Below are 59768 nucleotides of genomic sequence, written 5' to 3' on the forward strand. Positions count from 1 at the left end.
ACATTTTTGACCCTCGGGGCCAAAAAAGATGAATTTCAGGCCAGCCTGGGTCATGTATGGACTTTAAAGCTGCCCAAAATAAACTATAAAATCCTGTTTCAAAAAACACAGAGCTGCCAGGTGGTGGAGCATGCCTTTAATCCCAGCACTCGGGCGACAGAGGCAAAAAGATCTCTGAGTTCAAGGCCAACTTGGTCTACAGAGCAAGTTCTAGGACAGGCTTCAAAGCTACAGAGAACCCTGTCTCAAAAACAAACACATAAGGCCAAATACCTAAATATATAAAATACTTTGTGAGGACACAGAAAGCCAAGAATCTCATGGGTTCCAAGGGCTTAGAAACAAATATGCTGCCTCAAGTAACCAGGAGGTGAAATCCACATATGCACAGATGGCAGAGTAAAGCGATGGATCACATCCACGGACGACATGGGGTCCGTTCCATGTTCCATAATGCACGTCCTAGCATCTTTTGGTTTCTGTAAACACCCCAGGACATGTATGAAAATGATTACATTATCCCAGCTACAGAAACCCAGTTATCAACACAAGAATAAAACACTGACATGCATGTAGCCAGACGTGAGAGAAGGAAACTCAATCAACTACTTCAGAGCACTGAACTAAAGGCATAAAGTCACAACAGATTCACTGACACTAACTTACCTGTATTACTTGGGGGAAAGGCTGTTACAAAGCAGGGGCAGATGGCCACCACCTGACCCACAGGCCTGCTAAGGTGGTGGGGCTAAGCCACATACCTGGTGGCTTCCCAAGTGCTTCACATATAGTCTATTAAATGCAGTACATACTTTTACATTTTGACTCAGTCCTTTGTCTCAGTTTACCAAAGTGCACACTAATGCATTGAAAGCACATTAAAATAAGTCTAGGAAGCTGCCAATTTCCATTCCCAGTGTGGGGTCAGCCTTCGGCTTCTCTAAGTTACCTTCTGTGCAGATTATAGAGTAGTGCGCGTGGATGTTTTAATTCTATACACACACACACCTTAATGATGATGGGAGCAGTAGTCTACAACTAGCAGAGCTACTTACCGGGGATTAGTAGCACACACATCCAACGGAAATAGAGATTAACAACCTAAATGTTACACTAGCTAATATTCACAGCGCTTTATATACAGGAACTAAATTTAGTTAAGCACTGTTGTTTCTACAGAGAGACATGGTCTCACCATCTAGCCCAGGCTGACCACAAACTCAAGATTCCTCCTGGCTTTCCCAAATGCTAGAATATGGTATACTGCCACCATGTCTGGCTCTAAAGTACTGTTTCTTAACATATAAAATGCTTTATATTAAAAAATTGATAGTCTTTAGAAACCACGCTAAATACTATTATTGTGCCAACTTCTGCCGGAGGACATGGAGCACAGAGCAGACAGGGTCAGGACCTGGCTTCTAGGCAAGTGGCATATGGTGCATGCCTGTAACCTCAACACGTGGGAGGCCAAAGCAAGGGCACTCTAAGATTAAAGCCAGACTGAGATCAGATAGCAAGGCTCTAAGGGAAAAATAACAACTCTTGTTTATTACATGCTTATTATAGCATGTCAAAGAAACTTGAGATCGACCCCTTTCCTGGACTCCGAAAGAAAGTAACTTCACAATTGTTCTTCTTAGTTGAGAGAATCACCCTGTGAATGATCAAGAGTCTATAAAGGAAAGGAAAATTCCTGACCTGGACACAGACATGCAATCCCAAACCATAGAGAGGAAAGTGAGGGAGGGAGAAAGAGAGGGAGGGGGAAGGGGAGAGAAGAGGAAAATAGGGAGGGAGAGGGGGAGAGGCAGAGAGACTCTGCATGTATTTTAGGAAGGGAACCTAAGAAAGGTCCTAGGATGGAATACCACTCAGCATTCTGCTTGCCTAGGTCAACCCTCAGCTCCACACACCACCAAAACCACATTAACAACACCTACTGCTGAAGACATTCAATTCTGGCCATAAACACTCAAGGGAAGGACAATTCTGAAATTATATTTATTAATGTTTTATTACACATAATGTATTCTATTAGAGCTGAGGAAAAGGAGACCCCCTCAAGTGAGATAACAAACTTGCTGTCTTTTACAAAATCTAATTAGAACTGACAATGTTATGGTTAGCTCTTAATTCCTGAGAATTGGAACATCATTAAGTTTTCTGTGAATTTACAATAAAACACTCAGGTTAATATTTAAATCACAGTATGCGTGAAAAAATATTGTTAGCAAGGAAAAGCATCATCCAAAGGACACGTTAACTCAAACATGAATACACTGAAGCCCTGTGCTCTGCAGTTTAATACCATTTAAATCTCCTCAAAGATTTTTATTTAAATACACAAACTTACTATAATTTATCCAGACTGTAGTGACATTACTTCTAACTAAAGGTAAAACATTATCTGTCATTTTCTTCCCAATTTTAAGTGTCCAGGGGGTCGGTATGTGAACTCTAATGTGTAGGAGTAACGAACAATGAACATTTTTTAAAAAAAGAAAATCCTGGTACTATAAAATGGTGACTAATCTGATATAATCAAATCCAGTATCATTAATATAAACATTTATAATAATGAAAATATAAATTATTAATTATGCAGCATGCTTTAGGGCCATCTCTACAGTTAGTATCAATTACAAACATTAAATGCCTTTAATCCATCCTTTGTTCATAATTCTCTAAGCCATGTTTACATAATAAAAAAACATTTCTAATCTATTCTGTTTCTTCTGCTTTAACAGTCATAGTATTTATTTAGCATGGTCTGGGAAAGTTCCCAAGCCTAACCAGTAAGTCCAGGCACAGCCCTATATCTCCATTCCAAAAGCTGGAACTAAGGAACAGTGTCAGAATTCTAAGTGTTAGGAGTGTTTGCAAGGTTTATCCAAAGAAATGGTTAAGCAGGCAAATGCAATAGAAAAACAAGTATTTCCAAAAAATGTCTGCATTACATTTAAAGTTTTAAACCGTCCTTTTCATCCCAAAGGCATCATCTTATTATACGTTCAAAAAGGCCATGATTAATCCATTTAACCATTAACTAGCATAACTTTACAAAAATAAAGCTAGTAGCTTGTTGGGAACTAAATTTATTCACAATCATTCTTTTAAAATCAGGAAGTGACTTACTAGTTTCATTCTCACAGTGGTAAATTGCTGAAAGCCTGCCATGGTGCAGTTATTATTTAATCACGTCTTAGATTATACTGGATTTAAAGTAAAAATCTGTCTACACTGCCACCAAAATTTCAATTTAATGTAATGAAGAACCTGAGTTTGGATGTAGGACAATTCCTTCTTTTTTTCCCCAGTATCACAGAGTGCTTTCAGACTTAGTGAAGCTTCAAGTGGGAGTCTATGGCTTAATCTGAGTTTTCTTTGAAGATTAAGTAAATCTTAAATTTAAAGCAACTGTTGGAGGATAAATGTTCCCAAAGCAATGTAAACTATTATAAAATGTCTCATCAAAGACATCAGCAGCTCATGTGAGTCACACGGAACTGACCATCACAGGAAGGATCACCAGTTAGCCACACTGCACAGATGGCCACCCTGCCTCACCTCTAGCATCAATACATACTCAGTCTTTGAAACAGATGCTTCATGAATTTCGTGCTCGACTTTTTTAAATCGAGCATGTACTGGCTGTGCTCAGTATATGCACTGACTTTCCCATGATTTGAGATGAACATGGACTAAAGACACACCCAAATTACAGACACAGAATACAGGAAATGGGAGGCAAAGGAGATCTGGCCTTTCCCTTCCATAGAGCTTTATGACAGAGAGTTTCACAGGAGCATCTTCAGCCTACACTCCAGAGAAAGATCCAATTTTAATATCTGCTTCTCAGCCCTTGAAAACTAGAGCATTAGAAATAAAATGGGCTTAACCCCAGAGTACTGCCATACAGAATTTTCCATGATGTGACCTCGGAAATGACAATTTATCAAGCAGTCTGTATCATCCATGTCACTGGGAAAGTATCATGACAATTCTGATGATTTCATACTGTCATTTCACAACAGGATCTGCAGACACAGTGCCCTCAGGTACATCTCCATTGCTTGTTTTAGTTTCCTCTAAAAGCAAGAATACAAATATCAATGGAAATATTTGTCAGTTTTTAAACAAATACCTATACTACTAAATATCTATTTATAAAGTTTCATCCATGAAGTATTTCTCTAACATCACAAATTGCATTACTTCATTTAAATGTTAATAACTCTCTCTCTGTCCAGCTAACCCGGACAAGGACCAGCATTGTGATACACTGCCATTACTGATGAGAACACAGCTACATGTGTGTGTCAGAGCAGTACAGATGAGCAACTTGCCATCAGTGAAGAGTACTTATTTTACCTAGTTTGTGTGTGTGGTATGGATGTAGTGCACACACATGTATGTGCACGTGTACATACACTCACACAAGGAAACCAGATGATGGGCTTTTGGGTATCTACCGCTATCATTTTCCTCATTTAATAATTTTTTTTTTAATTTAAAAGTTTTGTGTGTGTGTGTGTGTGTGTGTGTGTGTGTGTGTGTGTGTGTGTATGGGCATTTTGCCTACATGTATGTGTGGTGCGCAAGGAGGTTAGAAGAAGGAATCAGATCCCCTAGAATTGGAGTTATAGGTGGCTATGAACTGCCATGTGGGTCCTCATAAGTGAACTCAAACCCAGATCATCTCAAAGAGCCCCAGTGCTTTTAACTGTGGAGACATCTCTTCAGGCCCTCATCTGTGACACAGGGTCTCTAGAATAGGACCCAGAGCTTTCTGCTTGGCTAGACTGGCTGGCCAGTGAGCCTCCAGGGGTGAGCTGGGTTTGCAGACACTGGTTTTTACATGTATGCTGGAGATTCGAACTCAGGTTCTCTAAGTGTTTTCTCTACTGAACAATCTTCCAGACCCTTATTTTATCTTTTGAGACTTTGCAGGCCAGACTGGTGTAGAGTTTATGTAGCCCATGGTAGCCCTTTCTGCTTCAGCCTCCCAAATATTAAGATTATAGTCATGAGCCATTGTCCCAGCTATGTATGTATGTATGTATGTATGCATGCATGTATGTATGTATGTATTTGGGTTTCTCAAGATGGTTTCTCTGTGTAGCCCTGGCTGTCCTGGAACTCTCTGTAGACCAGCTGGCCTCTGCCTCTCAAGTGCTAAGATTACAGGTATGTGCCAACTTTAATTATTTGTGCCAACAAATTATCGACACTTTGTGCAAAATGTACATTAGCGCATGCTATATGCCAGCAGGTGGCATACTAAGCAGCTCTCATCACTAAGCCTCCTGCAGCTCAAGATAGTCATAATGAGAAGACTGAGCAGGCCTGTGAGTCACATGACCAGACAACACCCAACAGTGCCTGAAGGAGACACAGCCTGAAGGCTAGGCTGGCTGTGGCTGTCTTCAGGCTCAGGCCTTAGAGCAAGTACACAAGCCACTTGCAGTCTGCTCAGCCAGCTGCACAATGAAATGCCTCAGCAAAACCAAAGCAACAATTGTTTCTGCACAATTAGGTGATCCCAGCTCACACTCTTTCAGATGCATCTGGCCACTTATGTTGTCTTGAACACGAACCCAAACAGCAGATGGACAAGTCGTCACTTTACACAGACTAAGCATCTGGAGTCATTTTCAGTACATGCTTGGTAGTTCAGATTTTAAAAATACCTGATAGATTAAAAAAATACCTAGATATGCTTTCTAACACCTAGCACTGATAAGAACCCTTTAACATACGCAACATTGACAACAATAAACTGGTTCACATAAGTCTACCCAAAGGAACAGCCTCCGCTCACTGCACAAACAACAAAACCACCTTACTGCATGAAAATAGTCTAAATCTCAGTTTATGAAAACATGGTAAGAAAAACTAGAAAAGAAAAAAAAAAAACCATAAAATTTTAAATGACGCCTAGTTACTATACTACGTTTCATAATTTCCTCAACAAAGACCTTCAGTGAGAAGCACCAAGCAAGGTCTTGCACACTAAGTGTGTAAGCCTCCATCACCCTACACACTAGAACGGGCACAAGGCCTTCTGTAGTGGCCCAAACGGAAACAGGCACAGCCTTCCCTGTTTACCACGCCACTCCACATCCCAGGATGTCACCCCTCCCTCACCACCACCGTCACCTCAGTCTTCTATGCAGCACAGCTGTTTCCAGCTGCACGGAATCCTTCCTTCTTGATACAAGCTTGAGCAGTAAGAAAAAGGAAGCAGCCTGTAGAATGTATCCCTGTTAAATGAACTACAGCATGGACTTAGCTAATAAAGTAACCCTGCCTTCCACCTCACTGTGACCACATGGCTGTTAGTGAAGATTTATTATTTTCCAAAAGACGCCTGACAAGAAAACAGAATGCCAGTGTCTGCCGCCAAGACTTACTGGTCTCTGCACAACTGTGCCGCTCACTAACCTTCCTTCTCCTTCTTTTCCTGGCTCTCTTCAGCTGCAGTCTTGTCTGCTCTGAAGAAAATCCTTGCACTGCTCAGTGAGAAATAAAGCAGTTCAAATTCCTACATGAGAAAATTTGAAATAAAAAGGGAAATAGTTATAGCAAAACAACAAAGTAGTATTTTAATGTCTCTAAAAGAGTTCTAAGTACCCTGGCCATTCTTGTGCATGTGTGTGTGGTGTGTCCGAGCCTGTTCACATGTGTGGTTGGGTATCCAGGCATGTATGCATGAGTGTGTGTGTGTATGTATAGGGGTTGAAGTCAAGTGCCCTTATAAAATCATGATTTTATATAGTAAGCCATGATCTGTCACTCACACCTGGGGCTCACTGACTCTGGGTAGACTAGCCAGCCAGCTTGCTGGAGGAACTTCCTAAATCTGTCTTCTAAGTGCTAAGACTGAGGCAACTATGCCTTCCCAGTTTTTCCCTGGGTTCTGGGGCTCTGAACTCCAGTCCTCAGGCTTGCAGGACAAACACTTTATCCACTGAGCCATGTTGCCCAGCCCAAATTTTTTAATGGCCAAATGGCTTCCAACTATGAATTCTAACATGCATTCTTCCTACTGCTATACTCTCATATGGCTTCAGATAATCAAGTGTAAGGCACATCAAGACCAGTCGGAGACCTGGATTCCAGGGCTGTTACCTGTAGATAGACCTCCAATCGCTTCTGCGTGAGGCTCATGGTCTGTAGCAGTTTTTCATCCTGACTACTTGACTGCACATTCTGTTGCTTAGCAACGGCTCTTATCTCCTTTATGTATTTTTCTCTAACAGACTGGAACCAATGAAGTGAATCAAACTCCTGGTATTGATCCAACAGCTTTAAGGTATAAGCCACACCTACAGCCATTAACAAAACAAAATTTAAATTTCAGTGAGTACAAAAGTTCTTCTGTCTTTCTCCTGTATCCACTGCTCCAAGCACTAAGCTAGCCACTTGAATCAACACTTTCAAATCACATTTCACAGCCAGAATGATACAGTTAACCAGAATCTCTTCTAAGTTCCTCAGTTTGGGGGGGGCATAAAAACAAACAAACAAACAAATGAAACACAATCGTGGATGTCATCAAGAAACATGTTCACAAGACAAACTTCCAAAGACAGAAGAGAAGTGAGAAAGCTCCGAAGGCACTGGTGAAACCAAACGTAAAATGTGAGAACCATAATAAACGGAAGGGCAAACACAGTACTTGTATGCCGATGGCATTAAATGACAACAGAGATGACGGGAAAAGCAGGCGCTAACAGCAGGCACTGCTTAGAGAAAATAGCCTGCTGTAAGGAATAAACAAGCCTATTTTCAAGCAATTGTTCTGAGACCCACTTTAAGGGAGTCACAAAATTGATGGGGAAATAGTTCTATTAAGCTTACCCATGGCAAAACCATCATCAGTAAATGCAGCTCCTATTTTATTTTTTTTATTCAATTTCTCTTTGCAGCTTATAGAATGTTCTACAAAGTTGAGAGTCTAAAAGGAGATAAGATACAGAAAAACAATTGAGCTAATAAAACCTGAATTTGCTATAACAGACATTCCAAGAATTACAAACAGAATTTCTTCTCTGCCCCTGAACACTGCCTTGGGTAAACTGCCTCTTGCTGGGGCCTTTTCTGCCGTCCTCTGAACAGGAGAATTCCCTCCATCGATACTTACCCCAGCCCAGTGCTCACTGGAAGTTACTGTGCACAGTTTACAGTGAGAACATTGACCTCTTGAAAGAATCGGACCCAAGGTCAAACAGGTGACCACATAAAAGTCAAACATAAGGGAACACAGGAAGCAGAAAACGGTTCACTTTACCTCACAATATAAGGAATTTTAACAAAGCAATCCTTCCTTTGGCCTTCACAGCTCAGGCTCTCACTAAGTACAAAATATCTGACAATCATAATCCATTTGTGAAGTCTTTATGACTTCCATTTAAATATTTTTTGGCAGCTCATTTCTATTTATCTTCTCCCCCTGAACTCGACTGTAAAATACACACACACACACACACACACACACACACACACACACACACACAAATAGTACTATGTCTGTGTACTACACTTAGTCTATTATATAACTCAATTTAAAAAAAAAAAAAAAAATCGAGACTCTTCCCAAACTCACCAATGGTTTCATAGCTGCCTACCATGCATAAATAAAATGTTCTCCAGATTAAAGAAACATGGGGAATTCAAGTTAGTACAGTTATTACCAAATAACACACATCTTTAAGCTGGGTGTTGGTGGTGCACGCCTTTAATCCCAGCACTCGGGAGGCAGAGGCAGGCAGATCTCTGTGAGTTCAAGGCCAGCCTGGTCTATAGAGCGAGTGCCAGGATAGGCTCCAAAGCTACAGAGAAATCCTATCTCGAACAAAAACAAAACAACCCCCCCCCAAAACCCCACCATCTTTAACCTTGCCACTCATCAGATGTATAAGAGCGCCTTTGCCACACCAGCGTTATAAAACAGTAAGCAACAGATGGATAAACTAGAAGATGTGAGGGGACAGGCGCTCCATGGTGGCTAACAGGCAATCTCTAACAGGGAATGCTGCGTAGTGATTCAGGGAAAGGGGGACGGGTGTGTTTATTTTACTTTGTTTTTATGTGTATGCATGTTTGCCTGATATTTATATATACATATACATATACATATACATATACATATACATATACATATACATATACATATACATATACATATATATATATATATATCATGCATTTTCAGAGCCCATGGAGATCAGGGGTGTAGATACAGACTGCTCTGAGTAGGCATGTAGGTGGTTCTGGGACTCAAACCTGGGGTCTCTGGAAAAGGAGCCAGCTCATACCCACTGACCCATGTCTCCAGGGGCTTTTACTGTTTGTCTTGAAACACCGTCGAATGTCGAATAGTGTTCAAGCTAGCCAGGGATAGCTTTGAACTCTGCATCTTCCTATTTCTACCTACCTCCCCAAAGCAGGGATTACAAGAATGGACTACCACATCCAGAACACACAGTGCTGGGGGTAGAACCCAGAGGCTCGTGCTACAAAAGCAATCCATGGAGTAAGCCACACCCCAAACTAAAGAAACTACTCTTGAACCAAACAAATCAGATGTAATAAAAACCAATCACTTGCCTGTAGACGTTCAGATTTTAAAGATACCTACTAAAAAATTGGAACACATTTATTGTTAATCTATACCTTTCTAAACCCATTTCTTCATTGCAATATTTTTTTTATTTAATCTATGATAATTTGAGCTGGTTTTAGATAGCAACTATGGAAGTAGCAAAGAAAGCAAATATTTTAGGAGAAAGCACTACAACTTTATTACAGATGCCAGTATCCACCCCTGAAAAGAGAAGTAATCCCAAAAAGATATGTTAAACAAAACTGACATTATAATAAATTAATCTATGGGAGGCAGTTAAAATGATTATATGGCAAAATTATATGTAAAGATCCTATGGCATACATGTAAGGACGAACACTCACTGACAACACCAGCCTTTCTCTTGCCATTAATAAGAACCTGTCGGCTATGAACCTTCGGCTCCAAGTCCAAGCTTTCATCACAATCCCTGTCATAATTCCATTGATAGCCAGGGGTATGAACACACTTCATGCTTTATGGAAACTGAATCTGTATTTATACCTATTAAAAACTCACTTCTAATTTTTCAAATACTCACGAGAGGAGGGACAATGATATAGAAATTTCGGAGGTGTATATTCTTTGGCCTTCGAAATTCTGGAGCAAAAACATCTACAAGCATTTTGAAATATTCTGTGCCTTCAGCAGAATTTCGAGTATGATCACTGAGGACTGAGTCCAAATGCCTACAAAAACAAAACAACACATTCCTTGGTTCCTTTTCAATGGTGTGGCTCTTTAGGAATCCAGGCCTCTCACTGGGCTAAGTAATTCCATTCCAAATCATGAAAGAGCATAAAATGCCTTTGGATTTCAGAATGAGCAGAAACTAATCAGTATTACTTAATAAATTTAATCCCTAAAATAGAATATAGCATCCTCAGGCTTAAAAGAGTAGCTTGTAGCTCTTCTTTTCCTTTTGCATCTATTGATTGTGTCCATGCATGCATGTGTATGACTGCATGTGCCATGCACATGTGCACACACTTGTGTGCAAGTCAGAAAATAACCTGTGGGAGTCAGTTTCTTTTCACCAAGTGAGCTCTGAAGGTTGTTAGGCTAAGTGACAGGTGCTCTTACTTGCTTAGCCACTCACCATCCATTTTTTTAAAAGCATTAGTGCGAGAGTGTGTGTACAGGTGTGCATGCATGTGTGTGTGCGAGTCATAAGCATGTAAAGATCAGAGAACAACTTGCAGGAGCTGGTTTCCTCCTTTTATCATGCGGGTTCTGAGACTTAAAACCAGGTCATCAAGCTTGGCAGCAAGTGATCTTGTTGGCTGGGTCTCTATTTCTTGAGAACCCATGTTCACATAAATATATCCTGCTGCATTAAACCCCCTCATCAATGGTTCCAGCATGTTTACCCTCCATCTGGTCCTCTTTGAGGAGCTGAACTTCTCCTACAATCTTCAGAACCAGTAGCTGCCATGGCTGGGGATTAAGTATAACCACTACTATTCTCTACCCTCACCAGTGGAAGGTTCTCTGAGATGCACATGGGCAACACAAGATGCTCTTCATCCTGTGACAGGCTCCCTAACACACTGGCACCGGATAAGTGGAAAACGAAGTTGAGCTGTACTGAGTACCCCGAGCTACTCAACACCACAGCTTCGCAGCAGACCACAGCGGACCCTGTGGTTCCCTGCCAGGCCCAGGCTCACTGGGAGATGCTCCCTGTTGCCCCTGTATGGCAATCACAATTACACTGCACAGGGTTTGCTTGGAAAAAGAACCAAATTTAAAAACAAGAAATATGGTTTCAATCGAATGCTTATCATTTTTTTAACATCGTAGAGATTAAAGTTAAAATTACTTAGCTCAGGGACTGCAAACACGGCCCTGGCGGTGTCTGCTAGAAGCACATCTTCACACCCACCCCCACCCCACCCCCAGCTTACCTGGCTGCTCGGAGCGTTTCTTCTGCAAGCCCTTCTTCCTTTACTAGCTCTTCAAAACTCACGATGTCTTCAAGATCTGGCACAAATCTACATGACAATGTGAGAAGGAATTCATGGGGCAAGTAAAATACATGCAACCAACACATACATGAAAAATACTAGGAAAAACTGTTTATTACTTTAGTTCCAAATCAAGTCTTATATGTGATCACATTTTGATATTCAAAATCATGCCATCTTTGCATTCATTAGTTATGCTGATAAAAATGAATTCACTACATTTTAGAGAAATTTTTTTAAAATATAGTTTTTTTTTTTTTTTTTTAAATTTTTAGCTGGGCAGTGGTGGTGCACACCTTTAATCCCAGCACTTGGGAGGCAGAGGTAGGTGGATCTCCATGAGTTCGAGGCCAGCCTATAGAGTGAGTGCCAGGAAATGCTCAAAAGCTACACAGAGAAACCCTGTTTTGAAAAAAATTTTCTTTTTTAACAGATTTATGTATTTCTATTTTATGTGCCTGTCTGTGTGTCTGTGCACCACACCTGTGGAGGCTGAAAGAGGGTGTTGGATTCCCTGGACTGGAATTACAGCCAGTTGTTTGCAGCCATATGGGTACTGGAAATGGACCCAAGTACTCTGGAGGAGTAAATACTGTGCCATTTCTCTAGTCCCTAATATAATCTTAACATATAAAAGAGGAAGAATCCTCAGGGTTAGGGTTAATGTTTTCTTCATTAGGAAGAAAACAAGTTTACTTATCAAGGGGGCAGAGGGCTGGGCAGTAACAAAAAGTCCACAGCCTCAAAATGTACTTAACAAGGACAAATACCTTTGTTTACAGTATTATGAAAGAAAGATAAAAGTTCACAAACAAGGCAGAAATCATGTTTGAATCCATACCTAATGGCATTGCTGCTACAATGAAGACCACCAGATCTTATCATTCTTATATAGCCCATAGCATTACCTTCAAAAATCACACACAAAAAAAAGCACATCATTATATGAGCAATTCTCACAATCAGGACAAGTTACATAAAGCAGTCAACTAAGAAGTCTCCACTCTAAATACCAAAATATTCTGCTACATTCTAATTTTAATTTCTGTTCTACAAAAGAAAAACTGTTGCAGTTATGCTTTTAAAGATTAGATTTAGATATACACAAACTAATAATTTAAGATAAATGTAATTGAGTTGATAAAAATCATGAATTAGTCATTAAAATGATCAAACATTTTAAAATTACATTATAATTTACCACACACTCTCACACACTCCCTCTGAAGTGGTGTCGGGAAATCTTTACTTGGTGTCTCCCAAATTTGTCTTTCTAGCTTGGACTCCTCCCATTTCTAGACTTTTATCAAGTACCAATACAAAGACAAATTTAAAATTTTAATTACACCCAAGCACCATTAATTATCTTTATCCCCGACTGTATTTCCTCTTTCAGAAACTGGCAATTGCATCATGTAGTTGCTTGGAGCAAATGCCCTGACACCATCCCTTGGCTCCTTCCTCCTTTCACTTCTCACACCCAATCAGTGGATAAATTATACTGGCTCTACTGTGAAAACAGCCAGACTCTGACTGAAGATAGGGCTCAGGGGTAGCATTTCTGTCTAATCAGTGAGGACCAGGGGCAAACTCCAGGAGCAATGGGCATGGAGGAAACAAGAGGTTCAAAACAGGCTATCCCCTATTCCACCAAAGCCTCTTGCCTACACCATGTCACGGTTGATGGCTGACTTAACCCATTACCACCCATTACCACCCTCAGCACCCACAGTGCCCTCTATCCAATCAACTCAACTGGCAACTCATTGTCCTTCTAACAATGATAATAGTTCCATCTCAGAACGGCACCCATTTCCGCGTGTCCACACAGCCCTGCAATGACCCTGCCCACAACCGCTGTCCCCTGCGTGCCTTGCTACTCAGCTCTTCATTCGCTATTTCAGCCCTATTCCAGACTATTCCTCAAAAATGCCTGGAGACTCACCGTTCTTACACTTCCCATTGCTGTCTGATACTCTTTCCCCAGATACACACCGAGTTTATTCTGTCCCATTATTTAGGTCCCTGTTCAAATTTCACTTCCCTGGAAGTCTTCCTAAATATCACTGCACAGGACTCCCAGCCCTCTACACTTTACCCAGAGTTTATTAATGGATAACCCGTCTTTTTGTTTGCCTTTCTTCTCAACTAGGATAAGGATCCATTGAGTATGACATCTGCCTTCTTCACTATCCCATCCCTAGAGCTACATGTCCTGTGTCACAACAGGAATTCAATATGTAACAGAATTGAAATTATTTGGGAGAAAAAGAACAGGCAAAATAAAAAGGTAACAGTTAATATTTCATAAGCATTACAGTTATGATATTAATACTACACAGTAAGGATGAGGAGCTATGTTAAGGCCTACTCCAATCGTTGAGGCATGTCTAATAGATATGTAACATGCATTTTTTTTTAAATTATATATGTTAGAGTGTGTTGTGTCTCTGGAGTTTTTTTTTTTTTTAAATATAAAATTTACTTTATTTTATGTGCACTGGTGTGAGGGTGTCAGACCCCCTGGAACTCAAGTTCCATACAGACAGCTGTGAACTACCATGTGAGTACTGGGACTTAAATATGGGTCGTATAGAAGAACACCCAGTGCTCTTAACCACTGAGCCATTTCTCTGGCCCCACAACATGCATCTTTTAAAAATTAAATACCCAGTTTGACTGTTTCAACTGAATGTTGACTAATTAAGATCTAAGAGGCAAGCAAAGAATATTAAGTACTAAAAGCAAAATCCCTAGTCAGATTACTGAGTCTAAATATAGATTTTACCATTTGTTAGCTGTGGCCTAGATCAAACTCTATAAATTATTGTCACATCAGCATCTAAAACATTTACTTGTCATACATAAATCCTCTAAGACGAGTGAATGGAAATAATGCCCCCATGCTGTGGGTGGTGCCTCACAAAGCCCTGCCCTGAGAGCATGATCAGTAAGTGGTGAACAGGGACCAGCGGAAAAGGCCCCTGTGCTGGCCTGCTGCCAGTGTCAACAGCAGCTGCCTCAGTTTCCCCTCAGCCTGTTGCACCGGCTCTTTGATGGCAGTAACCAAGACAACACAGGTGAACAGCTCAGAGAAGACCAGAGCCTGAGAATCTGAGTTTAAATGCAGTTCTTTCTTCCTTTAAAACTTAAGGACTGTATTTCAGAAATCAAGTCAGCCTCTAAAACACAATTCCTACACAAAAGTACAAAATGACACAGTGCTAAAAAAAAAAAAAAAAAATCAAAAAAACCACACCATTTAGTATTTAATCTATAATGGAACTTACACAAAACCTATACACTATTTTTACCAGTTGATTCTTAATTGTGAATGTAATTCTGGGTGTGCATTTATTATTATTTACAGGTAGTTTATACGCAATGGTTTACTAGGTGGGATGAAGCCATGCAGACACATTACACGACAATACCTGGGCTGTCTCATGTATGTGCTGTATGCAATTCTGGTGCTTGTACTATACTTCTCAATACTTTTAAGTGACTTACCGATCTGGCTGATGAGCTGCCTAAATTGGTCAAGGTAGCTCTGCCCCTCTGGTGTGATTCCAAGTTTTCTTATGCCACGATTGAATTTTTCTGCTCTGTCAAAAGGATACTAAAGAGATAAATTTAAGGATATTTTTAGGCCCTTAAACCATAAAATCCTTACTAAATTGATCATGTCAGGATCACCATCCTTTCTGATTTTGTATTAAATTATTCTTTGCAAAGGAATCACTCAAGTCTAATAACAAATCTATATAATAACAACAAAAACCTTATTGGTGTTCAGGTCAATTTAATGACGAACTTGTATAACAACCACCCTCCTGGTGTTCGAGGCCAATGCTTTTGTTGATGATGTTCTAGAATCAGCTAAGGGGAAACTGATGACACAATTTACTTCTGCACCACCATTATTAGCCTCCTAACCCTAACTATTCCATCAGACTGAAAAAGGAAACTGAGCCCCTAACTGCATGTATCCACTGATTTGTAACCAAGTTTCTATAGGCTTGTTGCCAAAGAATTCACAAACACATTCCTCCCAAATGAATACAGAAGTCACTTAAAATGCTAAGTTCAGTAGCACAAACCTATGACCACAGCCTTTGGGAGGTAAAAGCAGAAGATCACAAAGTTCAAGACCCTCACTGGCTGCAGTGAGTGTAAGGCCAGCCTCGCATGAGACCCTGTCTCAAAAAACCAAAACAGAACAAATTTTTTAGTTGCCCTCATCAGTTTGGGAAGGGGGAAGGGGCCTTTTCAAGTTCTGGAACAGACTAAGGGAGAGCTGTTCACTGACTGCAATGATACCAGCTCTCTTTTTACTGGGATGGAAGTTACAAGTAAAACACGTCTCTACTGATGACTGCACTGTATACTAATTCCTTTACCTACAATGAATACACTGAGGAATAATATACAAGCCGAGGCTAGATGAATCTATGTAATTCATAAAGAGCAAAGCAGACCCAGAGCCCGCCAGGCATGTGAGCTCTCTCTCTATCTGCAGTAACGGCCTCTGTCCTATTAACTTCCCACATCACCATGGAGAGCTCACAAGGAGGGCAAAGGGAAAACAGTTACGTTTATGAGCATGGGCTCTATTGTTTTTGGTCATCACAGGTGTATTTTTGTTTTTCCTTATGGTACCAGGGACACGGCAAACACATTTCATTCTGAGAGGCTACATCCCCAGTCCCAAATAAAACAGCACTCTACAAATGAGTGTGGGAAATCAATTGTGCAGTATCTCTAGAGTGTTAGATAACATGTGCCAGAAATCTGAAGTACTCATTCTCATTCAATATACTAGATACTTCTTTTCAAGGGTATTTTCCTTCAGAAACAGACTTTAATTAGAGATGTTATCTATAGCTGTTTTTAAGAACAGAGAGATAACTAAAATATCCATGAGTTGGAGTTAACTAAGCTCCCTTTATTATTAACTCTTAAAAACAATGAGGCAGGTCTATATGCAGACATCAAGAGCATGATACAATCACAAGACTGCTCTATCTTTGCAATAAAAAAGAGGTGTCTACAAATGTGTGAAGATGCTTATTGTAAGGAGTGAGGATGGACACTGCATGCACTACATTAACAGCCACTGCCTCCAGAAACGGCTCTCGGAAGGGAAGGGTGGGGGAGCACATGTTCTTAACTCGTTTAAATGCTTCAAAATGAGCAAGGATTTGTATGTGTATTACTGAAGACAAAACAATCTGGACTGCAACTCTCATTTAACAGCCTATTCAGCTTAAGCCTGCAGAGAACGTAAGGGAATTATAGGGGAGTGGGGGGAGGAGGATGGACACAGGAGACACGGGCAAAGACTACCCACAGGGGGTATAAGTACAAAGCCTAGCAAAGCATCCATCAATTACTGGGCAGTGGAATCCAGCCAAGTACCTAAGAATAGCAGCGTACCTTGTGATCATTTTGGTCCTTGATCTCCCTGAAAAACCGAATATCTTTAATCAATCTGGATTTGATATGTTCATCATACATAAACTGGCTAAATATATAGAACTTCTTTTTCAAAAACTGGTAGGTGAAATTAACCTATAAAATTAAAATTAAAAAATAAAGTTAACATAAAATTTCAAATAATGTTATAGAGTAAGTGATCTAAAAATACTATTTATAAAGTTCAAATACTTTTGGAGCGGAAGTATTTAAATAATTTACTGCCCAAATTCATAGAAATTTCTTTTACTCACAGAATATACTTTTACCAAAAGAGAGTAAAAAAAAGGAAAATAGTCTCCTGATAGTAGTAAGACCGACATTAGAAAACAAAACATCCTACCGACAATTCAAGCCTAGTGTTTAAGCATTAAGTCACAGTCGCCAGCCTCCCCAGCTCCTCCATAGTAAGCTGCTTGATTACTAATCTGCAACCTAGGAAGGGCATGCATAAGAGAGACAGGATGCTGGGGTAGGGCATCAAACAATCACTCATCATATGGCTCTGAAGCCTTTCCTATGCAAGGCAATGCCGTGTCCTCATTAAGTTTAGATTTTAGCAGAGTAGCAGACAATGTAAACATGTACTATCACATCATTAAATCGCAAGTGCAATCATTTCTAGAAATTAAGAGTGCGGGTGCTTTGAGAACGACTCTCTAAAGGCCCAACCCAGATTCAGGGATCTTCGGGTGTGAGATGTGAACTGAGGCTGAGGCTGAAGTGTTACGGGCATCAAACTAACCCATAGTGCAAAGGAAGCCTACACTGACCCTACACCAGCACTCTCATGTATTACTAACGGTGCCGGCCAATTTACCGTCTACACTCACCGAGTCACAGAAGCGGCTGCCTACAACACTCACTTAAGACACACAGTTAAGGCACAAACGCCTTGGTCTTTTTCTCACTGCCACTGTCTCACAGTGGGTAACTTGCCACTCTGGTTCTCAGGCCTCTCCTAGGTAACCCACACGGATGTCAATACTCTTCTGTTCCAAGAAGACATACAACGCCTGCTTTTCTCACCTCCGCGCTTAGCACACAATGCCTGATAAACAGATAACCCACTACCAACACTCGTTACCTGAGTGTGTGCTATGATCGTTACCTGAGTGTGTGCTCTGATGAAGAAAGCGTTTCTCCTCAGGACTCTATAACTTATTCTTAAAGGTTCAGACAAGATCGCTATCTGAAGATGCCTTATATTGAAAATGCTGACTGCCTAAGTCTCACTTCTGCACTGGTAACCACTGGAGGAAAGCTAATCAGAGCACACACAGCACCTGAGAAACGGTGTGTACCAGAGCGATCCCCAGCGGGCTTTCCAGGCTTTTCCGCATGCCCCTCCCTTACTCCAAACTGTATCATCTCTTTAAGGATGCCCACTTTTCTTCTCTCCGGGAAAAATTAACCTCACCTTATGACAGGAAAAATAGTTTTACAAGTAACTGCCCACTTCAAATAAGATTCAAAGTACTTTTAGCAATTTGCTTATGCATACTGTTATTAAATAATTAGGCATTCCCTCACAAACATCACTAATGACTGTAAGCAAACTGGTCCCAGAGAGTCATTTCCAAAGTCATTTTTAGAGAGCAGAGGAGAACCAGCGCACACACAGGGTACTGACTGACTCCCACTGTTAACAGTGTGGTCCAGAAGGCGAGGACACCTGACACAGCCTTTCCCATCACAGCACCCACCTCATTCAACACTATGGTAACAGATATTTTTATTTATGCCATCAGGGGGGGAAAAAAAATGGAAATTCAGGCATGATATAAACAGGAAGCAATGTATGTTTAACAAAATACTCTGTAAAAAATAATTTTCCAAATTATTACCCACCAAACCCAAAAGATGCTTACTGTTGTATTCATGATCCCTGTCCCATGTGTTCGAATTGAATTAGCAATATGTCGAATATTAATAGTATTCAAATGTTTATTATTGCTTGTCCGTTCAATAAAAATCTGCAATGCAAACAAATTTATGAATAGTAAGAATACACCCAATCCCAAGCACCGGTCAGTAACCCAAGGAAGTTTAGAATCTTTTCATTAAGGATAATTTAACTGAGAAAAGCCACTCAGGAAGATGACACCACCACATTGCAGCAAAGAATAAGCAGGCATCTCAACAGCTGCAGCTGTGGTGGTGGTGCACTCCTATAATGCCAGCACCAGGCACTCAAATCTCTGTTTAGTGAGTCCCAGGCTAGCCAGAGCTACATTGTAAGACCATGTGTCTCATGGAAGGAAAAAAAAAATCTCTAAACAATTATTCTGTTTTACATATTTTTCCAACTTTCTCCTTTGCAAAGTCACTTCCTGGTCTTTTAGCCATTCTACTGTAAATCCACCCCTATTTAAAACTTGATCCCAGCTGGGCACGGTCATGTATCACTGTAATCCCAACACTCTGGAGGAATTAGCGCAAAACCAGCTTAGGCTAGATATAAATTCAGGGTCAGTCAGGACTACATAAAAACACAAAGCAAGAAAATATTTTTGAAAGCCTCATTATAGTTGTGTTATTATGCAGTGGGTGTACCTGAAAACTTATTTGAAAACCAACATTAATCAAGCCATATTTCAAATAAAAACACAATAATGTTCAAATACAAATACTAATAAATCCATTCTAAAGCAAAAAAAAAAAACAAAAAAACAAAAAACCCACAAAACAATATAAATAAAATCTTTTTCTAAATTCTACTCACCTGATTATTCAGATTATAGAGGTATCGAGAGACAAATATGTGAATGTTTCTCATAATCTCCAGAACATCAAGTCCCTACAACACAATCCACACAGAAACCCCAGGACCATTAGTTGAACATGGTTAGTCACATGTGTACCAATTAACTCCTTCTTGATTACACTGATGCCTAACAGTTTTCATCATTTTAAAAGACTGTACATAAATGGTACCAAAGTTCCAAGAGCCACTTACACAACTCCAAGAGTCTGCAGCTTTGTGTTTTATCCCTCCTCCATGGGCAGAAACAAAGGCAACTCACAACACCCAGCGTCACAGCTACTTCCTGACTACCCTTCAACTTGTCTTCAGTTACTTAGACATCACAGGAACATTTATAAAAATGCATACTACTACAAGCTGAGCGTTGGTGGTGCACACCCAGCACTTGAGAGGCAGAGGCAGGTGGATCTCTGTGAGTTCCAGGCCAGCCTGGTCTACACTGTCTGACCACACCAGAAACACTGTACACATACCTGCTCCAGAGTCTGGCTAGGAAGATGTGCCTCTGTCATAACCAACCCGTACCGTTGAGTAGCCAAATTCCTCATTTCGCTATAAGTGGCCCAATCATGAAGAGCTACTGTTGTGAGATTGTAGAAGGTCTTGTCGAGATAGTGAGTTACATAAGCTACAAAACAAAACCCACAAAATGCCATGTTTGATTCATGAATAGTAAGAGAAATGAAGTTAAAGAAGGAAAACAGTACATGATTTTAAAATCAAATTTGTTCCTTTAAAATAAGGTTCTAGTCTCAACACTCCATGGGTTGAGGCAGGAAGAGCTTAAGTTCAAAACTAGCCTCAGCTAGAGAGTGAAACCTTATCTTCAAATAATTTAAAAACAGCAACAACAGAGGACTGTGTGTGGTGGGACAGGCTGCAGCTGGACACCGGGGAGCCTGAGGTCTACCTGGGCTACAGATAGGCCCTGGGCTTCCCTGAGTTACACAGCTAGGCAACAGGAGAACGTGGTAATAAGCAAGAGACCCTCAAAGTCACCTGGTGTTTGGGTCAGAAGAGGCACAGGAGACACTTACCTCTAATGTCAATGAAACGATTGAAAAACCTAATGGGGTTCAGAGAGAAAAACAGAGCCAAGTCTTTCCTGCCGACTCTGAAGGGGTTCCGGTCGTCCAGCTTCAAGTGAGTGTGCACAGAAAGCCGCAGGTCTTTCTCGATTTCCTTGCACAGCTTGTCCAGCAAATGCTATTCAAAAGTAATGGGGAGCTGTTCAAGAGGACACTCCCACTGCAGTACTCTAATATGCTCATGCCCTGATCTTGAGAGCACTCTAATGAGAAATTGACCAACTAGTTTCTTGATTAAGGATGCTAAACCCCTTGATGGTAAAAATTTTGTTTGAAAAGGAAAATTATTCTGCTATTTTAAATTAGTGACTTTTTTTAAGTCGGGGGTAGCTAAATACTGAGACATCATTCTCATGAATTTAATTAATTCATAAAATCATATTTAATTCTCATGAAAAACAGCCAACTGATGGCATCACTACATAGAACATAAATATGTAATGTAAGGCATAAAATTTATGGAAAAATGGCAGCAAAAGAAGGATCTTGCGATGTGCAATAAAGAAAAATAGATTTCCTTATACGTCTCATTAAAAATTATAGGGGCTGCATGTACATGGTACACATACATACATGCAGGCAACAAAAACACACGTAAAATGTGTTTTTAAACCATGAGAACTTTGGAAATGAATCAGCAGATTAAAAGCACTTATAAACAAGTGTGAGGACCTGAGTTCAAATCCTCAGAACATTTCTAAAGCCAGATGCAGAAATTTTAGCCAGATCCTACCTAGCATGAAATGGTAAACAGGAGAATTCCCCAAAACTCTAGAACAATTTGGCCTGGTTTGTGCCATGCGTGTCCTGTCTCAAAACAAAGACAGACACCCCGTTCGATCTTTGTGGGGACACTTGCACCACAGCACAGGTGCACAGAGATACAACACACAGATATTAAAACAGGCACACAGGAATGTATACCCACACACATGCACACTTCACCCAGGTGGTTCAATCAATCATCTTCCAAATACCACCAGTTAGTTATTTTATTTTTAATTAATACTAATGATCATTCGTAAAGCCTGATACCCCAGGACAACTAAAAATAGAATAAGATCATACAAAATTTTTCATAATTCCATCACACTAAATATGATGATGTTTGGAAGTTTACTTATTTTTAATCTTATCTTCCAAAACAAAAACTATTTGTAATTTATAATTGATAAATAATTGGTTTGGGCTTTCCTGATACAAGGGCCAGGACCTGGAACACACAATCTTCCTGCCTCAACCTCCTGAGTGTTGGAATTACAAGGGCACTTTATAAACACCCAGGTTTGTTTAAGTAATTTCTGATTCAGTGAAGACACTGGCTTCCAAAGCATGGCTGTAAGTTCTAATCTTAAATACAATCTTACCTCATTTAAAATTTCCATAATTTCCTTGTCATAGCAATCCAGAAGTAGCTCATAGGACTCTAAATGCCTTGAATGCATCATGGCAGGCACACAGTCTCGTAAAGCACTGAACATGTACTAGCAAGAAAATTAAAACACACCCAAGTTAGAGAAAACAGACTTCTAAACATACTGCAAAGGCTAATTACACACAAAAACTCTGACCCGAAGGAAAAAAAATATTGTTTTATGACTGCGTTATTTTCATAAAAACCTAAAACACACAATTTAAACACACACACACACTAACATTCACTCAGCTTTTACTATAATATGTGCACTCAAACACACTTCCTTCCATAAAGAACCTGAGTAACTTACAGCCTGCCAACAAGTAAATAATCAAGATTGTGGCAAGCTCAATCAAACGAGCCCAGGATGGCTAACCATATGTAGAGAGGAACTAACCACACTATAAGTCATTTCACTAGTACTGACTCACAATTTAACCATGGACTACATAAACCTTGATTGGCTATGCATAACAACAATGTTCAAAACATCATTACAGGTCAATTTTATGATGGTTTATTAAATCAAATGACCTACTAAAAACTTAAAAAGTAGCTAGACATGATGTTTACTCTTTTAGATTACTATTTACTTACATGTAATCTAGCTGCATCAACAGCATTTTCATATACATCATCTAAATAAATTGGGAAGACAGCTCGATGCCAGTACAAAAAACAACAGTCACACTGTGTTTGGACTCTACAATATAAGGTAATAAGTAATTAGTGGTACCAAAATTCAAGTAGCCCTCAACAACACAAAAGAATGACTTTATGTACTCTATGGGATAGAGGTCTGTCTTCCTCATTTACATACTCTGTATTACTTCACTCAACATTACTACTAAAACTACATATTTTTCAAATTGAACAAAGGTAATAAAACATTTTAATAGCCGACATTATCAAAATTCTGTACATGCTTTAGTTTTAAGACTGTTGAAAACCCCAGACTATTAAACAGAGGTTAAAATAATTTCATTTGCAATACTATCTGAAATAATACTTGCATTACACATACATAACTTACCTGTCTTCAAAGTGAAAATAAATTTTAAGGGGTAAGACCCCACTGTTGTGTTTTCAGCCTTCCAAAAATTTTGCACTCAATTTTCTCTATTAAGTCCAAGCTCTTGGAAGGAGTAGGACCTCTGTGACAGGGAGGCCTGCCTGAGCCACACAGCTAGTTCAAGACCACCCAGGGGGGCACATAGTGAGACCTAGTACTTTTTTTTTAAGTTACTATGACCAAATAAACCTGTCACATAGAGCCTATTAATGCTTACACAAGAGACTTATCCCAAGTATCTTATAGTAAAGGTCCATATTTCTCTCAAGAAGTTAAATTAAATACCACTAACTATAAAAACATCAGCTTCTCAGAACAGCGAAGAAAATTATGAGCATTCCATGAAAACTGCGCTATAACGCAATAGTCTCCAACCTTGTCAGAACTGCAGTGCTCTTTGTCTCTTCAGGGAACCTACACCCACTTAAGGGAAAGAAAACTGTCACAAGCACCTGCAAAAACAAGCCTGGTCCAAGTCAGTGCCACCCAGGCCAGCTTCTGAGACACCAAGTCAGAGTTCATCTCCAAACAAAGCATACAACATGGTGCATCATGCTCTCCAAGTGGCTCACAGGGAATAACGCTTTTTTACAAAGCAGCAAGTCTGAGTCCAGTAGTGACACCACACCAATAAAGTAAGGACAACGGACACCAGAACCTGCCAAATACCCTGAGGGAACACTGTTTGGTCTCACGTGAGCTCTTCCAGAGGATTCTCGCTTCCTGTGAAAGCAAAGCCAAGTCAGGACAATGTTGTAGTCACAGTCTCCTTCTGGTCAGAGGGTACAGAGAGGAACTAACGCTCCGTGGGGCGGCACCCTGGGACCTCAGCACTGGATGGCCAGCCTAGACCACGGAGTCCAACAGAGGCTGGAGTGGGGGAGAGTTGAGGATGAGCAGGGAGGAAGGCTGTTCTGTGTTCTATCAGCCCAGGCTCTGAGCAGACTCACACCCAGTCCTACTTACCGTTCTCGAAGTTCGCTGATGAGATCCAGCTTCTTCATGACTACTTGAAGTGGAAAGAGCTCCTCATCTTTAAAGGTTTTCTATTACCAAGAAGGGAAACACCCAAGTGAAATCACAAGAAGGCCAAGTCTCTCAGGCTAAGAAATGAACTGTGAGCCTCTGACGACATCTTTATCCCATGAACAGCAGCAATGATCTTACCATCTGTGTGCCAACGCTCAACGCCAAAGAAACAATAAGTCGTCGTTGCTTTGTGCTTGGTCCATTGAGGGTGTTTTCAGCCAAAACGAGAGCAGACAGCACATCAAGGCGCTGTTCACTGTATTTTTTGTCTGAAATTACTCTTTTCTTAAAGATCAAACAGAAAATTATTAGTTTCAATTCTAACATAAGATTAAGTTCCAAAGGGAAAAAGTCCTCTATTCTGCTCTCTCTGGCACACTCAGGAGAGCACAGGATAACACTTTTCCTCATTGCTCTCAACTTAGCTCTGTAACTGCTGCTCTCTCTACACATTCACATTAATCTAACAACAAAGGATGTCCAAAAACGAGGATCAAAATCCTTCCTTCTATCTGTTGAGATTAGCTGCTAATAAAGCTGTTAAACACAGATGGTCCTTAACTCTCTCAGCTTGACAGTAAAGTACATGCAGGTCCACACCCACTGCCCACTTTCAGGAGAAAACTCAGGGCTTTACGACAAACTACACTCTGCGTTAGATGGTTTCCTCTGACTGTCGGCTACTGCATCAATTACACCACAAAGATTAATCTGAGCACATTAAAGGTGAGCTAGGCTGAGTTCTGAGGCTGTCAGCACACACCCTGTATAAAGAAGAGCCTGTATTAGTCAATCATGGTTGTTTCTCAGACACTATAATTATTTTCTGGTACAATTATGGTAACAATAAAGAATACAAAATGCAATGGATAAAGCACTATAGAAATAACACATTTGCAGGGACAGAATAAAGAGGTTAAACCAGGAAATGGAGATAAGACAGAACACAATAGCTTAATTATGTCAAGTATAGAGGTACACAGTACATGGTAATCTGCATACCTTGGCTACGGAAATAGAATTAAGAGCCTGATGTTGAAGGTGCTGTGTTATATGTGACACTGAATCCGCCACAACCATGCTTCTCCTGTAGAACATATGCTCTATCGCCTAAAAGAAACAAACGTAACTTTGAAAAATTTAACTTAAAACTTACAAGTAAAATCATTAAAAACCTTCATGACCCCAGGCAAAAAAGGAATTTGTGAATGAGACTGGTGTGGGGGCAAATATCAAAATGAACACAAACAAAACAAAACACCTACTGGGAATGCAGGGATGACTCAGTCTTTTAAGTGACTGCTGATGTAAGGCATGAAGAACCAAGACTGATCCCCACATCTATGTAAAAAACACGCAAGCATGGGGATACAAGCTTTTCCCCAGTGCTTATAAGGCAGATAAGAGGATCCCTGGAACTTGCTAGTTTCATCTCTAAGTCCCAGGACCCTGTCTCAACAAAACAAAACAAAGAAACAACAACAACAGCAAAATACACAGCTTCAAAGAATAAACATCTGCGGTTGACCTCTAGCCTCTATGCAAAGATGCACATACATACACCCCTACAAACAAAGACACAGACAGACACACACACACACACACACATGCGCGCGCGCGCGTGCGCATGCACACGTTAATGCTGGGAAATTCAAATGCATTAAAATTAAGCACCTGCATTTGTCAAAAATCATGAAAAAAATAAAAAGGTAAGATCCTACTAAATGTAGCTAGGATCCCTTCTATAAATACTCCAGATTCCAAATATCAAAGACTTTTTTTTTTAACACAATCAATAGAAAAATCAAAATAAAAAGCATGTATAGCTTGATGTTTTTTATCCCCAAACAAAAACACAGTTAAGTTATAAAAAAAGTCACTATCATTAGCAAATGCTGATGATTTAAAATTGTCAAAACCACTTGTACCTATTGACTGCCCTAATGCCAGGTATGGCAGAACAGGCTTACAATCCCTACGTTCAAAAGGATGAGGCCGGAGAACTGCTATGAGCTCAAAGGTAACCTGAGTGTGCTGGACTCAAGCTAGAGTCAGTTAAAAGGAAGGACCCTCAACTGAGAAAATGCCTCCATAAGATCCAGCTGTAAGGCATTTTCTCAAACCAGTCACTGAGGGGGAGAAGTCCCAGCCCATTATGGGCGATGCAATCCCTGGGCTGGTGGTCCTGGGTTCTATAGGAATGCAGTAAGCAACACCCTCCATGGCCTCTGCTTCAGGTTCCGCCTCTGGGTTCCTGCCCTGTCTGAGTTCCTGCCCTCCTGCTTCTGATGAAGAGCTGTTACATGGAACTGTAAGTAAAATGTACACTCTCCTCCACAGCTTGCTTTTGGCTTTTGGCCATGGTGTTTCAGCACAGCAACAGTAACCTTAACTAAGACACTGACACTAATACAGTGAGACCCTTTCTCAGAGAAAAACAAAACAATCCTAAGTAAATCCAATTTTTTGGATTACTAGAAACTTACCCACAAATTTGAATCTTAATTCATATCTGGGTTCTTCTGCCTACAAGGGTTTATGCTAAGAAACATTTTACACTCCATTAAGTGCACCAACTCTGAAGTCTCCTGATTACCTCCATTAGTCCACTGTTATTACCAACAAGACTACAGTGCTCTCGAAACTACAATTAACAGTGACATATAAACTGACCTCATTTCCTAGGAACACTTTTAAATAATGGGTATTTTAGCACAAATACTTTTCAACCCATGCAATTTGCTATTTAAGTAAGACAAGTACTAATAACACTGAGGCTAACTCTCCTTTCTATCTGTTGAGATTAGCTGCTAATGAAGCTGATAAACACAGATGGCCCTTAACTCTCTCAGCTTGACAGTGATGTACATGCAGGTCCACACCCTGTTCTCACTTTCAGGAGAACACTCAGTAAGTTACACGGACACTCAGGGCTTTATTCAAATTAGACTCTGAGTTAGAGGCTGTCAGCACATACCATGTATAAAGAAGAGTCTGTATTAGTCAATCATTTCTCAGAGATCTCTTTCAATTTTAAGTTCACTTTCTCCCAAGAGCATTCTACTGTCCCAGCCATGGTGGCAAAGTAAGACAACACTGACTTACCTTGAGAAGTTCAATGAGCCTGCACAATGCCTTCACTGAGGTTTTGGTCATAGGCTTCTGGGTGGACATGTAGAGATTCATTGTGGTTTTAATAATGGTACTAATACTATATGCATATAAGAAGCCCTACAAAAGAAAATAAACAGAGTGTGATCACAGAGATTTCATGCAAAGTTTGTTCGTTCTCTATGTATGTATACATGCCAGTAACCAGGATTTCTAAAGTCTATTATTTCACGTGTACAGGCATTGTGCCTGCATGTATGTCTGTGAAACATGCATACAGTGTCTGCCGAGGCCAAAAGTGGGTGTTGGACTTCTTGGAACTGGTGTAGGGGCAGTTGTTAACTGTTGGGATTAAACATGGGTCCCTCTAGAAAAGCAGCTCTTAATCTCTGAGTCATCTCTCCAAACAGTCAAAGTCCCTTTTAAAGTCATTCTTAGAAATACTCTTCCTGACAAAATACCACACAGAGTTTCAAAGCAGCCCTATTTAATAGTTTCCTGAACTATCAAATAACAGACATTTACACTGTTGATACAATGAATCACAGCTTTTAAAAGTCTTCTCACTTAACTAAAAAACCTCTCTGGTAAAATGGTGTGTATGTGCCAGGGACAAACCTAACAACTCAGCTGCTGGGGAGAGAACAGATCCCATCTGCTGACACTCAGAGCAGGGAAACAAGGATCAGGGAGCCAGAAACTGAAACAAAAAACTACCACCCATGGAGACCAGTGGTTCTCAACCTGTGGGTCACTTATTAGACACCTATACAATTTATAACGGCAGCAAAACTGCAGTTATGAAGTAGCAATGAAAATAATGTTATGCGTGCCTGGTGGCCTCCACAACATGAGGAACTGTTAAAGGCTCACAGCACTGGGAAGGTTGGGAACCACTGGCCTAGACTGATTCCCACAGTCCATATCTGCCGGTTCATCAGTCTTCTCTCCAGCCAACCCAAGAACGTTCAAGAACACCCTCTCTACTCCATTCTGTTCATGATGACAGAGCACACAGGTCTTCTGAGGCTTAAAGGGGGTGTTTGTTTGTTTGATTGTTTGCTTCTAAACTCAGGGAAACCAGAGGAAACAATAAATAGGATGGTGTATGTGTGCGCAGTGTCTGCAGAGGCCAGAAGCGGTTCCTGGGCCTGCAGGAACTGGATGGAGTCCAGGTGTTTGTGAGCGGCCAATGTGGATGGTGGAATCTCTGGGAAAGTAACAAGATCTTTTAACTGCTGGGCCATTTGTTCAGTACCACCTATGTTTTCATTTAAACTTCCAGAGGATTGAAAACCCTATATTCATTTTTTTTTCTTCAGTTTCTTTTTAAAATTAAAACAAATTTTCATGATATTTTGATCGTGTTTTCCCCTCCCTTAGTTCTCCCCAGATCCTCCCTCCTCCCCCCTCCATCCCTACCCATTTATGTTCTCTCTTCTTCAAATTAAAAAAGTACACACACACACACACACACACACACACACACACACACACACACACACACCAAAAAACCCAAAACAACCACAAGTATGGAGCAGGCATGGGGCTGGCCCTGGATTGTGGTTGGTATACCCAATGATATCCCATTGAGAAATCTGATTTTCCTTTTGCCACCAGGTATCAATAGCAAATAGCTTCCTGGCTAAGGATGGGGTTGTATCCACTTTCCTATCTCAATGCTGAGACTCCCTGTGGGGAGAAACTGTACAGGTCTTACATATGGTCCCAGTCTTTAAGTTAATTCTCCTCCTTCCCCTTTATTAGTCCAGAACACTCCATTCTACTTCCCCGTCCTTAGGAGCTCCCACCACCACCACCCACCACTGGCACCTGACCTCTGCAGTTACTCAGATTGTAGAACACATACCCAACATTTAAAAGCTAGCATCCAAATAAAAGAGAAAATATACAGTATTTGTCTTTTAGGGGTCTGGGTTACCCAACCCAGATGATTTTTTTTCTACCTCCAATCATTTATCTGCAAATTTCATCTCTTAACAGCTAAGTAATATTCCACTGTGCACACTTTCATTTCCATTCTTCTGTTGAGGGTCATCTAGAGTATTCCCAATTTGTGGCTATTATGAATAAAGAAGCAATGCCAAGAGCAGGCATCTCAGTAGTAAGATGCAATCCTTATTCCCAAGACTGGATCGAGGCAGATCCAGTCCCAGCTTCCTGAGGAACCAGCGGTTTCACAGGGGCTGTACAAGTCGCACTCCTACAACAATGGATAAATATCCCCGTTTCTGGCACCCTTGCAAGTACGAGCTGCCATTTGTTTTATTGTCTTGGCCATTCTGAATGGGGAAAGATAAAATATCCAAGTAATTTTAATTTCTATTTCCCTGATGACTAAGGTTGTAGCACTACTTTATTTCTCAGCCATCTGTGTCTCATCTTTTGAGGATTTTCTGCTCTGTTTTTTTATTATACACATATGTATAGTACCTACAGAGCCAGAAGTTGATACTGGATCTCTTGTATCTAGAGATACAGAACTGCCACATGGGTACCGGGAAATGAACCTCAGTCCTCTAGAAGAGTAGTCAGTGCTCTTAATGGATAAGCCATCTCTCCAGCCCCTGCCTCAGCCAGTATGTTTTATTTGGCTTTTGCATCTTGATTATAATAGCTAAATAAACAAGTAAAGCACTTTGGTAAGCTGGAAATTAAAGATAAAAGAAACCCAGCCAGGTGTTGGTGGCGCATACCTTTAATCGCAAGACTAGGGAGGCAGAGGCAGGTGGATCTCTGTGAGTTTGAGGCCAGTCTGGTCTATGGATTGAGTTCCAGGACAGGCTGCAAAGCAATACAGAGAAACCCTGTCTCAAAAAACAAAACAAACAAACAAAAAGATAAAAGAAATCCTCTTGTATCTGGAAAGAATGAAGTATCTTTTGTTGTTGTTTTTCAAGACAGGGTTTCTCTGTGTAGCCCTGGCTATCCTAGAACTTGTTCTATAGACCAGGCTAGCCAAACTCACAAGAGATCTACCTGCCTCTGCCTCCTCAGTGCTGGGATTAAAAGTGTGCACCACCACTGCCTGGCTTAGAAATATCTTTCAAATACCCCTAAAGGATCACTATCAAAATGGCTTAGCAGGTAAGAGCAGCTGCCAACAAGAATGATGGCCTGAGTCTGAGCTTCAGGACCCACATAATGAAAAGAAAGTAACAACGCCCACAGACAGCACTCTACCATCACATGCACGTGCACAACCACACAATAGTAAATAAACTAAAAAATTTAAACTTCAAAGATAAGCTCAATGTTTCGATATTTTGAACTAAGATGACAACTGAAGTGCAAATCTTATAGGACACAGTTAACTTTTGCTTAAAAGGAAACAGAAAGCTTAGAATGGCTATATTAGAAAAATCTAAGTAAGTCATCCAGAACAAATATAAGCTAACCAATTTTTGTGGTTCTTAAAAACTTTTTTAAATTTTCAACTCTCTCTCTCTCTCTGTGTGTGTGTGTGTGTGTGTGTGTGTGTGTGTGTGTGTGTGCGAATAAACAAACATAAATGCAGCTGCCCCCTATAGCTGGAGTACAGGTGGTTATAAGACACCATGTGGGTGCTGGGAATCAAACTTGGGTCCCTTGCAAGAGTAGCCAGTAACTCTTACTCACTGAACTCTCTCTCCAGCCCCTCAATTTGTTTTAAATATAAAAACATACCCCCCTTCACACCTGTGTTCAAGTGTAACTTATGTAAATTAAATTCACAAAGAAACTGCACCCAAAATATTCTAAGTAAGAAAATGCAACTACCTGTATAAAAACATTACATCTATTGGTGAGGTCTTCAGCAAATTTATCCATCCTTTGTTCTTTAGACAACATAGACTCCATTTTCATCATCCATGAGCTCACAAAGACGTAGTAGGACTGCACATCTCTAGCAAAGGAAAACATTGAGGTTACTCAGAACACAAACAAAAATGAATTTCCATTTCTTTATAATGATAAAAGTAAGTTTTCCTTCCAGCAGTAACAGTGATTCTGGCCTTCAAAAAAAAAAAAAAATCCTACATGCAGATGATTTAAGTTACTTAACCTACAAGTATTTACTGAGTGCCTATGCAAGGCACAAATTGTAGTACTGAGAATACAACAGACAAAAACCCCTGGCTCCATGAAGCTTATATTCTGGAAAGGAGAGTTGTATAATAAATCAGAAACTAAAGTCAAAACAATTTTACAATGTGTGGTGATATATGCTTGGGGTGGGGTAGGGCCTGGGGTAGTTCTATAATTTCAAATAAGATCATCACAGTTGGCTTGTCATAGTGTGGCTGATTTTGAGCCATGATTTGGACCAGATTAATAAGTAAGACATACAAACATGTAAGAGAAGAGAGTTTAAGGAGTGTGAGTAACACGTGCAAAAGCCCTAAGACTTTGGGAAAGGTGTCCAACTTGTTTAGGAAATGACAAACACCCAGTATGGCTAGAGCACCAACAGGAGGGGAGGAAAGAAAAGCAGGCCAGAGGGAGAGGGAGGGTGGAAAGCAGGGAGGGCACTGGGGATGTGAGTGCACCTGCTGGGCTGACGGTGAGCCATCATGAGGGTGGCAGCTATGGAACACTAGAGGACAAAGGACACCGTCAATGAGAGTAAGGACAGCAGACACAGGGCTGGCGCGATGCTTGGCAGCTAAGAGCACTTCCTGTTCTCGCAAATAACCTCAGTTGAGTTCTCAGCACCCACATGGCAGCTCACAATTAGAGTTAGAACTCCAGCTCCAGGGGACCAGAGGCTCTCTTCTGGCCTCTGTGGGAACTTACACATATAAAGCACACACAGTCAGACGCATATAAATAATTGTTTTAATTTAAATCATTTTTAAAGAGTAAAAGTAGCCAGTATCTGAATTTAAAAGCTAATTTGAAGAATGCTCACACTATGCCAATTAGCTCACTCAAACCCCACGATAACCTTATGTAGTAGTTAGAAAGCTCAGGCCTGTCTGTCACTGGGAGCTGGAAGCACCCTTGCGGTCATTCGATTCTCCTGTCCAGATAAAGCATGCCCCAGTATAAAGCATGTACCTAGTAACAGGTGCCCACTCCCCTGTCTCAGTCACACATGAACTAAGTCTGCTTCCTCACAACCCAGTACCCCCTCTCCCCTTGGAAATCTTTAGAAGTAGACATCCTGTTTTGTCTGATAAGATCGCGGTCTCTTACACTTCAGGCCCTGCAGTACTGGCTGCATGTTAACAATTCTCCTGTCTGAAGAACAGACCACTACCTCTGTGCTCCAGCCCACCCTATGTGTCTCTCCCTGAAAGCCAACTGTAGGGACTATGCTCTCGAGTTCACAGAAGAAGAAACTGCCACAGGAAGTAACACACCCATACCACACGACTCATACAGTGAAGCCAAGATTAAAACTGGAATCTGGGAAGCTTTCCCATCACAAAGACTCAACAGCAAATGCTGATTCGGCCTACTATTCAGGATATTCCTCAGCAGCAAAACAGGACAGGAAAAGAGAGGAAGAAGAAGGTAGGTAAAGAAACAGGAAAGGAAAGGACTGGCTGTTGGATGTCTGACAGGCATGTCACGTAATCCCCAGCACTCAGGAAACTGAGGCAGAAAAAAAACAATTCTGACCATGGTAATACATAATAAAAAGTGCTCACTCAGCCTTGGGTCAGATGCTGTGGATGAAGCAGAGGTTTCTGTCAGCTCCACTACAAGTCTCAACGGCCTCTTAAGTATAAAAAACTCAAACTGCTTCCAGTTTTAGCTTATTTTGTTGTTGGAGGAGGGCATGGCTGTAGTTTTGTTTGAGAAGAGTCTGGCTACGTAGCCCAGGGGTGGCTTTGAACTTTTTATATGGCCCACACTGGCTTCAAACTTGCAGTCCTGGAAGTAAAGGTATATGCCACCATTCCCAGCTGCTTCAATTTTGAAAACTAAATTGACAGGAAGTAAAAGCATCTTACCAATTTGTTAGGTTCACTTTCACGTACAAATGGGGGAAATACTAAGGAAAATGTAATCCCCTAGTAAAAGCAGGATTACTATCTACAGATCAATTTGAAGGTTTTAAAAAGGCTCGGACGGACTTCTAGCCCCCAAAGGCAGTTCTTTTCCTGTATCAAAATGGACCCATAAATAGTAAAAATGCACTGGGTGTCAGGGCACTGATGGCAAGAAGCACAGACTGGTCCCCCAGCTCCCTTCCACTTCAGCAACCTAACTGCCCATCAGACAGCTGTCAGCTTGCAGCTTTCTCTCAACTGACAGGGCCATCCCAGCCCACACTTCATGCCATGATGGTAAACTCTAGGTCTCTGTGGCACAACTGCAAGGAAACGAAGAAACTGCCGTCTTTCAGGATCATGGAGCTCTATACTGATTTTACAGATATGTCTGAAACAAACAAGCTTGGGGGAAGCTGGAGCAGTGGTACACCCCTTTAATCCTAGCACTAGGGAGGCAGGCCGTTTGATCTCTGTTGTGGAATAATCCTTCTGTACACTGTGAATATATGTCCCTATGATTGGTTAAATAAACGAGCTGACTGGCCAATGGCTGAACAGGATACAGTTAGGTGGGAAAGCAAAACTGAGCATGACGGGGTGAGGAAGGACAGAGTGAGAAGAGTCGCCAGCCAGAGAGCAAGCGGACACACAAAACAGATAGAGGTAACAGCCATGAGCCTTGGGGCAGACAGAGGTTAATAGGGAAGGGTTAAGTTGTAAGAGTTGGCTAGTAGTAAGTCTGAGCTACTGGCTAGCACTTATAATTTTTATTAAGCCCCTGACTGATTATTTTAGAGCAGCTGCAGGACAGGGAAACTCCCGCCTACAGATCTCTGTGAGTTCAAGGCCAACCTGGTCTACATGATGAATTCCAGAATAGTCAGAGCTAGGTACAGAGACTGTCTTGAAAACAAAAAACAAATCAAATAAAAATGCTTAGGGGTAAAGTTCTGACAGGTAAGGGGTCTTGAAAAGGAAAACCTGTCCCTGTCCACGGCCTGGTGGGCTGCCAGCCATCCACACTGTACACATGGTCACACAGAACACTGCTGTGTGAGCTCACCAAGTTCACCCCTCTAAGCCCAACTTACCTATCTACAAGAACCAGGGCTGAGAAAAGCACAGGACACCCCATGCTAAAAGAGTTGGAGTGCGTGGCTCTGCCAGCTGCCATTAAAACTTAACAAGTTTAATCTCTGTATTTGAGATTTCTCATAAAATGGCAATGCCAGGAGCATCTACTCCAGAGTTTTCTTATTTATCATTTTTTATGGATCAGACGGGTGAAGTTTCTGAAAACCCCTGGCTTACAGTAAACACACCATAAAGCTTAGCTGTGTTTATTATTTCTTACCTATGAAGAGGGGGAGGGGCTACATGACACAATGTTCTTACAGTCTTGTGCATAATGCCTGCTGTGACAGGAAAAGGCTCACAATGCTGGCAACTATGATGGTTATTATCTGTCATCTTCCCCTTCTAAGTCCTGTTTAGCCTTCTAGATCCAGAGAGGTCAAATTCACTCCTTCCTGAAGCTGAATGTCTCTTAACTTTCAGACACACCATATTTTCCCTCAGATTTCTCTAAAGACTGAAGACGCCTTATGGCTTTAGAAGAGAAGACATGCTTCCCAGTCCCTCTAATATCATTGTCCAGCTCATTTCGAGAAACTACAGTTTGTAGCCCTCTGAAAAGGTGGAACCTCCTAAGTTCCACCTCCAGCAACACAGACAACAGACAGACAGACAGACAGACAGACAGCCCTCCAAACACCACCTCACCAGCTATAATCTAAAAAGAAGTCAGTGACATTGGGCACAATGGGACACAGCTATAGCCCTAACGCTTAGGAGGCTGAGGAGTGCCAAATTTTAAGGGCAGCCAGGGCTACCCAGAAAATACCAGCCCATACAGTAAGATACTGTCTTTCAGAAGAGAAGGAGAAATTCAATGAAATTCTATAAGCACCAACTCCCTTGGTGAAGCTAAATCTATATACCTAGGCACTACTTATTAATACAATCCTAGTGTGCATTGTAAAAGAATGGTAAGCTTTTATGAATTAAAATATCAACAATTTTCTTCTTTAAGCACCGCACTATTAAACTTGATGTCTGTCTTTCTGCTTCAATGCGGTCTTTATTATGCATGGAGACTCCAGTTGTCTTAGGGCACAGCACTGCTGGTACCTGCCCTGAGTAGACTACAAGTCAACTCTCTTAGTCCACTGACCTATGGTTAGTCACAGGGCACAAGACACTGTGTCATATGGTTTAAGGGTCTCTGGTATGCTGAGCCTTCCCCCTAGTGCAGCAGGGGACCAATTTTATCCAATAATCCATCTGTTTCCTTTTTGGTGGGAGGGGCAAGGGATGGGTTTCAAGACAGGGTTCTTTCTGTGTAGCCCTGGCCGTCCTAGAATTCGCTCTGTAGGCCAGGCTGGCCTCGAACTCAAGGGATCTGCCTGTCTCTGCCTCTGAGTGCTGGGATTAAAGGCATGTGCCCCACTGACCCGCACCAATCACCCATTTCTATTGCTATACAAGGCCAATGACAGAATTCTGTAGCATTCTAAATCAACTATACACAGGTTAATATGTTAGTAACATACTCAGAATAGTGAGTTAATTACCAAAGCTGAGTGATGGCTAACATCAAAGCTTTGTATAGTTTGTTTTTTGCATTATTGAAAAGGCACACAGTAACAGATTAAAAATACACAACATAAGAATGGGGGAAACAGCTTGGTGATAGGAGCACTTGCCTAGGACTGCACAAGGTCCTGAGTTCAATACTTAGTATCACTACATGAGAAAATAAAAGAGGATAAATCCCAGAGGAGAAAAAAAAAAAGCTATCTTTCTAGAAGCAGGACCTAGTTACAGGAAAAAACTGGGCTAGAGAAAATTACCTTTAAATTTTAGCTTTTGGGACTTCTGCACATATTAAACTTAAAGCATTTAAAAAAAAAAAAAAAAAAAAAAAGTTCTAGCCAGGGAGATGTCTCAATAGGTAAAGGCATCTGTCAGCAAACCTAACAATCTCAGCTTGATACAGGGACCCAAGTAGTCAGGGAAGAGAACAAACACACCCACGCATGCACGCACGCACACATACACACAAAACAGTTTGCCAGACGGTGATGGCGCATGTGGCGCATGTCTTTAATTCCAGCACTTGGGAAGCAAAGGCAGGCAAATCTCTGTGAGTTTGAGATAGCCTAGTCTACAAGAGTTAGTTTCTAGGACAGGCTCCAAATCCACAGAGAAACCCTGTCTCAAAAATAACAAAAAAAAAAAAAAAAAAAAAAAAAAAAGACAGAAAAAAGAAAAGAAAACACAAAAACAAAAAACAAATAGTTTTAATTAAAAAAGAATAATCTGGGGGGGGGGGGCTAGCTAGAGAAACAGCTCAGTGAGCACTCACCACACAAGCCTGAGTACCAGAGACTGAATCCAAGCACCCACCACCCACATGGTAGAAGACGAGAACCAACTCCTGCAAGCTGTCTGTCCTCTGTCTTTTACACATGCTCACCTAGACACTAAATAAATAAATTTAAAAAAACATGTAAGGAAAAAAAAAAAGACTCAATCTGGAGACTATACAAGGTGGTCTGTCAGTATGCACGCTGTATCTTATGACTCAAGTACTCTCACTAGAAGGTGTCTAAACATTCCCTTTACAGTTGCTTTGTCAAACTTACTTGGTAAGTGACTGGGCTCTCTGCTGCAGGAAAGTATCCCTATGTATTTTAATGGCTTGAAGACTTTTTCTGTCTAGAAGCTTGGCGGCTGCTGGCATTTTATGAATCAGAAAATTATCAGGAAACCAAATAATATTGGCAGTTAAAGTGATGGCTGGCACCTGGAATGACGGTAAAAGGGAAAACCATCGATGCAGACCCAACAGTAATGTGCTGAACAGTGCTACAATACATACACAGCAAAGACAGTTCCAGACAGAGGAGCCACCAAAATCTCAATGTATGACAAGACATGTATCTTTCCCCCCAAGTGTCACCCTGTGGGAGGAATGAAGTATTCCCACAGCCGGTGATGAGCACCACTTTATTCTAAGTATTCACACACACGCACACACACAGGCACACGCACACACACAGACACAGAGAGAGACAGCTGGTGATGAGCACCACTTTATTCTAAGTATTCACACGCACACGCGCGCGCGCGCACACACACACACACACAGACAGCTGGTGATGAGCACCACTTTATTCTAAGTATTCGTATTCACACGCACACGCACAGGCACGCGCACACACGCACACACACACACAGACAGCTGGTGATGAGCACCACTTTATTCTAAGTATTCACACACACACACACAGAGAGAGACAGAGACAGAGAAAGAATACACAATAATTAATAACATAGAAAGAAAAATGAAATTCAACTTCATGACTTTATTGGCAGTGCAAATTAATAAAATAATAGAAAAAAAACAACCTTAAATACCGCTAGGGCTTCATAGTCTGTTATTATCTGATAACTACACACAAACTAAGTTTCAACTCTGAAACCAAATCATATCATGGAAATAGCAAAGATGAAAATCAACAATGTATGAGGGGCAAGAGGAGAAAGCAAAAGAAAGAGGGAGGCAGGGTGGTGTGAATAGTGCTAAGGATGTACGTGACCAGGGCGGAGTGCACGTCTATAGTGCCAGCACTCAGGAGGCTGAGGTCAGCCTGCACGACATAGAAAGACGCTGTCTCAGAAATAAAGCAAACAAAAGGTGAATGTGCGCACACACGCACACACACACACACACCGAACATCCACCACACATACATTCAGATGAAATGCAGTTATTTTCATTCACCATATTGCTCGTTCCAAGAATGTTTGCACTCTAAAACAACAGTATTGGTTTTTACTTTTACATGTATGTATGGTGTACCTGTAGGCCTTTTCATGTGTGAGAGTACACGCGTGCACTGAAGCCCATGGCTGACACTAGGAGTCTCCCTCCATTGTGTTCCACTTTATTCATCCAGAGTTCTATGACACATGCTAGTTAATATCACTAGCTGAGACGATACCATCTGTCTTCCCAGTGTTACTGAAGGTGGGCTGCCACAACTGCATGACATCATGCTTACATGACATTTACATGCGTTCTGGGAACATAAACTCCAATCTTCACAATGTACTGCAAGCACTAATCCATGACACCACCACCCCAGCTCTATTTTTTTTTTTTACAGTTACATTTCATAAAAGTTAACTTGTTCTTTGTTTAATTAACTTTTTGTTAGCACTTTTAGATATCTAGCTTTATCAAAATTTACATCACAAACTGAAAATAGAGTTTCAGGTTCTTACCTTCTTACAAATGTCCAATAAAGACTTATAAAACTTTTTATCAACAGTTCGAAAAATCTGAAAGTGCAGTACAAAGAGCCCACAAATTCCAACATACTTTTCTCTCTGGTCAATTTCAGAAGGTTCACCTTAGAAAGAACAACATAAAAATACAACAAATTATAGTTGATTCGTGCTTTTAAGGAAATGCAAACTTGACAAACAACTCAAACTTGAAATTTACATTACCAAGTTTGGCTTCCACGTTTGCAAAAATTGATCGAATACTATGTGCAAATTCTTCCGCAAAAGTACTATTTTTCGACACAGATATTCCTCCATTGAGAGAATCAAACTGCTGTTCAATACAGGCCTAGCAGGAAACATTTGAAGAGAAATTAACACTTAAAAGAAACCACCAAACACGTAGGTAAGATGAAGTGCTCTTGTACTCATTTTAACTATAAATCTGGGTCTCCTGCTCTTTAATAGAGAAATCCTTTTATTGGGGTACATGTATGTACTGTATAAGTGAATGACATTACATGGCACTCAAATCCCAACTGAAGAGATGTGAGTAAGGCTCAGAGATAAATAGAAAGAATCACTAATCACTGCTGATGTATTAGCAATCTTTTTTTTTTTTTAAGGGTCTATGTAGCCCTGGCTTTCCTAGAACCTGTTATGTAGACCAGGATGGCTTTGAACTCAAAAATCTGCCTACCTCTGTCTCCCAAATGTTGGGATTAACAATGTGTTCCACCACACCCAGCTGCAAGCATTTTTAATATTTTATATGTATTAGTTTTCTGCCTGCATGTATGTCTCTGTACTACATGCAAGAACTGACTAAGGAGGCCAGAGAGGATGTCAGACACCCTGCAACTGGAGCTACTGATAGTAGTGAGTCACATATGGGTATTAGGAATCAAACCTAGGTCCTCTTCAAGGCAGACCTCTTAACTGCTGAGTCATCTTTCCAGCTGCAAAACTTTTTTTTAAAAGAGTACCCTTTGGAATATGTATTTACTTATTTACTTACTTACCTACTTACCTACCTACCTGCTAATCTATCTACTTATTTATTGCAGTTACTTTCTTAGCGTTCCTCCCCCGACCCTCTCTTTTTGGGCAGGGCCTCACTCTGTAGCCCCAACTATCCTCAAACTTAGAATAATCCTGCTTGAATTTCCCAAGTGCTAGGAGATAATGGGCATGAGCCACAATGTCCAACTGCTAGCATACTCTGTGTAGAAATGTCCCCGGGGGGGAAAAAAGAACACAAATTACTATATTTTACATCTAAGAGATTGATAAACCCATTTTAAAAACCAAGAGCTGGGGCCAATCTGTTAGAACTGTGATAATGCAAAACTAGATGTAACCAAAGCAGACAGCACAGAAGGCAGCATCATTTCTGGCAAGACTCCACCCATCAGTATGCTAGGTCTTCCTATGATGAAGATAAGGTACTGCTCTGTGTTATAAATATAGTGAGTAACTAAGAAGAGGCATGTCTCTAACCGATTTTAATTCATTATTAGAAGGTGCCCTATTTGTGCACATTCCTTGAGTGCAGAGGAATTAACTGTAGTTTTGCTTTGGGTATTGATTTGTTCCTTAGGGGTCTAGGGATTAAATCTAGGACCCTGGGCATGCCAAAGGGATCACCTTACCAATCAACTGCATTCCTAGCCTTCATGCTTTTAACCTTAATAATCTAAATCCAAGCTAGGCAGTGGTGGTGCACACCGTTAGTCCCAGCACTCAGGAGGCAGAGGCAGGCGGATCTCTGTGAGTTCAAGGCCGGCCTGGTCTACAAAGCTACACAGAGAAACCCTATCTAGAAGAAAAATAAAATCTAAATGCAAGAGCTAGTAACAAACATAATATTTAATGCAGATGATGATGTCTTAGATGTCTTAGGTATCACCATACCTAACTCAGTTTTATATTTTTCCATTGTTTAATTTTAAAAACCCTTGTTATAAGCAATTTTTTTCATCTGTTATTGAGTAATAACTCTAATAATATTTTTTATAAGACAAAGCCCTTTCTAAAGAAAAGGAATTCAAAATTATTCTACAAAAGTATCCCACTGTAATTCTGAGCTGCACCAACCTCCACTTACCTGGAATATCATTCCATCAAGTAACTGCCCTTCCAGCTTCAGCAAGAACTTTTCAAATGGCTTTAATTTTTCTTCCTGAATCCCAAATTTTGAAGGGTTGTGATGGACAGACTTCAATAACCTTGTAGGAGATATAAAGATCTTACATCTACCTAATAAATTCTAAAAGCTAAAAACACTCCAAGATATAAAATTTAGTATTTATTATTCTCACTCTGCTCTCCACACTGTAAAACATGAATGAAGCAATGCCTGCCGAGTGCTGGGACTAAAGGCGTGTGCCACCAATGCCCGACTAAAGCTTTTATGCTTCTTTCTACCACCTTGTATTCAGGTGCCTACTACTCTGTATAAACCAAACATTTACTGACTATTTGTATACAGAATAAAAATTTAAAAGATTGTTTAGGGTCTATAATGGAATGAAATGAAATGACTTTCACTTGAATAGGACCCAATGGAAATCATCCTACAAGGCTTTAGGAATGCTCACACGTATCACTCTCACAGAAAGCCATCTGAAGCGGGGCTGTAGTCTTCACCACAGGGCTGAGCTGCTCTTGCAGAGGAAACCCAAGTCCGGTTCCCAGCACCCACAGCAGCCTGTGACTCTGGTCCCAGGGAATCCAATTCCCTCTCTAGGCACACACACCCAAGTGTAGACACATGGAGACAGGCAGACATAAACACACACACAAATAAAAATCAGTGCTGGAAATTAATTCCTTCTCAATATAGACCAAAACTAATACATCAGCTATACAAACTATTAGAACCATTTTAGTTGGCATACCTTTTGTACATAGTCCAGTGGTCTTTCAGCGTGACATGATTATCAATAATTTCATCCAGGGTAAGTAAAACTGTTAGCAGTTCTCCCAAGTGCTCATACATAGTCTGTCAAAAAACCTTTAATGATTATCATTTAGTCACTAGTTAGAAGTTTCATGTGAACTTTTAAAGTAAAACACACTTGGGTTAATTATTACGCTACAGTGAAAGGAGATATCAACTGGTTTATTAACTACAGATCTGAGCCTCAAATGGTACTAGCCTAAACAGAGTATATTTTACCCAATATTTCGTCCTTAATTGTGACGCTGCAGATTTGTTCACTGTCAACAGAAATGCAGTGGGACACTATCAGGAAAAACTACAAGCACCAGTTCATAGTAAGAGATGCCTCATCAACTACACAGACAGGAACACAAAAACAGGAATGGGTCGCTAGCATTATTATACTTCCTAGTCATACAAATTACAAAGTAAAATAGAAAAATGAACTTTTACCTGAAAATGAACTCCAGTTGTCTCTATAATTTTGGGTCCTATCCTGTAATAAAATAATACCCAAGTTACCAAAAAAAAAAAAAAAAAGAAAGAAAAATTCTTTTATGTTCACAGTTAGTTCTAAATTCAAGAAATCGATGTCAATATAGGAGCAGAAACCCTTTGAATTATAATATGTATTTATCTTAAAGTCGTAAGCACATGCCAATTCCATGCTGTGCTCCATCCATGGGAGAGACCTGACAAGTGGCCAGGGAATAACCCGAGTTTTTAACTAAAGGATGCGCCTTGGCAGAAAAGTAAACAAACTGATGAATTACTACAATTTCTCCGTTACTAAGTATAATCTTTTTACTGGAGCTTGGAAAAAAGTCCTTAAGAACAAGTCAGACTCATTAAGTTTTCACCCTGCTGAGAGACAATGAATCACACTTCTAGGGTTATACCACACTCACTTCCTACTCAACTTCAATAAATGTAGTGCTTATGGATGCATCAAACCACACAGAATGCATTTAAAATTGAACTAGAAAAAAAATCTTTAAATATTCTTTCTATAGCAGGACTGAGGAGGAGAGTCCTCAGGGTTCTAGCCCAGGCATGGCAGTGGGGGTGGGGGTGGGACTATCACTCACTTGTGGAGAGTGTGGGGGTGCATGGCCACACACATCTGCACTGAGTGTGGGGTGTGGGGGGTAGGGCTCCCACACATCTGCACTGAGTATGGGGTGTGGGGTGTGGGGCTCCCACACATCTGCACTGAGTGTGGGTGTGGGGGGTGGGGCTCCCACACATCTGCACTGAGTGTGGGGGGTGGGAGGTGGGGCTCCCACACATCTGCACTGAGTGTGGGGTGTGGGGGTTAGGACTCCCACACATCTGCACTGTGTGGGGGGTGGGGGTCAGGGCTCCCACACATCTGCACTGAGTGTGGGGTGGAGGGGTCAGGGCTCCCACACATCTGCACTGAGTGTGGGGTGTGGGAGGTGGGGCTCCCACACATCTGCACTGAGTGTGGGGTGTGGGAGGTGGGGCTCCCACACATCTGCACTGAGTGTGGGGTGTGGGGCTCCCACACATTTGCACTGAGTGTGGGGTGTGGGGCTCCCACACATCTGCACTGAGTGTGGGGTTAGGGCTCCGACACATCTGCACTGAGTGTGGGGTGTGGGGTGTGGGGCTCCCACACATCTGCACTGAGTGTGGGGGTCAGGGCTCCCACACATCTGCACTGAGTGTGGGGTGTGGGGTTAGGGCTCCGACACATCTGCACTGAATGTGGGGTGTGGGGGGTGGGGCTCCCACACATCTGCACTGAGTGTGGGGGGTGGGGTTAGGACTACCACTCATTTGCTCCTCACACAATGACCACTTTGGTAAAGAGCCAGAATACATAAAAATGCCAAACTGATCAGGAGTCTATGAGAGTGAAGTGATAAATGGACTCTCCCCACTCACAGCGACTATGACCCAGCATGGTACAGTAGGAACAAATGGTCTGGTGGCCACTAAGAACAGCATCAAAGCTGCGTGAGAGCTTGGTAATGCTACCTCTGGGTCTTGGAACTCATTATAAAGTGTGGGTCATATCCCTCAACAGTGGTACACTAGACGTATAAAAGTTAATATAAAGAATTGACCAAATGTTAGGTATCAACTATGGTGATAAGAACAGCAAAGGCACTATGAAATTTTGATCAGTTTTCTTGACTTAGGGTAGAGGTAGATCTACACCTGGAAGATCATTAGAATTTTAAGTTCTTTTTCAATACAGAATGCCTACACTGGCTCCACCCCCAAGACTGCATGGTTTAAGAAAGTCACATGACCACTAAAAGTAGGCAGCAAAAACAAAAACTGTGTGTGAACTAATTCTGTATCAGCTTTTTCCTATCCTGAAATGTCTTTAAAATTTTTCGGCCAACATTCTGAGGCAGACAAATACTAGGTTCATGAACTTGGTGAGAACTGTATTTCATTAGCATCCCATTAGCCTACACACACACATTTAAGAATCTCCAGTAGGATCTAAACATTCGAAGCATACATACTGAGTAAATAAACAAATAAAAGCTATTTCAAGCCAGGTGCTGGTGACATACATTTTTAACTCCAGCACTCAAGAGGCAAAGTCAGGTGGATCTCTATGAGTTTGAGGCTAGCCTGATCTACAGAGCGAGTGCTAGGACAGATTCCAAAGCTACAGAGGAAACCCTGTCTCAAAAGAAAGAAAAAAGCTACTTCAAATAATTACTTTTCTAAAAAGTACTTCCTCCTATTTCCTAAAAGCCAAAACAATTCTAAAGTGTGTTACTTGTTGCTGATATACAGGGCAGCCAGCTGATGGATTACGTTCATCACCACCTCATAGCATCTGGTGACAAAACAGGACAGCTCCTGGAATGACAAGGGAGTACATATCACAGGGCTGCTCTTTACACACCGGGATGCTGGGGCTGGCTCAATGTTCTAACACAACCCCAGCGGTCTCCAGTAAAATCTCCAGTTACCCAGCAGCCACACTAAGAAGCCCTCACGCCATCAACACTTCTCTCTCCCCCAGCATGCCAGGTCATTTCACCCCTGCATTTCACTATCTCAGTCTACTGTGTTTCAGTGACTCAGGCAGCGCCTACGTGGCAGGGACGACTCGCGCCTTCCTTCCCTGTAATGAAGACAGACAGCGATCCCCACTGTCACTGCGCCACTTCACTTGTTATCTTCAATCACGCACAATCACGCACGTGTAGCTTGGTGTACACAGGGTGCAAGATCACTGACCCCAAAGACTTTTATCAATAATCATCAATTCACATCAACTGTGCCCAGAGCTGAAAATTTCTTTACAGGAGCTCTTAACTTTTTAACTTTATAGAACCAATTCCCATCTACTTAAATACTTAAAACCTTATTAAGTCTTCATCTATTCTATACTGTAAGCCCTGAGCAAGTTTTCATTGATTTTATGTGCTGGTCTCCCCCAGTACCAAGAGCAGTTTCACACATATGTGCACAGTAAACATACATACACGTACACACGTACATGCTTGTGCGTGTACACGCACACAGACATACACACATACACATACACACACACACACACACACACACACACAGAGTACATTAGATGAACTCTGGACAATGAACTTTACACAGTTATTAGTGAGACCTATACACAATTTAAGTCTTTGAAAATAAAAATAATGTGTAATTTTTTTTTTAAACAGGTGTTTGATACATAGGCCAGACTAGCCTTCAACTCATGATCCTAACTCAGCCTTCTCCGAGCATGAGTGCTAGGACCATGTGCCAAATTACATTTTAATTTGAAACAACTCACCTTACATTTGTTAATAAATTCTGAAGGTTAAATGATAGGAAATAAAAACTCAAAGCACAGCAAAAAGGCAGAACTCAGTGCAGATACAGAAAGATTCCATAAGACAGAAATAGAATAAATCAATTAAAAGATTCTCAGATATTAAAAAAAAAAAAAATCCAGATACAGCCATTTGCTCCTTTCCCTCAGATACTTAAAAAGCATCATTAGCTATTTTACAGACACAAGAGTGCTCTTGAACAATCAATACAGCTAGAGTGTAACCAAACAAGGTTCCTGAGTGAGCAAGCCCGTGTTAACTCCTGTGTGTGTGTGTGTTTGTGTGTGTGTGTGTGTGTGTGTGTTTGTGTATGTGTGTAGGTATGCACATGGAGGCCACAGACATTGGATCCTCAGAGATGAAGTTACAGGTATTTGTGAGCCCTGATAATGGTACAAGGACCTGAAATGGGTCCTCTGGAAAAAAGCAGAGCATGCTCTTAACCAGTGAACCAAAATGAGCTCTCCAGCACAAAAAAGAAAAATTAATTTTTATCTTACTCTTTGTGTGTATGGTCTCGTCTACATAGATGTCTGTGCACCAAGAGTGCCTGGTGCCCAAGCCAGAAGAGGGTAGTGGGTCCTCTGAACTGCAGTTACAACAGCTGTGAGCCACCATGTGGGTGGGGCTGGGCGGGTCTGGGAATCAAATCAAATCCCAGCCCTGTGGGAAAGAGCATGTGCTCTTCATGGCTGAGCCATCTCTCCAGTCCCCCCAAAACATCTTTAAAGTTAAATAAAGAAAGGTAAGTTGTCATTTCTTAGAAGTTTGAGGCAAGCCTAGTCTACATAGTGAGATCTAGAACAGCCAACACGGAGTAAGACCCTGTCTCAAATAAATAAATAAATGGCTCAACAGAAAGTTTAAAAAAAAAAAAGGTAGCTACCTGTAAGAATGAAACAAATCTCCCCATCTGGATCTGGCAGTCACCTTCCACCATACTGGAATCTGTAGCTTTAAAAAGCATCATCAATTTCAGGTCAAGTTTTCATTTAAATTCAACAACAAAGACAAACAGTTCTTTCACTACTGGTCCTTTACAGCGAAGGGAAAAGTGGCATAGTCCTAAACTACATACACCTTCAAACAGCCACACCTCACTGCCATGTGAGTCCCAAAACTGGTCCAGTCACAGGACAAAATATTTAAAATTTCTGAATGCAGGGGATGGAGAGATGGCTCAGAGGTTAAGAGTACTGGCTGTTCTTCCAGAAGTCTTGAGTTCAATTCCCAGCAACCACATGGTGGCTCACAGCCATTTGTAACAAGACCTGGTGCCCTCCTGTGGCCTGCAGGGATACAAGCAGGCAGAACATGTTTATAATAAATAAATAAATCTTTTAAATTTTTTCTGAATGCTTATTTTTCTGCACATTCTATAATCATGCTCATTCAAGGTTGGTGTGAGCATCTTGCTCACTTCAGTTTCATAAAAGGTAGAAAGATAGAACTCTAAAATTTTAACTTACCTCCTTCACCATAAAACAAAAGACCATTGTAAAACTTAGTTTCAGCCTGTTTGAAAGAAAATTAAAGTAACTGTAAAGGTCGCTTTCAGGTCCTATGCTCTCTTAACTCTCTAATTAAACAATGTACATCACTTAATATAAATCTCAAAAGCGGCTTTCACCGTAGGTAAGTTCTGACACTGGAAGCTAAGCCTGACCCTTCCATCATCTGACCACCCTCACCCTCACACATCTTCCCACTGCTCAGTCAGCAGTCACAGGACATAAGAAAGGGAGGGCAACCGATGACGTTTACTAATGCCGACCTAAGTTCAGTGACCCCAAATCCACATTAAAATAAGCTTAAACTTAAAAAAAAGTGGAAGTGGTGGTGCACGCCTTTAACCCAGCACTCAGGAGACAGATGCGGGTGTTCTCTGAGTTCAAGGCCAGCCTGGTCTACAGAGCAAGCTCTAGGACAGCCAGGGCTATACCGGCAAACCCTGTGTAACATGCCAGCACGCACCAGGCACGCTGCTATTCTGGAGACCCAGATTCAAACTGTCGCCACCAGTGATACCCACTGCAAACCCCAATTTCTTCACCTGCTCCTGACCTGCCACCCCGACCCTGAGCATTACAATGTAAGTACTCAAGGAAAGCCAAGATTAAGGACTCTTTTCTTTCAGGGCTGCTATTATTTTAAGTGGGCATTTACTGCACACTGCACAAATATAATTTGCTTTTAAAAGATCTTAAAGAATATAAAGTTACCTCATATTTTAATTTCTTGATCTCACAACAAAGTGCAGCATAAACAGTGATGACTTTGTTTAAGACCTGGTTTCATAAATAAAAACAGAAAAAAGTAAATTGTAACCAATGACAGCATCTTTTTAAATGTACTTTAGGTTTAAGATAACATACCTTGTTTTCAGTCTTTATGAGTTCCAAAAGGGAGGACTGCTCATATGGCAGAAGCTACAGAAACAAAGGAAAAGAACATATGTTAATATGGGGGGAGATCACCAAAAATTAAATACATAAAATGAGATTAAATGGATTGCAGTAAAACTTGTGTTAGACACTATAATCAGCATTAGTATCAATTCAACTATTGCATTTAAGATGTTGACAAAGGAAGCAAAGTACAATCCACCTGAGGACAAAGATCTCCACACAACACAACGTACTCTAACAGTCCCAGCTGTGCTCCAGGACAGAAGCCCACGACCTCGGAGTACAATGAGAAAACACTAAAAGTGAGCTCTATCGCTTTGGAAATAGTTATGCAAGCATACACTTAATGAGATGTAACTTTTTTGTTGTTGTTTGTTTTGTTTTTTTGAGACAGGGTTTCTCTGTATGGCTTTGGAGCCCGTCCTGGAACTCGCTCCATAGACCAGGCTGGACTCGAACTCACAAAGATCTGGCTGCCTCTGCTTCTGCCTCCTGAGTACTGGGATTAAAAGTGTGCGCCACCAATGTCCAGCAATGTTGTAAGTTTTTAAAAGAGCCAAACTTAAGTTACTACAAAACAGAACACTGAAGAAAAGAAAAAAACCAAATGCAGTGTGGCCACTTTTACCACATAACACAGCTGGATTTCCACCTGGCTCATAAAGCTTTCCTGATTATTATCTAAAACGAGTTGTCTATTAAGTGAAAACCTGGACCTTTCTTAAAGTTACATACTAAACAATAAAGTACATATGTAAATAACTTCTCTGGATTAGAGTGTAATTGTTATTTATAGAGATCTTACTGGAATCTACGACTCTTGCAGAGTAGGGACACAGAATGGCGTCCCCGTGAAGGCACCGAAGAAAGGTGTCAAGGGAAAGGGCTGTATGCGAGGGTGGAGTATAAAGAGGCTTGAAAGTTTCTATCGATGAAGATAAAGCTGAGACAATTACACCCTTTCACAGAACCATGGAGTATCAGTCCACATCCACTAGGACTGCTGCGATTTTAAAAGATGATAATAACAAAACGGCAATAATGTAGAGAAACTCAAGCCCACATATTACTGATAGGGATGTAAAACGGTGTCGCCACATCAGGAAAAAGATGACAAAGGAGTCAGCAAAATAGCTCAACAGATAAAGGAACTTGATGCCAAGCCAAGTGATCTGAGTTGGATGACCAAAACCAACTCCTATAAGCTGTACTCTCTCCACGCAAACCATGCACACAAACACACAAATGTGTATAAAATAAAATCCTCAGAAAGTTAAACATAGTTGTCATACAACTCAGTAATTCTCCTTCTGGAATACATGTGCTCGACATGAAAGCATGTCTACATAAAAACTTAAGACACATAAATAGCATAACTTCCAATAACCAAAAGTGGAAAACCTTAGAAAACCTAACTGTCTATCCACTGAAGAATGGATGGCTATGTGGCGTAAGGGTTCCATACAACAGAACACACCATTCATCAATTTAAAAATATGTATGTACTAACACTGGCTACACCTTCAAAACATGGTTAGGCACAAATGCTCACACACTGCATGATCTCATTCATATGAAACATCTAATGAATACAATCCAGAGAAACATTTCAGTGAACCGACTGATGGCCTGTAATAGTGGACACGTGTGTGTGTGTGTGTGTGTGTGTGTGTGTGTGTGTGTGTGTGTATGGCAGTGTGACTTAATTTAGGTACAGGATTTCCTTTTTAGGTGGTGAAAACATTCTAAAAATGATGATGGCAATGGACAATGAAATCTAAAAATAATAGTTTTTAAAACCACTAAATTGTACAATTTCAATGGGTAAACTATAGTCAAGCACTATGTCTCACGCCTGTAATTTTAGCATTCAAGAAGTTGAAGGAGGAGGATTCTTGAGTTTGAGGCCAGCTGGGTCACACAGTGAGTCCCTGGCCAGCCAGGGCTACCTAGTGGAACCATGTCCCAAAAAGGACACACAAAAAAGATGAACTGTATTATCTATGAGTTACATCTCAAAAAAGAAAAGCTAATGTACAGCTTAGGATGGTGGGTGGCAGAGGAGTGCTCAGGATATGTTATCAACTCCTTAGAGGTAACAGACTACAGCCTTAAAGTAAAATACACTAAGAGTATCTTATTTACATACATTAAAAAAGCATTCCCAGGGCTGGAGAGACAGCTCAGCAATTAAGAGCACTGGATGCTCTTCCTGAGGACACTATTTTTATTAATGAAATGTATTCAGACCTTTAATGCTATAGGATCAAGATTGAAATCCCAAACATCTCCAATCAAGTCATCCAGTGCGTCCTCAGTTCTTCTCAACTGAGATGTATACTCCTCAAGGAATTTCCCGTAATTCTTAAGCTGGACCTCAGCATGAATTTCTAAATTAAAACAGAATGGTATAATTACAAATAGTGAACATCATAATACTAACCAAGTAATCTCAAAAACTGCAGCAAAACACTGTTAATTATTTTGGAGTGCCTCACTTCTTAGAAATAAAGTTCCAAAGTTAGAGTCATTCACCTTTGAATTTACTCCAAATATGTGAAAGCACTAGGAAACGTGCAGCCCCTTACCATAGGACTTCTAACCAGCCTGAGCCTCAGACAACTCTGTTACAGGGATATCGACTACCTGATGAGAAGCCACACAAAACTCCCCCTTGCTAACAGAATAAGTTTTAAAAGGTTGATTAATTCTATTCATAGTTGTTACAAAAATGCTTTACTTGTTTATTTAGCTATCATAATCAAGATGCAAAAGCCAAATAAAACATACTGGCTGAGGCAGGGGCTGGAGAGATGGCTTATCCATTAAGCGCACTGACTACTCTTCTAGAGGACTGAGGTTCATTTCCCGGCACCCATGTGGCAGTTCTGTATCTCTAGATACAAGAGATCCAGTATCAACTTCTAGCTCTATAGGTACTATACATACGTGTAAAATAACAAAACAATATAAAAAAAACACAGCTGGGATTTATGGAATTTGAATATTGGTAAATGGCTTTAGGCTTATAGCAACTAAAATAAGTTGGATTCTTCAGAAGACTATTCACCAAAATTAATAAACATTATATCTTATACCTAAAGATTTATTACTTATTCCAAAAAATTCAACACCACTTCAGTGCCTTTTACTGACCCATATAACTTTATTCAGTCTTTGTGTTCTAAAGTAAAGCATGTTCTGACTCACACTGTATGAGATATAGACTCCTTTTACTTTGTAACTGAGGCTCCTGGTCACTAAGAAGACTTCTGTGTCATTATAGCAACTGTTTTGTCAATTTTGGAAAACAATTAATCTAGATAAGAGTCACAGTCCAAACACTAATGAGACCCAGGCACAGAGAAATCTCTTACCTACAGCTAACAATCCCACGTTAATGTCTTACTCTATTACCCAGGAAATGACCAAAGTATCATTTGACCACATGCTCATTGATCACCTGGTTAGACCAAGGTAAAAAAACAATAGAAAACCTGCATATCTGTGAACTCATAAAAGTTACAGTGCATAGCTTCCCTCCCAACAAACTACATTTCTTCATTTATTTCTCTTACTACTTTTTAAGTTAGGATACAAAGCTACGGGTTTCATCATGGCATTTTCACACACAGGCGTGCTCATACTGTGTCCTCATCATCTATGCTCTGCTTCCCCTCCCTTCCCCAGTCATTTTCCCAACCTTCTAGAGTCTACAAAAAAGGGCCCACGCATTATCATTAACCGATCATTCATTCTACTTCAAGCTGAAACACTTTCAAACCCAGGACACCTTCAGCCCAACTTTGGCCAAATGCAAAAAAAAAAAAAAACCAAAATATAAAAACGCACAAAAAAAAAAAAAAACACCTGACATGATGCGCTTCACTTTAAAACCAAAAATAAAAAAGAGAAAAATGGTTTTTATCCTTCCACCCAGATCTTTCTTTATGCTGCACAGGGTCTAACACCTTAAGAAATGTTTTCGGAAAACCTGCACAGCACCCTGACAGAGCTCGACTGGATGTAAAGGCAAATAAAAACTAAGTACATATGAATCTGTACATGCTATGATCGATAAATAATTCACAGTTCAGCTTACTTCGGGGAAAGACGTGCATTTTTTTTAAAAAAAATTCTCAACTTGCCCCAATTTCTCTTCTATCACAAAAAAATATTATCAACCTCAAGAGTTTTTCTACTATAACTAGGTTGGCTTGTACATTTTGCTGAAGCAAACTGTAAGGTTTCTGGGTTAGATCTCTAATTTTAAAATTTAAACCTGAAGACTCGATTTCATGAAGCAACTGCGAATCAGATATAAGAAAATAATAAAAACAAATTTAAAAAAAAACTTTTCAGCTGCAATGACAATTACAGGAGGTTTAAAAAAAAAAAAAAACATAAAATTAATGAAAGGCCTAGAAGGGGCAAGATGATGACACTCCCATGTTGATTGATGTTTTGGTTTGGTTTGTTGTTGTTGTTTAGTGCCAGGGAGAGCTGTTTTTCCCGCTATGTTCTATGTTTCTAAGAACGCGCACCCAAACTTCAAAAGTTGGGTTTGAGAAGCAAAGAGAAACAGGAAGCCGAAACGGGAACCTCGACTCTTCTAGACCAGAGCTGAAGGCTCAGAGCGTCTGGCGCGAGCCCTGGGGTGGGATGGGCAGCCCGGGAGGCTGGCGTCTCGCGGCGGGGCGCAGGGGGCGGGCGCCGCGGGCCGGTCACCGGCTGCCGGCAGGGACCCCCGGCACGAGCGCGGCGGGACGCGACCCCGCCGGCCACGCAGCGCCGCGCGCCCCGTCCCATCCCGCCCGCCCGCCCGCCCCGCGGCTGCGCCGCGCTGCCCCGCGCCGGCTCTCTCGGCCGCGCCGCCCGGCCCGGCCCGCCTCGCCCGACGCCGGGGGCTTACTCTGAGAGCCGTCGTCCACGCGGTCGAACTCCCAGTCCGGCGACAGAGTGTCCACGGCCATGGCCGCGACGCCTCCCGCACACACGGCACCGAGCAGCCACCGCCGCGACGCGGGCCTCGCCCCAGCCGCTGCCGCGGCACGTGACTTCCGGTCTCGGCCCCGCCCCCGGGCGCCAGAGCCAGTGGACGCTCGGCCCTGCGGACCGCGGGGGCCGCTGGGAAAGCGAGTCGTCCGCCTGCGCCCGGCGCGGCCGCCATGGCGACGGTGGCTGCCGCTGGCATCCTTGAGTCTGGTGCCCGGCCTCGCTGCCGTTTGCGTCTGCTCTCACGCCGCGTTCGGCTTCTGGTTGCTGCGTCCAGGCTGTTTTTTTTTTAATACCTGACGGAGTTTCTGGGTCTGCCGTGGGAAGAGCGGAAATAACGGGGCGCGGCCAACGCAAGCAAAGGCGGGGTCCTTCACCGGGACGCTGCCCTGGCCGGGGACCAAGATGCCGGTCTCAGCGGCTCCGTTTCTGTCTTTACCCTCCCTGTCCCCATCCCTGAACGACTCCTCACTACCGGGCTTGCTTTACACGTAACCCTGTTCTTCCTTCCCTTGTTTTTAAGAAGGTGGGGTGGGAATTGTGTTACCCTGAAGTTCTACATTTACCCTTAAAGTCTACAAAAAGCTTTCCATCGGCTCGGCTTTTAGTAAGTGCTGGTGCGAAACAGTCTATCCATCAAGAAAATAACAATATAAAACTTAAGAGATCCACACTCTGAATTCCTAGAGAGCTATAAATAAAATGAAGTAGGTCTCAAATCGCATGGGGAAAAAAAGGGGGGTTGGAACAGGAGCCGATTTTAGAACAACGCATATTTGCCATTACATTACAATCTATGTAAGCATACATGTATGCTCATGTGTTCAAATGCATAGGAAGAATTGAAATCTAATTGAACAAGACAATGGTTTTCTTGGGAAAAAGTAGACCCTGATGAATACAAAGTTGCTCCTAAATTTTTCCTGGGTCTGTTAACTGAATCTTTTGCAAGTAGAGTTTTTAAGTTGTTTGCATCATAAAGTAACAAAAATCAACATAGGATATTATCTTGAAAAGCATGTTCTGAGATGCTGAGGTTTGGGCATGGTTTTATTTTGAGACAAGATCTCATTATCATAGCTGAGCAGAGCTGTTGTTCCTGGGCCTGTGGCAAGGCTATGGAGTGAAAATTCCAAAGACGTGAGTCAAAAATGACCATCTTCACTTTGTAAGATGCTGATCTCAGGAATACGTTACAGTGACAACTGTCAAACACAAGGGGACTTGTCGTGCATTTGGCCTCAGGATGTCCTGTTGGAATCTTCGGTTTCTTTCTGTAGCTTGCATGGTTCTGGCAGCACTCATTAGGCTCCAGATGGTAGCTGTTGGCAGCTCCAGGCTCACATTATCAAGAGAGAAAAAGAGCACACTTAACTGATAGCTCGAACAAAAGCCCCGGAGTCAAGTCTTGCCAGTAATGACTAGCCTTTCTTGGTACTTGAGCACACTTTCCAGCCAGTCTGGGAAACTGAAAAAATGGAAGGAATGGGCAGACTGGCTCAGTGTGGGTCGTGTGCTCCACAGGTGCAGAGAGCAAAGGAAGAGACAATCCTATAGGGATCACTTGGCCAGTGTACTGTATGGAAGCCAGTGACTGTTACACAAGAAGATGATGGATGTGGGGGGGGGGGAGGGGGCAGGGGGAACATGCCCGTGATCACACCACTGAGTCATGGTCTTAGCAGCCAAGCACCTCATGGTGACAATGGACCAGGAATTAGAGTTGAAATTAGTTATTAAAGCAGAACCTTTTTAAAAGATTATTTTAAAATTCATTTTGTAATAATTTTATTATTTAGATGCTTACATTTAGAATTCCGGATCACAGAACTTCTAGGACTTTACTAATATTTATTTTGTGCTTATTGCATAATCTATAACAAGAGGTTTGTTGTTGTTGTTGTTGTTGAGCCCATGGACCCCAGGCTAAACTTGAACTCACTGTCTAACTGAGGCTGGCCTTGAATACCAGATCTTCCCACCTCCACTTGCTAAGTGCTGGGGATTACAGGCCTGTGCCACCATGCCTGGCCTTGTAATGAAATTAGAAAATCAATGAATTTTTTTTTTCTAGCAAATCCAAACAGAAGCAAAAATCTGGAGAAAAGTTGAAAAGTAGGCAACCCAGAGCATGACGATCTGTAAAAAGAAAAGGGGCTAGGCAGAAACGTGTTTGGGGGAAAGCCAAGAGTCTAAGAAAACATTTCTTACCACCTAAGTTTGATTCCACTCCAGAACCTGCTTCCTACACTGTGTGAGATCCATGGCTTGCTTAGTCAACAGCTGGATGACCCATGTAGGCCAAGCTGGGTACTATGAGAATGCCTTCTGTTTCTCATCTTCTTGCTGTAAGCAGAGAAAGGTTAAATTAATCTTGTTTTTAAATGCCTTTCAAGGTGTGGATAAAATGAAAAAGTTGTCAGGATCGAAATGCAGTCTCATGAAGGGAAGATGACCCAGCAGGTAAAAGTGATTGCCACCAAGCCTGACATCCTGAGTTCAGTCAGCCCCTGGGACTCATACAGGGAAAGGAGGGAGCTGACTTCTGAAGTCTGTCCACTGACCTCCAGGCATGCCCTGGGCTGTACATGTCAACCCTACAAAGCAAAATGGATAAAGCCAGGAGATCATGAAGGAAGGGTTCAATGACCATGATTGCCTAATAATAATTGACACAAAATATTCTGCCATATTCTAAGATTTGCACAGAGGGAAGATAATAATACAGCTCTTGTTATAATCACTGTGGCCAAGAAAAATGTTTTCACAAAACTGATGTAATCATTTCTACTTCTACCTTTAAAACCTTCCTTCAAGCCAGGTGGTGGTGGTGCACTCCATTAGTCCCAGCACTTGGGGAGAGGCTGGTGGTTCTCTGTAAGTTTGAGGCCAGGAAAGGCAAGGTTACAAAGAGAAACCCTGTCTCAAAAACAAAACAAAAAAAAAAAAAAAAAAAAAAAAACAAAACAAAAACCCTTCCTTTTGCCTCAACCTCTTTAAACATGCCAGGGATTCACATGACTATTCCCTATGTGGCTATCCCCAAAACAATACTCTTTGAAAAATCTCTCATTTTGGTTTTAATTTGGCCTTACAAAATTGTTGTTATCCTTGTGAGATTATTAATGACTTTTTTCTGTCTTTATCCGTTTCATTATTTCATAATATCCAACAGCAAATGACAGAAGAAGATTCAGGACTTCCCATCACCTACTTAGCATGACCTATAGCTGGCTAGCTGCAGTCTCTCCCCATCTCTCCTCTCCACATAATCCGCCCTCCCCCCTCCCCATCTTCAGTGAAAGTTCTGTTGTGATTGGCTTAAAATGTGCTCAGAGACATCTCTTCCTGGAACTACACTGGAGGCTGCCAAGAATGATCAGAAACCATCCTTTATCCAAGCACACACAGTCTTACTTTTAAAGTTAAATAATAATAAAGTACCTTTTAAGAAATATGTTTAGCTCCATGGGCATGTCCCATGAATGGCCTACTAACTTGGTCTCTGGCACTCTCTGTCTGTGGCTGGAGTGAGTGTTCAGGAGAGTCAGAGTCCTGTGACTGCAGAGAAGCTCGGGACACAGTAGCTGAAGCCATGCTGACACTCCCTACTGCTGGCAATCTGCCAGTTGTGTACTCAAGTGTGCCATCTCCAATCACTGTGAGCCATAGGAGAGCCTTCCACCAAGGGGGACGAGCCAGAGGAGATGCCTGGTCTGTAGGCTCTCTGCTGGTCAAAACGGAAAAGAAAACTGGGGGTGGGGGCAGCTATTTTAGGTCACTGATGACCACTGTTGGTTTGTCCCAAAGACCTTTATTAAAATGTATATATGCGATGAGATCAACAGCAGGCAACGTGGAATGACTTTGAATCTTCCACTGTCCCTAGCTTTAGTCTGTGCCACTATAAACAGAACACCTGACCCAGGAAGGTATAAAGAGGCTGCTTATTTGAACTCACAGTTCGGAGGAACTCCAGTGTCTTAGGAATCCAAACAGCATGGCACTGACAGCCATGGGGACTCTCTAGCCAAGTCCCAACTTGTCAGACAAGCAGAAAGGGAAAGTTTCTTATTCAGGGAGGGCCAAGCATACAAAGTGACCTTGCTTTCTAATAGCCCGCTGTCTCCAAAGCTGATCCAATGAGGAATCACACTCACTCCAGGGTCTCACTGTCCCCCCACCTGGCCCTGCCTCTTTTCAAGTACCTACCATCTCTGCTCCCTCGCCAGAGGATGTCTCTTCGTGAACTGCTCCAGAGAGAGATGGAGGGAGGGGGAGGGAGACACAGAGACAGAGAGAGAATAAATGCGTGCACGCTCACTGCAGGGCCCAGCCCATGAGATGGTGCCACCCACAATCAGGATGTGTCTTCGCACTTCAATTAGCCCAAGAAATAGTCCATCGATGCAATCCCTGTCTCAGGCCATTCTATCTTTTGCCAAGTTGATAAAAGTAGCCCTCCCTCGGAGCCTGTCGGATGGACCATTGCACATCTCTCTTCCTGACTCCGAGGGGTCTGAGTAACTGGTGGAAGGTGCCACCTCTAGTAAACGCCTGGGCTATCTGTGGAGCAGAGGCGGAGTCCAGGTAGTTTCCAGGAGATGACCCTGGGGTTGGGCACCAATTCGTTCTCTAGACAGCTCCGGGTCACGTGTGCTTAGGGTGGGCTGGAGCCCTGCCAGCTGAGAGGCGGGATCTGCCAGCCGAGGGGCGGGGCGGTGAGCAGAGCTTGGACTGAGCAGCCCTGGTGCCCACTCCCCGCGTCTCCCGAGCAGTGGCAATTGCGCGGTCCCCTGCATCATGCTGTGGCGGGGCAGCCAGGCGCTTAGGCACTTCTCCACCAGCCAGGTGAGTCCAACCAAAGCGAGCATCCACATCCTGGTCTTGCTTTCCAGACCTCAGCGTCTGCAGGGCCAGCGCGACAGGGCTGGGGTGGGCAGTGATGCTCAGACCTTGTTAGAAGGGACCGCGGCTTTTTTCAGACCGGGCGACTTCAGAGAAGGCTGCGGCAGTATCCAGGATGGGAATTGTCGAGTGTGCCTTTGTCTCTTTGCTGCGGGGAATGAGCTGCAGACGCGGTTACTGAAAAGTGTAAGGTCTGGCTGGGATGACAAGCTGGGGACTGACAATGGGAAAAGGGGCCGCCGGAGTCAGCGTCTGTTTTCTTCCTTTCTGCATTGCAACCGAAAGGTTCCCTGGTCCCGATGTGAGCGGTGAATTAGAGTGAGCACTAGGCACTGGCCTTGCAAGGTCTATCAGATGTGACTACCAAGCTCAGGCAAGCTCAGCCCTGTGAGCAGGGACACCCTGGTGCTTCCCACCGAGCAGCAGCAACCAGATTTCCAGGACCACACAGCGCTGCAGCTGCCGGAGTAGCCACGCTGGAACATTGTTGAACTATAGAGTAAGAACAGGGCCCTGGCCCAGCCCTGGGCTTGGGATTGCATCAGCACTTCTAGAAATGCAACGGGAGCTGACACGTTGCAAGTGGCTGCCTTCAGCACTTAGGTGGGACTTGGGAGCTTTTCGGGCAGTTTGGGCAAAGGAAAGCTTCTATCCTGTGTACATAATCTCTTTTGTAAGGGGCATGTCCTGGTTATGTTATAGATTTTCCCCCACTGGTATTTCTCTGACAGTGCCATATATTTAAAAAAAAAAAAAAAGTTTCAGGCAGAATCTTGACTAGTGCTAAGACTTGTCCCAGATTTTCATTCATTTCAAAGTTCTGTGTCTCCTAGATAAACCCAAATGGCCAGAATTCATCTGCGCCTTACACTCAGTTCTAGTGATTTCGGGGAATAGTCACAGTCTATAAAACCTGTCTGCCCTGGGCTTCCCCATGCCCTGGGACCCTTCCTTAGTTTCTTCGACCGCTCTGGCTCTACCGTCTGGTCAGCTCGCACAGGCGGCAAGGGGTTGTGTCATTTCACTGGCCCCTGTTCACCTAGTCAGTGAACTGTTGGGAAGCTGAAAGGGAGGGGCTTCAAAGGATGTAAAGATCCCCACGTGGGCTTAGAGAAATTTCCAGTGGTGAAAACTGAGCGCGACAGGTGACATACCAGGAATAGAAACATGGCTGGGAAAAGCAGCAGGCACTCCCAGGGCCCCCCGCTGTCCCCAGGAGTACATGTGGCCACAGACAGAGCTTGGAAGTAGGCAGAGTTCCGCATGGTCAAAAGGAAGGTGGTGAAAGATACGGGAAGAACTAGGGACACTTTCCTCTAAGGATGATGCAGACCGCAATCTTTGACTGCGCTCTCTAAGAATTAGGTTAGAATGAACATACATGGCTAATAACATAAACTGGCACAACCACTTTGGAAGTTTGGTAGTTTCTTTTGTAAAACACTTAAATCACATTTTATTTGCGGTGTGCACATGCCAAAGCACACATGTACAAGCCAGAGGATAATTGTCAGTTGTTAGTTCTTTCCTTCCATTTTGTTGGTCCTGGAGAGCAAAGTCAGGTCCCCAGGCTTGGCAGCAAGTGCCCTTACCAGATGAGCCTTGCACCGTACAGTGCTGCGTCCACCCTATTAGGTCTTTGTTTGTTTTCATGGTGTCGGGTGGAGCCCAGAGCCTCCCACAGGCACAAGTGCTGCACCCCGGAGTTGTAGCCCAAGCCCCACATTCCTAGGTACTTACTTACCCATGAGACATAAAACCCA

At 41.8% G+C, this 59768-nt stretch overlaps 1 protein-coding gene across 2 annotated transcripts; it reads right to left on the minus strand.

Moving 5' to 3' along the window:
• Positions 1–1990: 1990 nt before the first annotated feature.
• Positions 1991–53160, minus strand: Washc4 (WASH complex subunit 4). Of its 2 annotated transcripts, none has more exons than XM_051206252.1 (33): positions 53015–53160; positions 50353–50492; positions 48070–48123; positions 47917–47982; positions 47164–47209; positions 46581–46642; positions 44629–44711; positions 42315–42357; positions 41818–41921; positions 41025–41145; positions 39143–39266; positions 38915–39042; positions 37270–37430; positions 31338–31464; positions 27552–27677; positions 25449–25556; positions 24585–24731; positions 24384–24463; positions 22943–23048; positions 22296–22412; positions 20878–21046; positions 20314–20468; positions 19799–19873; positions 18945–19049; positions 17035–17169; positions 15109–15217; positions 12440–12506; positions 11539–11625; positions 10173–10320; positions 7867–7963; positions 7135–7331; positions 6448–6547; positions 1991–4091 (listed from the first exon to the last, which is right to left on the minus strand). In XM_051206252.1, exons 1-33 carry the CDS (start codon positions 53073–53075, stop codon positions 4024–4026), a joined length of 3516 nt encoding a protein of 1171 aa, XP_051062209.1. In that variant the 5' UTR covers positions 53076–53160; the 3' UTR covers positions 1991–4023. The 2 variants fall into 2 exon arrangements, with proteins under 2 accessions (XP_051062209.1, XP_051062208.1); XM_051206251.1 differs by having other exon boundaries at positions 46581–46648.
• Between the last annotated feature and the right edge of the window lie 6608 nt (positions 53161–59768).

This window comes from Phodopus roborovskii, unplaced genomic scaffold, assembly GCF_943737965.1.
Source record: "Phodopus roborovskii unplaced genomic scaffold, PHOROB, whole genome shotgun sequence".
In the NCBI taxonomy this organism is placed as follows: Eukaryota; Metazoa; Chordata; class Mammalia; order Rodentia; family Cricetidae; genus Phodopus; species Phodopus roborovskii.

Bases quoted from the DNA above. Each gene is read 5' to 3' on its own strand.
- Washc4 (XM_051206251.1), bottom strand. From the start codon at position 53,075: ATGGCCGTGGACACTCTGTCGCCGGACTGGGAGTTCGACCGCGTGGAC. The intron at 12,507-15,108 runs GTAAGTCACTTA...TGATTTTTGAAG, and splicing joins GCAGCTCATCAGCCAGATCG to GTAATGCTATGGGCTATATA. The intron at 10,321-11,538 runs GTAAGCTGGGGG...TTGTTTTTGTAG, and splicing joins GAAACGCTCCGAGCAGCCAG to GCATTTGGACTCAGTCCTCA.